At 42.5% G+C, this 72,089-nt stretch overlaps 1 protein-coding gene and 4 non-coding genes across 6 annotated transcripts; all 5 read left to right on the forward strand.

Annotated features, from left to right (window-relative positions):
• Positions 1–2,001: 2,001 nt before the first annotated feature.
• On the forward strand, positions 2,002–37,987 carry WDR43 (WD repeat domain 43). 2 transcript variants are annotated; one of them, XM_075064274.1, is made up of 19 exons: positions 2,002–2,292; positions 9,306–9,440; positions 13,413–13,534; positions 21,717–21,837; positions 22,899–23,038; positions 23,646–23,748; positions 24,896–24,960; positions 25,434–25,605; positions 26,122–26,208; positions 29,302–29,433; positions 29,978–30,115; positions 31,560–31,646; positions 32,595–32,626; positions 34,244–34,307; positions 35,245–35,358; positions 35,885–35,954; positions 36,597–36,649; positions 36,772–36,803; positions 36,853–37,987. In XM_075064274.1, exons 1-19 carry the CDS (start codon positions 2,065–2,067, stop codon positions 36,914–36,916), a joined length of 1,959 nt encoding a protein of 652 aa, XP_074920375.1. In that variant the 5' UTR covers positions 2,002–2,064; the 3' UTR covers positions 36,917–37,987. The 2 variants fall into 2 exon arrangements, with proteins under 2 accessions (XP_074920375.1, XP_032630737.1); XM_032774846.2 differs by having other exon boundaries at positions 36,772–37,987.
• Positions 10,458–10,535, forward strand: LOC116821531 (small nucleolar RNA SNORD53/SNORD92). The gene has a single exon (XR_004372933.1). It is a non-coding gene; the product is annotated as a small nucleolar RNA SNORD53/SNORD92 (small nucleolar RNA).
• Positions 17,642–17,719, forward strand: LOC116821534 (small nucleolar RNA SNORD53/SNORD92). Its single transcript, XR_004372935.1, has one exon. It is a non-coding gene; the product is annotated as a small nucleolar RNA SNORD53/SNORD92 (small nucleolar RNA).
• Positions 23,155–23,234, forward strand: LOC116821535 (small nucleolar RNA SNORD53/SNORD92). Its single transcript, XR_004372936.1, has one exon. It is a non-coding gene; the product is annotated as a small nucleolar RNA SNORD53/SNORD92 (small nucleolar RNA).
• On the forward strand, positions 27,204–27,281 carry LOC116821533 (small nucleolar RNA SNORD53/SNORD92). The gene has a single exon (XR_004372934.1). It is a non-coding gene; the product is annotated as a small nucleolar RNA SNORD53/SNORD92 (small nucleolar RNA).
• Positions 37,988–72,089: the final 34,102 nt, after the last annotated feature.

Below are 72,089 nucleotides of genomic sequence, written 5' to 3' on the forward strand. Positions count from 1 at the left end.
AATTGGCAGAATTGTACTTTTGCAAGCATAGTTTATTCTAGCCCCACCTCTACTCATGCCCCCACTCCCTCCAAAACAACACCAGGTGAAAGAAACTAGATTGCCAAAGTGTAGTTGTACAGTTATAACTGTGTCTACATTAGGGGGCTTCTGCCAGCACAGCTACATTGGTCAGGAATCACACCTTTTCACATCCCTGTTTACATGTATATCTAGCCTGATACAACAATTTGCAAGGCACGGTCCTAATAATCGGGGGAAAATACAGAAATTACAGAAGAAAAATATCTCTTAAATCATCTAGTCTACCTCCTGATAGGTAGAGGATTGATCTCTAGATTACACTTTCTAGTGCTTTTTCCATTCTTGCTTAATTACCGGGGCTACCACCACTATTCATGGAAAACTATGTTGCATTTTAATAGACCCCAATGCTCAACACTTTTTTTCTGATATCCAGGCTATATTTTCTATTTCCTATCATTCCCACAGGATAATGGAGCAGCTAATACACAACTCAATTAATACAGGGGAGTAATATAATTAATGCCAATCTACATTGGCATGGAAATCAGATTCTGTCAAACTAACTTGGTATTATTTTTAATAAGATTGCAAGTTTGATGTTGATGTAATAGACTTCTGTACCTTCCCCAGCCCTGAAGCTCGAAAGCTTGTACCTTCCACCAACAGAAGTTGATCCAAATAAAATATATTGTCTCTCTCAACTTCTGTAAGGCATTTGACTTGGTACTGCCTGACATTTTGATTAAAAAAACTAAAACAATATGAAATTAACGTGGCATATATTAAATGGATTAAAGATTGGCAGATTGGTCTCAAAATGTAATTAAAAACAGGAAACCATCATAGACAGGTGTGTTTCTAGTGGACTCACACAGGGATCAGTTCTTGGCCTTATGCTATTTAACATTTTTACTAATGACCTGGCTGAAAACATAAAATCACCACCAAAAAAGTTTGGTGATGGCACAAAAGTTGGGGGAGTGGTAAATAATGGAGAGAACAGGTCACTGGATTGCTTGGAAAGGTATGTGAAAGAAAACAGTATGTGTTTTGATTTAACTAAATGGGAATGTATATGTCCAAGAACAAATATTTAATACTGGGCTCTTCAATCTATCACAGAAAGGTATAACGCCATCCAATAGCTGGAAGTTGAAAATAGACAAATTCAGACTGCAAATAAAGTGTACATTTTTAACATTGAAAGTAATTAACGATAGGACCAGTCATGGGGAATTCTCCATCACTGACCATTTTTAAATCAAGATTGGATGTTTTTCTAAAAGCTTTGCTCTAGGAACTATTTTGGAGACTTTCTATGGCCTGTAAAAGCAGCAAAGAGTCCTGTGGCACCTTATAGACTAACAGATGTATTGGAGCATGAGCTTTTCTGGGTGATCTAGACTAACATGGCTACCCCTCTGATCTATGGCCTGTCTTACACCATAAGTCACATGGATGCCTTCTGGCCTTGAAATCTATGAATCTGTTGATCAGTTCTAGCAGATGTTTCTGCAGTATTTACTCTTTCCCAGTACCTAACAAGGAGATGAACCTTAATAAAATTAATATGCAACAATTATGTCTCAGGCATCCCTTGGTACAGTCACATTATATCCTACATTTAACTAGCCTGCAAAATGAGAAGCCTTAAAAAAAAGCTTGTCATACACTCACCTCTGGACACCCCCCAATCCCCTCCAGCACACAGAAAGTACCTCCCAAAGCTGTCATACATTCAGCCCCCAGAATCCCATCTTTCACCCTTGACACTCTCATAACCCTCCCCTACCCGCCTAAAATACTATTTGAATACACATCAGACACCCCCGACCTCCTGTGCAGCCACCATCAAGCTCCCCCACAGGACTCCCTCTCCTGCCACACTGACCCCACCGCGCGCCGCCGAGGCCTTGCACGCAGCGGAGGGGAGGAGCGGCGTAGAGGGAGCGCGTCCCAAACCAGTGCGCCTGCGCGGGGCGGAAACACGTGGCCGCTGCGCCGCTGGCCTGGAGCAGAGGCCGGGGCAAGAGCGCCATGGCGGCGGCCGGAGCAGCGTGTGGTGGGGACGCCCCACAGGCCCCCTGCGCCTTCTCCCCAGGCGGCCGCCGTTCTCTGGCGCTGTGCGGCCCCGACGGGCGCCTCCGGGTGTGGGACACGCCGAGCAGCCGCCTGCAGCACGAGTACGTGCCCTCCGCCCACCTCAGCGCCGCCTGCACCTGCCTGGCCTGGGCCCCGCCGGGGGGCCGCCAGCCCCCAAGCAAGGTACTGGGGCGGGAGGGAACGCGGGGCCGGGGGTGCCGCCGCTGCCGCCCTGCACACCGCATGGCCCGCTAGCCCCCTGCGGGGCCGGGCCTGCTCCGCCCCACCCCCCGGCACCATGTGGCTTCCCCGGGGAGAGTAGCCAACAGGCCCCGAGTCGGGGGGAGCCCCCCCCCTGCAGCCGGGAAACAGCTCCCGTGTGACGGGGATACGGTCAGGGGCCCCCAACCCCTTGCAGGCCTCCTGTCCGCAGCACCCTAGCGGGCAGCGCTACTGCAGACGGGCCACCGGCAGTGCACGTGGGGCACCCACCCCCACTCGGGCCGAGACTAGGGGTGGTGGATTCGACAGGGCCCCGTCCCGGGGGAGCCGCTCCAGTGAGGGGGGCTATTGCGCGCAAGTCCTAGGGGAAGGGAAGAATTAGGTGAACGCAGTCCTAGGCTTGCGGGTCGGGAGAGAGGAGAGCATGGGATGGGGTAACCTTACCACCCATCGTGTGTGCGCCTAGTGGTGAGGTAGTCCTTGGGTGGCCCAAGCTGATGTTAAGTGTCTCCTCTGGAACAGTAGGAACACAGAGTTTACAAAAAGAACAGGAGTACTTGTGGCACTTTAGAGACTAACAAATTTATTTGAGCATAAGCTTTTGCCGGCTACAGCCATGTCATAGGTTTCACCCCCACTCTGGACTTTAGAGTATAGATGTGGAGACCTACATGTGACCCTCCTAAGCTTAATTACCAGCTTAGATCAATAGACTGCCACCTCCAAATATTTGTGTCATCTGGAAAACTCTGTCCCCCGTCCCCCCCCCCAAAAAAAACCTTCCCCTCCCTGGGTACCCTTGAGAGATTCCTCCACCAGTTCCCTGGTGAACACTGATCCAAACCCCTTGGATCTTAAAACAAGGAAGAATTACTCACTCCCCCGTCCCCCCACCTCCCAATCCCTGGTGAGTCCAGATCTAATCCCCTTGGATCTAAAAAACAGGGAAAAAATCAATCAGGTTCTTAAAAAGAAGGCTTTTAATTAAAGAAAAGAAAGGGTTTACAAACAAATTTAGTCACTATGTCTATGGGTCCTACATCTGTGTCTGTGTATACTTTATATAGATGCCACAATAACACCTGTGGTGTCTTTCATTAGGGATTTTCTAAGCATTTTAGAGGTGTTATTGAACTAAGACTCCCAGTCTCTTTGTAATGTGGGTAAGTATTTTCCACTTTTACAGGTTGGGGAGTGTGTGTCTTGCCCAAAGTCACCCAGTGTCCAAAACTAGGAAGAGAACTAAGGAACAATGACTTCTTGCAGTTCTGACATACCTAGTACAGCCCCATTTATCCAAAATGCTTGTGTAATCAAAAATATCTGCGGATCCAGGAAATGTTGGGTGGGGAGAAACTCTTGGGTAAGCCTTTCTCACCTGTGGCTGTGACAGAATGATTTGGCTGATAGGTAGTTCTTCTGAAATAGGTTTGTGTTAGCCATATACATTAATTGAACTGTGTGTGTGTATAATAGCTGTAAGTATCCTTTGCTCAAAGAATGAATTATATTTGTAACATGCTGTCCTTCATATCAGCTCTATTGGTGAGACACTGTTAAGGAGGGAGTAATGGTATTAGGAATTCATACACTATTAATTTATGTAAAATTCAGTCTCCCTTTGGGATACCATCTATCTTGCCACTTTTGCTCTTTGCAAGTTATTTATGGAGGGGAATTTTTCCAGGATTCAGGAATGATTTAAATAGGTATGACTAATATTCACTGATTTCATTCAGAGCAAGCATCTGGGAATTTGGAAATTCCAGTGTTGTATTTCAGAGCACTTGTCTTATTTTTTTTACAGTTCATTACCAAACCAAAGGTCTGATCAGAATTAAAACAACAAGGCGCTAGCTCAGTTACATCCTGTCTACACTGAGATTTGAAGCCACCATCTCAACCATTTTTGTAGGATAAAAACAGTATTGAAACCTTGTTCTTGTTCAGAAAGTGCAGTTTCCCGCTGGCTAGTAGTATAGATAGGGTGTAACCATATTATAATATTTTTTATTTATGTAACATCTGTACAAGGATTTCAAAGTGCTTTACATACTGGTTTAATTTATTCTGAGAGTGCTCCTGAGTATTATCCTATATTACTGATTGGGAAATCTGAGAGATTAATTGCCCAAGGACACAGGATTTCTATGGCAGAGAGAGAAGTAGTTTAGATCTCCTAACTTATTGTCCTGTACTTTAATTTGCTCTATTATAACAACACACTTTTGAAAGCCATATTTATCATTTGGTATCTGTGCTGACTGAAGAAACTGTGGGCCTGTCACACTTGATGTATTGCATGTTGGGATACCATTTCATTAGCATGGATTTGGTTTTGCCTGTCTGGATGGAACCAAAGTATGTTATAACCTGTATTATAGCTTTCAAACATCGGGCTTGGCTACACTTGCAAGTTGCAGCGCTGGTGAGGGGGTTACAGCGCTGCAACTTACCAGGTGTCCACACTTACAGACTCAGCCAGTGCTGCAGCTCCCTTCCTGCAGCGCTGTCTGTACACCTGGTCCGCTACAGGTGTAGCGAATCCAGCGCTGCTGATGCAGCGCTGCTCATCAGGTGTGGACACTCACCAGCGCTGTTATTGGCCTCCAGGGTATTAGGAGGTATCCCACAATTCCTGTATACAACAGACCGGAAGGTACTCCCCGGAGCTACTTATCTAAAAAACAAACACAGCTGCTCTTTGCTGCAGCGAGCGAGCGAGCCGAGGCTTTGGAATGTTCACAGCTGTTTGCTTGAGGAGACAAACAGCACGGCGGGGGAGGGGAGGGAGTCCGTCGGAGAAGCTGCTTATCTGGTCTGAAGCCTTCTTACATTTAAGAGTGATTGAGAGAGGGGTGGGGGAAATGGCCAGAATTTGCAAGGCAGGGAGCTGTCACACAGTGTCTGCTCCAAAAATCCACTCTCTCTGTCTCCCGCACGCTCCCTGTCACACTCCACCCCACCCCCGTCTTTTGAACTTGCAAGGCAGGGAGCTGTCACAGTGTCTGCTCCAAAAATCCACTCTCTCTGTCTCCCCCACGCTCCCTGTCACACTCCACCCCACCCCGCTCTTTTGAACTTGCAAGGCAGGGAGCTGTCACAGTGTCTGCTCCAAAAATCCACTCTCTCTGTCTCCCCCACGCTCCCTGTCACACTCCACCCCACCCCCCTCTTTTGAAAAGCATGTTGCAGCCACTTGAACGCTGGGATAGCTGCCCACAATGCACCACTCCCAACAGCGCTGCAAATGCTGCAAATGTGGCCACACTGCAGCGCTGGTCGCTGTCAGTGTGGCCACACTGCAGCGCTGGCCCTACACAGCTGTACGACCACAGCTGTAACTACCAGGGCTGCAAAATAAGTGTAGCCATGCCCATTGTTATAACATGGTGTCCTGACATGATACAATGTATACATGAGCTTCTTAAGCAGCTTTCTAGCAAGAACTGTGTTTGAAAATAGTTCTTCAGAAAAGGGCTAACATGTTTTAAAATGTCTGTGTAGGCAGGGCTCTTTATCTTGTGTAAGGAACTTTGTTGAACACTGGGCCACATCTTAGTGCTAATTATCTGTTAACTTGTTGAACTGTGAGCATTACCTGAATTTCAGTATGTTCTCTTGTGGAACTGGTAACTTTTCGTATCTTGCAGTATGTATTCTCTGTAGCTTTGTAACTTGTTTTGTGCTCAGATTGAATAAGCAGGGAAAAAATAAAGCTCTGGTAGCTGAGCCAACTAAAGGATGCTTGTAACACACATTTTGTTTTCTTTTGCATTGGAAACCTTTCTGTTTTCTGCTAATGTGTCATGCTTTAAGAACAATCCTATGCCAGTAAATGCCTCTAGGTGGTGTTTGGCCAGGTTCCACTTACACAAAGGCAAAGTATGTTCTGGACTCTTGCCACTTTAATGATGACCACACATTTTTTGGCCAGTATGGGGATGAGTTGTAGAAATAGTGAGATCTTGAACTCTAATCCTGGGAATTCCTAGCTCTGTGATAGCTGCTTGGACCACACATCTCCTCAATCTTTGTATATGTGCCTGTAGTGTGGGAGGTATTTTAGCTTTTGTTACAGTGACATTATTTTCTTCAAGTGCTGGTCAGTAGAAAGTCTCCCTGAAACAGTCCCTTATAAAAATCTATTTTTCAAGTGAGGCTATTATGGAAAAGCATGCCCTCTTAAAAAGAAAAAAAAATCAAATTATTTTACCATAACTGCTTTAAATAAAATACTAATATTCCTAAGCCAAAATCGTAAGTGAATTCTAAATATTTCTTCAATCCGTAGCATCTGAAAAAATAGTAAGACACTCATATGTGGCAGGATCTAGTTCTATGTCTTGCACACGAAAGCCTGGATGTTGTCTGGTATCAAAAGCGTCTTGATCCTGCAGTGAGCTCTGTTTTGGGTCACAGTGAAAGTTAACAGGACATATCACCATGTGGCAATCATTGCAGGATCAGGACCTAAGACTGGTTTGTATTTAGTTCTATGGATATTTTTGGAAGGATGTGAGCGAGGCATTTTCTAGATCAATATCTAATCCTCATGTTTATTTAGTAGAGGGGTTCTCAAACTGGAGACCCTGGGGGTTGCAAGGTTATTACATGGGGGGCCACGAGCTGCCAGCCTCCCCCCTAACCCTGCTTCACCTCCAGCATTTATAATGGTGTTAAATATATTTAAAAGTGTTAATTTAGAAGGGGGCTCGCACTCAGAGGCTTGCTATGTGGAAGGGGTCACCAGTGCAAACTTTGAGAGCCACTAGTTTAGCACCTTTTATTCTAAAGACGCCATACCCAAATGTGCTCATTAGCCAAGCTTGTGGGAGCATTTCAGCAAAGACACAGGGTAACTTAAAAACAAGTTTCCTTTAGAAAACCTTTCCTACTACTTGGCTCGCTCATTCTGTGACATCAGAAATGATATGAGTTGGATGGACTTAGGTAAGACTTGTTTGTATTTGTAATGTGTTCTGGAATATCTCCAGTGAGCTAAGAATTTTGGGGAGGGGGGTAGGGTGATGGGAGGATGGAAGAATTTTAGATAAATTAGTAGGTGCTTCTGTGCTTATGGCTGGTTGCTTGCTATTTCAAGGAAAAAGGGTTTTCAGCACCCATCTGTACTTAACTGGTTTCATTTTTTCTTTGCAGTTCATCTTTAGTATGAAAGAGTATTAGTAAATGCAGATAGTGTTTAGGGTCTTCTGGTACTGTGTGGGCATCCAGTGTGAACATAGGCCTCCTCTTCACTGAGCAAAGAACAGTGTTTAATTAAACACAGTTTTAATGTGACTGGCTCCAAACAAGTTCAGTTAGTTGGTTTAGTGTTCAGACCTAGTGTTGATCATGACTTTAAAACCTAAATTAACATGCATTAGACCTGGTTTGAAATGTTTAGTTCCAGGTATGAACATGCTTTGGGATGTGTGTGATAGTTTTTGCTGCACTCATGTTTTTGGTGCATTTTTAAAAACTCTTCCTTTGTCTCTGAAAATGAAGCCTGAAAGTATGTTCGTGACAAGCAGAGACCTCAGCTATCCACTTAGGTTTGGCTTTATGTGAAAACTTTTGGAATGGAGTTAGTTTTTTATTCAAATGTCAGTTCTGATTTTTATTAAACTGGCATAGAGTTAACATCAGCTAAAATTATTCTATTTTTGCTTCCCAAATATCTTACATTTAGCCCTATGTCAAAAGTTTTTAGAGTACTTTAACTTCAGGGATGCAAAGTCTCTCTCTCTCTTTGTTATTGTTGCATTGTTTAAAATTTAAAACTTAAATGTGTAAGCTTCCAGATGGCCTGCAGCTCTCATATCTTTGGGCTTGGGCACAAACTAATTACATATTGCATGTCACCTATTGTAATGTGAGAGAGAGACACCATGTAGGTGGAGCAGCAAGGCTCTTGTTTTAAGCCCACAAGGAGTCCTTTTTGGGTTTCCTGGTAGTGCGGTGCATTAGTGCAGATATCCTGTTCTGTAGAGGAAACATCGTTTTGTGTCTTGTGAGTAGAAAGTTTTTAAAAATGAAATCTGAGGTGAGGTAGTGTCTACATAAGGTACAACAAACTCGGCAGAAAAATATTTTCCTTTTGCCTTGGGGGCTGGGACTGCTTCATTCTTCTGAAGCCCTTAACTCTTTTTAAGTATGAACACATTCTGACATTAAACCCTTGTGAGCAGAAGTGTTGTGGTGGTGGCAGCTTTTCCTCTTCCTTTCTTTATGGTTTGGCATACTGGGGAACTGAGTCTAGTCTCTTTCGCTTACCCACCACACTTCTGGGGAAGGAGGACAGGCTGAAACTCTGTGTAGAGATTGTCAGTGGCCCTCAAACTGTGAGGGCAAGAGATTAAAAAATGGTCTGAGCATGGGAGCCAGGAAGTTGGAGTTATAATGCCTGTTCTAATACTGACTTCCTTTGTGGCCTTGGGCAAATCACTGTGTTGTCCTAATTTTCCTCATCTGTAAAATGGAAATAGCACTTTCCCCTCAGGGGAGTTGAAGATTTATTTAATGTTTGTAAAGTGCTTTGAAAAATAAAAAGTAGTATAGAAATGCTGAATTCTGTTATGGTTTTGACCTTCCCCTTTGGGGATGAAGCATACCCTGGGTATTACCTTTCAGCCTGGCTCTGGGAATAAAGTAGAGACTAGAAAATGACCTTGGGGTTTTCTTCATGGAACAATACACTGCCACTATGCTATCAGGATGATTTCATCTGATCTTTTAAAATTAGATTTTGAGCCGTAGTGGTTGAAATAAGACTCTTTGGGCTTGTCTACACTAAGAGTTGTAATCCTGTTAGTTAACATGTTAAAAACATGATTGTGTCCTGTCTACATTAGAATTTACACACATTTGTTCCCAATTGTGTTTGAACTCTAGGGTTATGGAACCCTTGTTTGTGGAAGCAGACCAGACTAACTTGTTACTTTTTTTTAACCCCGCTCCCAATCTCTTTGCAGGAGGGTCCTCAGAGGAAAAAACGGAAATCTGAAGCCACAGAAGCAGGCGAACAGTTTGATTTGCTGGCTATTGGTACAGCAGTTGGCAGTATTTTATTATACAGCACAGTTAAAGGAGAATTACAGAGCAAACTAGTAAGCACCACATCAATCTTTCTATTTGTAAGGTCATATCTGTTGCTCAGAGGGGTGGGCTAAGCTAATTTAACAAAGTTTTAAATTCTGAATGGTTATGTAGTTACACGCATAACGGGGTATGTGGTATCCACGAGAATGTCAGAATGATTCTACTTCTAGTGTTGCTAATATGTATAGACTGAGGAATTACTTTTTTTAGACTAGCCCAACATCATACGATTACATGTACATTTGTAATTTTTGAGTTCCTTTTAACTCGAAAGAATAGTAAGGATTTAGACACCATGAAATTCATCTTGGGTGTATTGCATCTTCAACAATTAGACAATATTCTGTGTCTGAGAATTAAAAAAAAATTGCATTGGCTAGCATGGAGTTGCTTCTTGCACTGGCATGTTGGCTTTTCCATAAGAATGTGAATCACAGACTTAGCTTTCCATATGACGTCTTGTGTGAGTCCTTATATTCTCAGCATATGGTTTTCCCAAACCCATCGGGTGGTGGGTCCATCCTGCTGTCATTTTTCCTCCTTATTAACATCACCTCTTCTGTGCCTTTTCATTTAGCCTTGAATTGTAACCAAACAAAGAAATATAATGGTTGATATCAATGATAATATTTTGGAATAGACATGAGATTGATTTCCTCCTCCTGGTTCTAAACTACACTGTGCATCAATGCCCATGAGTGTGTGTATTATGTATGGGAAAACATTTGTGTGCCTTGTTAAGTTGGGTAGTGGTTTAGCAACATTGGTTTAAAATTGATAGAGTGAATGCTGATATTTTGCTGGTGACACGTCTTTATTTTGCCCACAAAGTTCATGTTTTTGATGGGTCCACAGAAATGTTGACCATTTTTCTTGTTTAGTAACAGAATAGTGGTTGTCATTTTAAAAAAAAAAAAATTGGAATTGCAAGAACATTTCTCACTCTATCATAACTGAAAAGTCATTTTTGGCTTTGAAATATATCAAATTAATTTTTTTCTCTGCCCGTATTTAAGCATAATGCCTTGCTGTGATGATGCTTACTTGGTTTCGCTCACTGCTGACTTGCAGTGAAGACATTTTCCTCTTGGCTGTCTGAGCAGGCTGGTGCTAAATTAAATAGTAAAATTCAGTAAATTTACAGGAAACTCAAATTATGACTAAAAGCAGGTTAGCAATGCTCTTAGAAAACTGCATTAATCTTTTGCAAGAAGATCCAGTAACTTTTCTAGTCATGTGTTCACCCTCTCATTCTGGTTAGAACAGATTCTCAGTAAAATGCTGTTTCTGCTCCTTTGGTAAGATTTGAGTTCTAATACGAGGTCTCAGATTGTAACCCAGTGCATTTCCCTCCCACACTGATAGACTCCTATGTTTGGGACACATGATGCCGGGATTATTTGATGACTTGACCAGTGAGCCCTGTGAGGGGATCCTTGGGGTGCAGCATGGAACTATGGGACCACTGTGACCCTTGAACTCTTTCCAATCTGGGCTGTCTTTCACAGTGCCTTACTAGTGACCAGCAGCAAACACCTCCAGTTGCTGTTATTGTTCAGCACGACAGCATGTGGAGCACCACACCCAGCTAGATTGCATGAATGCTCCCAGAGTCACTCATGAATCACACAGAGAAAGACACCAGAACCAAATCTGTGCAGCTCCCAGCACGGCACCTCAGGAATACACCATCTTGCAATGCTCAAGATGAGCAGTGCAAATTTATTAATTGGTTCACCATTTCATCAGTGGAAAACGGATATATATTAGCCTTTGCAGAACGTGAGCAGATTTGCCACACACTTCACCAAAACTCATTGGTAAAGATAAACAGTAAAACAGATTTAGTGACTACAAAAGATAGATTTTAAGTGATAAGCAAAAAATTAGTTACCAAAAGAAATAAAATATAAGCGCACAGTCTAAACTCTCAACCCTATTAGACTGGGCAACAACTAGACTAAGCAGTTTTTCCTCACACCACTGGATATTGCAGTTCATAGTATGCAGATTTCACCCTTGAAATCCAGGCCAGTCCCCTCAGTTGGAGTCTTCAGAGTGTTCTTGTTGCTTGCAGCATGGGTGGGTGAAAGAGGAAGGGGCCACATGCTTGGCTTGTGTCTGTTTTATACCCTCAGTTCTGTGTTCTTGGGGAGTACTAGTCCAGACATGTCTGGGTGGGCATTGCTGAGTCTCCAAGCAAGGTTGAACAGTTCCCTTGGTGTGGCCTCATGCAGGTGAGTCATTGTCAGGGTTCCCTCCCTACTCTAAACACTGGTGTACAGATGTGGGGACCTGCATGAAAGACTCCCCTAAGCTGGTAGAAATAAGCTTAGGTTAAAAGATTCCCCAAGGCACACATTCCTTTCCTTGTTCTTGGACGGTATTGCTGCCACCACCAAGTGATTTAGACAGAAATGCTGGAAAGGTCACTTGGAGTCCCTATTCCCCCAAAATATCCCCACAAGCCCCTTCACCTCCCTTCGTGGGGAGGCTTGAGAATAATATACCAACCAATTGCCTTTAATATGAATACAAACCAGACCCTTTATCTTTGAGACACTGAAATCAATCAGGTTCTTAAAAGAACTTTATTATAAAGAAAAAAGTAAAAGAAGCACCTCTGCAAAATCAGGATGGAAGGTAACTTTACAGGGTAATAAGATTTAAAACACAGAGGACTCCCTCTCTGGGCTTAGTTTCACAGTTCTAGAAACCAGGAATAAAACGCCCTCTTAGCATAAGGAAAATTCACAAGCTAAAACAAAAGATAATCTAATTCATTTCCAGTAGCTCCCTTGCTGGACTATGGTTGTTGATAGGTTTATTGACCCCTGCCCGGGTGTTGGTTACTTTCCTTGCTGTTGCCTCTGGGGAGCTAATATCTGGCTGATTTCCCAACTTACATTCTCTTACATATGAAGTTATGAGAATTGTGTTTATAGTTGTTCAGTGACAACCATACAACACAATTCTGATAACTTCATATGCATTAATGATATACAGATATGGATACAGAAATGACTTTAAACTGATCATAACCATTCCCCTGATACCTTCTAAGGCATGCTTTTTATGTAAGATCACGATTATATAAAAATGAGGAATATGGGGGTTACAGGATGCTCTCCCAGGGTATCGAATGTCACAACCCCAACCTTCTCTGAAATCTCAGAGCTGGAAACCCTTCTGCTAGTGTCTCTGGTTTTCCTCCTCCTGCCTTTTCTCTTTCGTTTCTGCCCCTTATCAAAAAACTCCTTGTGTAGAGTATCAGATCTAGCTGCCTTTCAAGATTAGATCGTGACTTCCCCATTTTCTTCCTAGTTTGGTCTATTCTTTATTGAGATATTCAATAGAGTGATTAGCTATGCCCATCCAGTTGTTTTCTAGGCCTGTGAGCTTGCAGCCATTTTGATCACTTGACAGACAGGAGAGGTGGCTGATGTTTCTGGCTAAGTCCTTGGGTCTGATCTGGTGATGGCTCCTTCTGAAGTGCTGAATACATGGAAATGGCACTTATTTAGCAGCTTACTTGGACAGGAAGGCTCTCGAAGTGTCCATCTGGGAGATATCTGTATCATCAGGGAAGAAGGCTAGCAAGATACATAGTTTATTCAGATAGCTCTGTCTGGGCTGTATTTATGTCGCTATAAGGAGGAAGGGGATGGTTTTCTTTATCTGTGACTTTAAATTGCTAGAGCACGCTTGAATTCTCTCACTAAACCTTTCATTACTTAAAGAATTTTAAAGGTGTAACCACTTATTTCTAGCATCTATCTAGATGCATGTGTGTGAGACCAGCTTAAAACTGCAGTAGAGAGCCATCTCTCTCTTTTGAGTGAATAACCCTTTTCATATTTTCCATAACCTGATTTAGCTCCCCAAAAATGGCCTGTTCGGTATGTTGATTGCACAAGAACTCATTAGCCAAGGCCCGTTTCATTTGCCCATTAGCAATTAAACCTTTGTTTCTCTTGTAGGATGGTGGTCATGACAATAGAATAAACTGTATACGGTGGCACCAGGATAATGGTTGTTTATATAGTTGTTCAGAAGACAAACACATTGTGGAATGGAACACACAGACCTGCAAAGTGAAGTGGTGAGTGAGACTGGTGTGCAGTCAATAGTATCAGCATTACTCTTACACACGCCCTTCTTCCCCTCATCAAAGCATTTTGGTCAGGTTTAGTTGGAGGTGCCATATTCTGTTATGCAAGGCATTTGAACGCTGACCTTCATGCCAGCAGGGGCTAGTAGCCAGTCTTGTGTGCTGAAGGGAAAGCTGTCGTTCTGCTGGGCTTCTGAGGAGGACTGTTGTGGCTCTGTTAAGGGCATAGAAGATGCACTGTGTCAAGAAAATAATTGGGTTTGGCATGTCTTCAAAATCAATTCTAAAAAATATCAGACATTCTGGACACAAGTCTCAGCAAAAAAATATAAATTTGAACTCTGAGTGCTTGCTCATGTCCATTCCATATTAGGTGAAGACCGAAGAGCACCAGTTACGGAAAAGGTAACATGTCTTTTATTCAGAACTGTTTTGGGGCTGTCTTCACAAATCAGATTTCACAAGCATTTAATTTAGAACATGCTCTTGTATTGTAAACTATTGAAACTCTAAAATGTGCTGTGCAGTACACTGTCTTCATCTAGTATTTCAGTCACATAGTTATGTAAATCTGTGTCAGCCTATTAAAATGCTGGGTATTCATTTTTGAAAACCTTGGCCTGCATCTTCTGCTGACTTCATTGGGTGTGCGCTCATTGTTTATGAAAGTCAGACCACTTGTTGGAATGTTTAAATACAGATTCAGAGCATAACCTCAGGCACCTTTTTTTTTTTGATATGAACTGAAAATTATTAAAGTGGTAAGACAATTGGAAAAGGCAGAAAATTCATAGATTAAATTGCTAATATGTAGCCACAACAAAACACACATACGTTCTAGTATAAAAGGGTTAAATATTTAAACATCTCTGAAATATGTCCATAACAGCTGTCTTAATTTGCTCTTGTTATATTGTATGCTGTGCAGAAAGCAGCCGGGGCAGCAGTATTGTCACAGATTCATTTCCAGTAAGATACAGTAGCTAGCAGCCTGTCAGGTTGTCTGCATTACACATAACCATATGTTTGTACAGTTGCATGCCACAGTTAAGATTGTCTGTGTTAGGTTATGGATATCACTGACTGTGTCAGGCAACCATGCTAGTGCTTAACCTGTCTGTAGTATACATAAGGTGTTGGTGCTTTTGTTCACGGCAGTGAGGGAAATGATGCTAACATGTCTATTCTAGCTAGTGTAGACTGTATGCAACTGTGATAGTCCATGACAGATTTGTAAAATGGCTTACGCCACAGCTAGTGATCGCCCCAGGTAATCTAGACAGGACTTGTTAAACTCATATCTTGCAAGAACTGAAACCTTTGAAACCGAACCAGCTTTAAAAAGTAGGAAATCTTAAAAGGAGTTTTTTTTCCCCCTCTGGTGCAACAGTAAGTATATTACAGTTTTACAGAACATCATGGGACTTCACTATTAACATTGTGTTCAGTAGTTCATTGGTTGCTCTGACTTTAACAATATGTACGATATGGTTGCCACATTAGTGCGGAATCTGGTTGTGGCAAAGAGACATCACAAAATGTGAAAGGTTGTGTAAGCCTTTCTTTTTAAGTAATGCACCAAAATGCCCTTTTAGCCTGACTACTGAGAATGTTTTCAGCAGAACTAAATTTGATGGAATTCCTCAGTCCACAGGATGACTTTCTATACTCCAGCATCTTCTTGGTTTAATAGCTTCATGTGTGTTAAACTGTGGGAGTGTTTCTGTTTCCTGTTGCACTGTTGTAACTCAGCCACCACCCAGTGTAAGGTTGAGAGGGTGAGTGCAGGTGCATGAGAAGACTTTTTTTTATTTATCTGCTGCTGAAACTTTCTGTATAAAAGCTTGACCACTGTTAAAACTCTGTTGTTTTCATCTGTCTTGTGTTGTCTCTCAGGCCTTAACTTAAATTGATACATCGGTAAGGAATTGACTTATATTAAATCAACATCAGTAACCCTTAAATGGATTAACAAGTGTTGATCAAAGGTGATTTGCACAAATTTGACCAAACATCTCAACTGCATGTAGACAGTGCCTCGGTTTACTGCTGCTACAAAAATGGTGGATTTCACATAATTTTTCTGAGTCTATAGAAATATCTGTTAGTTTTCAGCAGCAGAATAGTGGACTCTTGTGAGATGTCTCTACAATAGATACTTAGGGTAAAACTTTTAAGTGCCCTAAATGATTTAGGAGCTCAAATACTGTTTTCAAAAGTAACTTGGGTACTTAAGCTAACTCTTTTTTGAAAATAGGTCTTGAACTGCTAAATCAAGAAGGCGTCTTACCCTTAACCCCAAACACAGCCAATATTCTTTGAAACACACAATAGCCCTGTTTACAATAAATTATTTGCAGTAAAATATAATATGCAAAACTCATTGGGTTTTAGGTTCACAAAAGAATTGGTAAGGTTTCATTCAGACTGTCTTTGAGCCTCAAACTTTCTTCAGCATTGAAAATGACTACCCCCATCTGTAAAAGTGAGTAGTTTTTAGGCAGAAGTTTGTTCCTTCCATTCAGATTGAAACAACAGAACCAATGTCATACTTCTCTGTCCTGAAACTGCTGTGTCTTACTCATGTAATCCATGAGACAGTCAAGATGATACACTTGTGCTACGGTTGGAGGTTGATGCCCATCCCACTGAAGTGAATGGAAAGAATTCTGTTCACTTCAGTGGGCATTGGCTAAAACTCATACATCGGGCCACATTTTCTTTTGTGGTGAAGCAGCTTTGCACATCAGCACCAAAACAAAGCAGACTGAAAATGACTGAAAATGAGCCATGGGAGGGTCACATTAGTTTATGGGGATCCTCTAGAGCCAGCATAATAGGATATGGGTTTGGTTAAGGTAGAATAGTTGCATGAACCCAAGCAGTTTCATGAACCTCTTAGGGATGTTAGCATTCATTAAAGATTAGAGAAGCCTTCAGGCAGTTCTAAAGTACACCAAGGGAATTGACCAGCCAGCCTTTTGCACAGCCAGAGCAGAACAGGGAATGCAAAGGTGGTTTAAATCCACATTTGCAATTCCTTCCTGAGCTGTATTGTGCACTCCTCTGCTGCAGGTGATATTACTTGGAGGGCACTGTGTTCTTGAATGCTGAGCCATCCACAAACACACTGCCATTGCAGACCCCTGAAAGGAATGAATGGCTGCAGGGCTGGGGAAAAATGACCTATTTAATATGACATGGTATCCAGTCACCGACATGCTTAAGACACCCTCATTGGCGCTCCTTTAGTTTCTCAGGCGCTACTTCTTTCCCCCTCATTCTACTATTGCTGCTGCAATTTAGTACAGAGCAGGGAGGGAGTAGTGAGCTGGCCATCTCATGAATTCTCTCCAAGCGAAGTTCTTTTCAGAATGACTCGTTCTGCAGATGGCATTTTCTGATTGAAGTGGTAGTTCACGTTGACCAAAAGTAGCACAGTAAGATGTCATATGAATCAGACCATCGTCATCATCACGCGTACCCCAACACGTATCAGATACTTATCTATTGGCTTAACCCCACCTGTTGTTGTGTTTGTATTTCATTTTGTTCAACATCAGTATCAATCTTCTAGGGACCACATCTATCCTCCTGTTACAGCACAGGCGGTATGTGACCATTGGAACCACGCTCAGCTACAGATGAGTGGGCTCCTGCCCTGTGACCTGCCATTATTGTGCTGGGTTCATCATTGTCCATGGCTTTCCTACCGCTGCTGTTTCTGGCTGATTGATTTGAAAATCTTTTCAGGCACAAGAATGTGCAAATGATACCAACAGCTATGTGGTCCTCACAGCAGTCGGGTTGTTGTGTTTCATGGGCATGACCTGTGATTTTTTTCAAGCACTCTTTAACTATTTGCTTTTTTGATATACTAAGTCTGGAATCTTTGGAAAATTTAGTACTACGGACAACATTTTCAGAAGCGAGTATGGCGTTTAAACTCCTGTGTCACGTACGCACTTTTGAAAATTTTACCGTAGGAATCCAGAGGATGTTCTCGTATGATTGTGTAAAGTCAGGTACTAATACTTATCCTGTCACTGTCGTGAATGTTAAATCAGTTTTCTCTGCCCATTCATTAAGCAGAATGCCTTGCTGTGATGATACCCACTTGGTTTCGCTCACTACTGATGTGCAGTGGGGACAACTTCCGCTTGGCTGTCTGAGCAGGCTGGTGCTGACTGTAATACTGTGAAACAAAAAAGCTGAAGGCAGCAATTGCTAGAGGGTCAGAGTAGCTGTTTATTATTTTTTTTAATTTTGCAAAATCTTCTTCGAAAATTAAAGTACAAACCATATCCTCTTGACTTGTAAGTGCTGTCTTTGATAAAGCTAGAACTCAGGCTACATCTACACTACCCGCCGTATCAGTGGGTTACAATCGATTACTCAGGGATCGATATCGCGTCTCATCTAGACTCGATATATCGATCCCCGAGCGCGCTTATATCGATTCTGGAACTCCACCAACCCCAACAGAGTTGCGGAATCGACAGGGGGAGCCGCGGACATTGATCCCGCGTGGTGAGGACGGGTGAGTAATCTGATCTTAGATATTCGACTTCAGCTACGTTATTCACGTAGCTGAAGTTGCGTATCTAAGATCGATTTTCCCCCATAGTCTAGACCAGCCCTCAGTAGGACACTTAACGCTTGTAACATTGCATTATCATTGGTGTAGCTCCTCTGGTGGTGGTAAGGGTGGCAGTGCTTGTGCAGACTTGCCAGCAGCTGGCTACTCCTAGCACTACCACTAGTGGGAATTGGAAGAAAAATGCTAGTGTGGACACAACCTTAGGTTGTCACAGGGTGTCTCAGATTCTGTATCTCAATCTATATAGTACTGTATTGTCTTTAAAATTGCTTTAATGCCTTTGACCACTGCTGTCGTCTTGTCAGCTGGTACAGTCATTCTTTCAATATCTAGCTCACAGTGTGTTTTGGAATACAGAATATTGATACAAAGGCTTTGCCAGTGTGCTGGTGTGTGTTGGAAATTATGAATTGTATCTGAAATGTGGGGTGAGTCTCTGAAGTGATCTTAGTAAGAGAGAGTGGGACTGACTTGGCCTCTCCTTTTGCTGCTATAAGTTGCTCTAACAACATGGCATCAGTGCAGGTAGCTCTGTACTACATATGCCAGTGCATAGAGGTGGGAGGAGGTGTTCCCATAGTGCTAGGTGCTGCACAGGTTCTAAGCTGCTGCACGGCCCTTATTTAGCCACTGGGTAGGCTGCCATAAGTTACAGAAGCACATAGGGTTGCTCGAGCCATTTCAGTCCTGCGGCAGCCCAGAATCTGAAAGAGACAAAGGTAGCATAAAGCAACCTTTGCCCCCCTCTTGCCCTGGGTGGTACTGCACAGAATTTAGCCAGATGTGTTTTTGAAAGGACGTTGTCAGGGTATTGTCTGCATTGCAGTCAGGGCAGTGAGTGCTAGCTTCTGTAGACCTACTGGTGCTAGCTGTATTCTAGCTAGCTCACTAAAACTAGAAGGGAGGATGCCGTGGTGTGGGCTTCACAAGCCTGCCTGACTCCCCTGAGTACATATTTGTTTCTGCAGCTTGCACTGAAGCTTTCACCAGCGCGTCCTCACTTCTATTTTTAGTGAGCTAGCTAGAGTACAGCTAGTGTGGGTTTGTCTACAGAAGCTACCATTCACACCCCTTACTGCAGTGTAGATGTACACTCAAATATGGGTACCTGTAAATTTTATTCTTCTGTGCCATTTCCCTGAAATAATTCTTTAATAATTTAAACAGAATAGTTGACTTCTTACAAAAGCATTAAGAGAGAGTTCCAAGTAGATGTTGTTAAAAACCATCAGTGTTGTGGTGATGGAAGTTAACAGTTAGTAAGTAAAATTAGGTGGTTATAGAAGATTTCTTTGTTCTCGGTAAGTGCCTCAGCCCATCTTGGCTACACTCACACTTTACAGCACTGCAACTTTCGCGCTCAGGGGTGTGAAAAAACACCCCCCTGAGTGCTGCAAGATGCAGCGCTGTAAAGCGTCAGTGTAATCAGGGCGGCAGCGCTGGGAGCGCGGCTCCCAGCGCTGCACACTACACCCGTAAAGGATGTGGCTTACGTGCAGCACTGGGAGAGCTCTCTCCCAGCGCTGCTGCTCTGACCACACTCACACTTCAAAGCGCTGCCGCGACGGCACTTTGAAATTCCAAGTGTAGCCATACCCTCAGATAGTTCAGTTGTCAATGCAGCAGTAAGTTTATATGTTTCTCTTAATTCTTTCACTGGAAGCCACATTTGTTGTTTTTAGGAATCTGCAAAAGCAACACCATCTAATGATTAATTAGTACTGTGCAGATATGTCTCTGCTTGGCCTAACAATAAATTTAAAAAATTGTCAGAAGAGGAAGTGATCTCTTCCCTGGACTTTTTTTGGCTCCCCCAGAAGGGGTGGATCTTCCTGGAGAAGCTAATCCTCATGCTCAGTGGGAACTGATCTGTATTTGTATATTTATTCCTTAAAGAATTTCCTTATGGCAGCATTGATCTTAGTGGATTAGCTTGAGTCTGTTTGTTACTGAGTTCTTAGTAGCTTACCAAGCCAAAAGTACCACAGGATGTTTGTTTAGCTAATATTGCCTCCATGCAAGTCACCTAATGTCTTGTTTTTGTAGCTCCATCACTGGAACCAAGACAGTCCTTTGATCAATTCAGCTTGTGGATTTGCAAATGCCTGAAAAATCACAGCTAGGGGCCGGATTGTTCAGAAGTGTGAGTTTATCATGTGACCTGTATTCAGTGTCTCTCAGTAGCTGCTCAAAGCATTTAACAATGGTTGCTTTCCTATCCTACATTGTGGGAATGAACGTTTGAAAGAAACCATATTTACTGCAGTTACCTGCTGCTGTAGATAACTACGAAGACATTTATTTAATTAGAATATATAAACTGAAGGCACACCAACAACATAAAAATCACGCTTCTGTCTGAAAATCCCTTACCTGCAGTTGTGACAAGTCACACACATTGTTAGTGTGATTGAACAACTGAAGGGTTTAAATACAAAACCTACCCAAAAGAGCAGTGGCAAGCTTCTGCTGTACTCTCGCCTGCTGTAGCTGCTTATTGTCTGACTACATCCTTGCTATCTGTCATCAGTATCACAATATAGCTCTTCCTTGCTGTATAGTTTCATATCTAAATATTTGATATGGAAGGAATTTTTAAATAGTAATGTATGATTTTTAGTCTTATTTTATATTGATTGGTTTAAAATATTTTTAAATGTGCCCAGAGCAGAATATTTAAATAGGAAGGAGTCAATTTGGATGCTGTTTGCTTAGTCTTTTCCTTTTCCTCGTCCTCTTTGGAAGAGCATATGAAACCAAAGAACTCTGTTGAACTGAACATAGTATTGCCCGTGAAATGTAAACCTTCCATTTAGACTTTTCTGTTGGATTGTCAAGGATGGTGTGGAATAAATTAGCTTGGTTTTGAAGATATTCAACCTTGTGAATATTGCATTGAAGCATTTCAGAAAAAACTGTCTTAAACTTGTAACAATGAACCAAATGTTTATGATGGGGTTGCGTGGGTCACTCCTTACACTGAATGAACACTGATCGTCCTGTTGCAGTTTAGTGGCTTGTGTGATGTGTGTTGGTCACTGACTAGTTCCTAGTAGAGACAAGTGTACATGGCAGTGTTTGACACTTTTATAACACCTTTATTCAAGGACCTCAAAAGTCCCTTAATGAACTAAGCCTCAACATTGGCACACAGGAGAATTACCCTACTGGGAGAGTCTGTCCAGAAAAAGTTGAGCACACTTTCTGGGGTCTGGTGCAGTAGGAATCATGTACCACTGTGGCCCGTGCTACACCTGTTTTGGGTGTACAGGACTTTGGGGCAGTCAGTCCAGAACCTTTCACCAGCATTACATACACTGAAATGGTAAAGTATGGGCAGCAAAGGACCAAGACAATGTGGGCTTTTCATTTAATGCACATTAATATTCTTGTGTGTAAACGGCTTTGGTTGTGGGGGGACAAAAAACTAATTGCTGTGACACAACTTGTAGCTTCTTAAATCTATTGCATTTTTCTTAGCCTCTTCAACATTGCTGTTCTGAGTTTGAGGTATATTAACTGGTGCCCCTTTCCTTTCTCCCTTCCTCTGTTCCCTTGCAAACAAAAATCTAGCAAATGGAAAGGTGACAATAGCAGCGTTAGCTGTCTGTGCATCAGCCCAGATGGAAAGATGTTACTTTCCGCTGGTCGAACTATCAAATTGTGGGACCTGGAGACCAAAGAAGTCTACAGAGTAAGTGAATTTTTTTTATATACTGGATCTAAAAAAATCCTTCCCTGATTAAACTGACCTAGTGTGGCTAGTATTTCCTGGTGCAGCATGTCCAAGTTGTGTTGAGTGTAAAGAAATAATTGTCAGTCCAGGGGCTACTGGAAGTTGGTGCTATTGATGATCCTTCAACTGTGGTTTTGACTTGCTGACAGTTGAATGAGAACACTAAATTCCTTGGCTGTGTCTGAGTGTGCTGTCAGCAAACCAACTATTAACATAAGCTTCGTATGGCTCATTTTCACTGGATGTCTTTTTTTTTTTTGTGTGTGTGTTTTCCTAATTCTGTCTCTAGAGACATAAAAATAGACCAAACCAGCTCCTTTCAGATATGACAATGGACTCTGCCAGTGGCATTCAGCAGAGACCCAGTGCTATTAGATTTCAGACAGCATCTTTCCAATCTTAATGTAACCAGCTATATTATTTATCTGTTACCTAGCAGGTTGAGAGTCATAGCAGCAAACATCCTGTTAGGTACACAGACAAACCTGGTCTAAACACATGGAACTTAATTACTTGCTGGTCATCTCCAATTAAAAATAGTAGGTGCATTGACCAATCAGTATGCTCAGCTGTAGGCTGAAAACAAAAACAGGTCTTCATTTTCTTGTAAGCCTCATGAGAAGATGAATAGATGGGGAAGTAACTTTGGGCAGTAACAGAGGTACCTGTGTAACACCACCTCCTGGGGTAGTCCCACAGGGGACTGTGTAAAATACAGAAGCTTATTGGGGAGGATGATGTTTTCTCTGTTTTTCCCAATCTGAAATTCCACCTACCAGTCTGTGTCTCTTCCTCGTGTAACCTCTTTCATTTCTCTCTTGATGAATATCATGAGATTCAAGGCAGCTGGATTCTAGTTCTAGCTGAAAACACTGTAGAAACGTCTTGACATATTCTGTAATACTTGGCTATGACCTGTGCAGCTTGCATAATGTTCTTCATCACAGCTTGAACATCAAAATTTTACTATATGACTACTCTTCACCATCTCATCACAAATAAAATTTCATTTCCTCTAGAATTTCACAGGCCATGCAACAGCAGTTTCAGCGCTACTGTTCACCACGGTACGACCTCTAAATGAAAGTCAGCCCTTTGATGGAGTTACAGGGCTCTATTTCCTGTCTGGAGCAGCACATGACCGGTTACTCAGTGTATGGTATGTAGGCTTTTCTTGTGAAAATCTGTTGACACTCAGTTTGAGCATAGACTTTTCACAAAAGTGTGAATTGAATTCTTTTGCTCATAGATAAACAGAAGAGTTATTCTGGTTTGATGCGATGATGATTCAACTGTGGTTTCAATTCACTGACAATAAAATGAGGATGTGAATTTCCTTGGCTGTGTCTGAGCATGCTACCTGTAGACTCTACTCTGGACTGTAATACAGGCTAAGAACATTGTTACATGACTGACTTCTTTGCTCTTAAATGTCTTTTTAAAAAAGTGTGTGTTAAACATTCTCATTTTCTTTGCACTTGGGGATTGTTTTGTACAAGAATCTTGACTAATATTTTTAGTAATTTACAGTTTGGGGCTAGAACACTCTTAGGATTTTAAGAAAACATATGATTGGCATGGTGAGCTTTGAATAGTTAAAACACTTTTTAGCTGATAAATCTTTAATCCACATAGAGCTGGGTTGTAGATGGTCACTGTTCAGGGGATTTATAATATTGTGCTCTTCTTCAGTGATGATGCAGAGGGTAGCAGAGTAATGAACGTTTTTTCTTACTATGCTAAATATGTGCTGTTTGTGTCTCCAGGCAGATCAGACCAGATAGAAAAGACAGGAATGCTGTGATGTCTTTTACTGTTACAGATGAGCCAATCTGTGTTGACCTAACAATGTCAGAAAGCAAAGAGGAGGTAAGAAGTAGTTTGAACTTGTACATTTTTGGTTTCAAGTTTTCAGTGCTGATTTCTTCTTAATGGGTGGAGTGACATCTCAGTGATTTGAGCATTGGCCTGCTGAACCCAGGGTTTTGAGTTCAATCCTAGAGGGGGCCATTTGGGGAACTGGGGTAAAAATCTGGGGATTGGTCCTGCTTTGAGCAGGGGGTTGGACTAGATGACCTCCTGAGGTCCCTTCCAACCCTAATATTCTGTGACTCTAAAACACTCTGGTGTGTGGTAAGCAAGGATGAGTGTTGAATGCGAATTAATGGGTTTGTTTGAGTACTGGCATTAGACTGGGGAGCTTCAAAGTAACAGCATTCAGACTTCTGTCCCTTAAATGTTTTTCAGCATTCTTGTTAATAATGTGAAAATATTAACTGACTCTAAAATTGAAACAGTTTATTAGCAGTCAGTTATTTGCCTCATTGTAGCACAAAATAAGCATGTTTCTTTCCAAAATATGGTTCAAGTATTGCCATAGTTTTCCTGAAATGAAGAGGCAAGAACAATCCCACTGAATTTTGAATGAACTGCAATTTAATATATTGTATCAGATATGCGTTCCATAAGTCAGATTTTTAGCACGTTAGAATGTTCTGCAGGAAACTTCTACATAAAAGAATCAGGGAGTTGAAACACATCTTATTCACAGATGACACAGCTGAAGCATGTTCCGTAACACATTTCAGTCTCTATTTAAGCCTCTTCCCTACGTCCTTCACCTTCCTTCTTAAAATGCACTACGTCAAGCCAGGCTTTCTACTTTTTCATCCATTACTGTGGAGATCTCATATGGAATATACTATATTATATGTATATCAGTAATTGGCCAAAGAGGCATGTTATGGCTGACTTGCTGTCTCGCATACATGTTCTTCTATAGAAACAGCCTCCATGTAGATATGCTGAAAATCCTGCTTTATTAAACAGTTACCAAACCTATGCCTCTCCACTTGAGTCCAAGCCATTTTAGTGGGACTGCCTATATCAGTGGTACTTCGGTAGATTTAATTTAAGTTCCTATCATAGTAGCATGTGTTAATTTCTCATGATGTATCAATAACTGGAAGTTTGTTCTCTGATCTAATAAAGACCCTATATTGTGACTTTCTTTCAGCCAGTGAAGTTAGCAGTTGTATGCAGAGATGGACAGTTGCATTTATTTGAACACATCTTAAATGGGTAAGTTGGTATTTTAAAAATTCAAAGTTCTTTATCTTAACCTTGTATTTTAGAAGAACCTGGGGATACCGCAAGGCAGTTTGTAGTCATTTCCGAGTATGGTCCTGTTCAGGTCTTAAACTGTTACATCCTGGTCGTAAGATAGGACCCAGTTGCCTCTCAGACATGATGTTTATTTCTCAGAACTTGTGTTCTGTGAAGTTGGTACCTTGGATATGTAACTGTTGGAGACCATTATCTAGTGGCTAGAGCAGAGGACTGTGAAAATTAGTTTCTTGCATTCTACACTCAGCTCTGCTATTGACTGTTGCATTAGACAACTTGCTTAACCTCCTTGTGCCTCACTTAACCCACCTTTAAAATTATAAACTGTTGAGATTGAGTTCATTGGAGAGCTAATAGAAGGTGCTGTAGAAAGGGAAAGTATTCTTGTTTTTAACTAAATCTATTTTGATGAAATAATTTCTTTTCAGATACTGCAAAAAGCCCTTAACATCAAATTGTACTATCCAGATAGCAACATCTGGAAAGGACAGTGACGCCACGCCAAAACCAGTCCCTATTCTAGCAGCTGCATTTTGCTCCGACAAGCAGTCATTACTGCTTGTGTATGGAAACACCTTACAACCCATCATTGAGAGAGTGGTATGTAAAGCCTACTCAATTTGCAACCTAATGTTTTGTAAGCATGTAACACAAACTCCCAACTACTCTCTAAATGGAGGAATTTTTAACGTGGACTTGCATAGTGAGGTAAAGCCACTCTTTCTTGTGGTGTGTCCAGTGCCCTCAGTACAGCTGTCTGAAAGGGAATTTTGATTCTGCTTTCTTTTATTAAACACAATATAGCTAATGTTGGGGGTATTTCCAGTTGTTGTTCCAACAGGCATTGTTGACCACTCCACTGCAGCAACTTTAAAACTGGTGTTAATAAATTTATGCTTCAGTTGAAGGTCCTCCATTACCTGAACAAGTTCCCTTGAAAGACATAGGAATTTGATGACTTGGGGAAAAGCACAGCAACTGTTTTCCTGAAGTAACTGAAATTTCACTTCACTGATAATGCCTGCTAAGTTATTTCTAACCTGTTGAAGTAGCTTCATGAGTCACAATGGTGTGTTTAAATTATGTGGACTGTTCCTTTTTTTTCCCCTGTGTTAGTCCTTGAACACCACCGAATCTCACATATGCTTGATAAGGGATGTTCAAAAGACCATGGCGCTTCAAACAGAAATGTCTGTATCAAAGGTGAGTGTTTGAAACATCCTAGTCCCTGTTCCAGTTTTATATTTATCAATACTAAACCTTGCATTTTAGCAGAGAAGATAGGGTTCTACTTCGGTTACTTCTGAGAAGTTCAATAATGAATAGCATTCCTTGAACAAAATGCATCTCATTGGCTTTTACTGGTCCTAGCACATATTGCTTAGATAGAGATAGGGTATTGCGGACTAGAACTACTACTGCCTTCATCTCTGTACTCAAGATTAGGCATCTCTGATTTTTGCCAGTTAGGGGCAGATCCTTGCATCATGAAAACGTGCCCTTGCAACCCTCAGTTGGTCAATGCTTGGGTGTTCTTGTTTTAGTACTTCTGTAAAATTAATCCTGCCTTCTTTGTAGATTCTTAAATCGGGTGTCCTGTCTTTTCTGTGAGGTGGCCTTCATATGTTCTAAATCCTACACAGCAATGTGTGTTGAGACCATTTTTCAACTCTGGCTCATGTGCAGGGTTCACAGAGTATTAGAAGGAAAGGGTACCTTGAAGACACTTATCAGTAAGTGGGTTTTGGTGAAGGATGTTGTTGCTGTATAATCCTTGCCCCCGCCTTTGTAATTTGGAGTCTCAGCTTTCTTCAGGTTAAGAATTTTTGAGTTAGTAGAAAGAACAAAAAGGTAGAGGCTGCTCCCCCTTTTTTACCCTGGGAACCCTGTATTATGATATGAATTGGCTCAATGGACACTCTGCTCAGAAGATTCCTGGCTTGTAGACTCAGTGCATTTAGCCCACAAGTGTAAACGTATAGAGGCAGCATTTCTTAAACTACACTTACTGATAACTCTGAGTTGAAACACCAAGAATCTGTGGCACACTTAATTTTGCTGTATGAGTTGGCTTATTAGGTTTCTGACTACTGTTACATCTCCGGGTTTCTGTGAGCCAGATGTGGGCTTGTGTTCTTTTGTATTCATGAAGCCAATGATAAGATGCACCAAAGTGAAAGCTATAGGGAATCTTGGGCTTGCTGTGATGACTTTCGTCTTGGTTTCGCTTATTGCTGAATTCCATGAAGACACATTTCTCTTGGCTGTCTGAGCATGCCTTTTGGAGAAGAGTTCCATGTGTCATGCACTTGGCATTTCCCTACGAATATCTGTAGCTAGAGTAGGTTTCAAAACCTGGTATACTGTAACAACCTGAAACTTCAGTATCTTTTTGCCTACTACACCTAAATCTTTATGGAAGTGAGGTGATAGAAGGAGTTTGCTACAGTCATTATAGTAGTCTGTATTGGTGCACTGAAATCCAGTGCTACTGCTCACTGGGAACCTATCATATCTCAAAGCAAGAAGGATTAAGTCGGGTCAGTGTTTGAATGGATGACCCCTAAACAGGTTTCTGCAGTAAGTGATTATTGGAATTCTATGTGTGTCATGCTTCCATGCATTCGCATTGATCCAGCATGATCACTATGCTGCTGGATGTGCTGACTTTCAGTTGAGACTCACAACTCAACTTCCTTGTATTCATTAAAGATCTCATGGCGTTTCTTTCTGTCATAAAGGGTTGCTTATTCAAGCATCCTGGCCTGATTTAATTCAGATACTTGTATTCTACCTCCCTAAATGAGAACCACTGCTCTAGTGTGCAAACTTGATTTCATCCCCCTTCTTTTTGTCTGTTGTAGTTTATGCCCTCGTTCCTGCCGCACAAGTACATATACAATAACTCCTCGTTTAATGTTGTAGTTATGTTCCTATAAAATGCTACTTTAAGCAAAACGATGTTAAGCGAGTCCAATTTCCCCATAATTCATGTAAATGGCAGTGGGGGGCGGTTAGGTTCCAGGGAATTTTTTTTTGCCAGACAAAGGACAGACACAGTATACGTTTTAAACAATTCAATACTGTACACAGCAATGATGATTGTGGAGCTTGGTTGAGGTGATGAAGTCAGAGGGTGGGATATTTCCCAGGGAATGCCTTACTGCTAAATGATGAACTAGCACTTGGCTGAGCCCTCAAGGGTTAACATGTTAATGTAGCCTCACATTCTACAAGGCACTGCTAATGAAGGGATGCAGACATTCCCTGTGGAGACTGAGTGTAATAATGAATCCACACTATCCCACTGGAGTGCACCACCCCCTCCACTTTCCAAAGTGCTGGGGGGTGCATATGTGTGAGAGATCAGAGACACATCGTGTGTGAGAGAGAGCATTGCCCATTTAAGTACTCTGACTCCACTGTAAGTACACTCCCTTTTTAAGTAGATCAGCAAGTTGAGACAGCAGCTGCTGCCAGCAAGCTCCCTTCGTCCTGGTCCTGAGCTCTGTCATGTCCCCACCCTGCTCTGTGGAGATGGGGTACAGGAGCTGGGAGGGGCACCCTGATATCAGCACCCTTCTTCCTCCCAACCTTCTGCACAGCATTCAGGAGGCTTCTGGGAGCAGCTCCAAGGCAGAGGGCAGGAACAGCACAGGGCATTGTGGGGAGGGACATCTGAACTTTCTGACAATTGATAGCCTGCTGGGCGGCTGCCACACAAGGAACTTAAGGGAGCTGATGGGGGCGCTTCCGACCTACCCTGGTTCCAAGCCCCCACCAGCTAGCTCCAACGGGCTGCTCTTCCTGCAAGCAGTGGACAAAGCAGGCAACTGCCAAAGAATGTTAATAAGGGAGCATTGCACAACCTTAAATGAGAATGTCTTTCAGCGGTAGATAGGGCGATCCCTGTTTGAAGATGTTAAATTTTCTACACTTACTATATACGTTTCCAGCAAAGATACAGGTGTTTCTGTTAAGTGTAATCAGGAAACACTTCCTCTAGTTGAACACCCTGGAATATAAATAAATGATTCTCACTTGGTGCATAATTAGCCCAGTTACAAATATTAATTGAGTTAGTTCAGCAAATGGTCCACTTGGATCAACCTTAAACTTCCTTATAGGACTTTCTTGTCTTACTACAAGACATGGATTCTGAGAGGAGATATTAATATGTGGCAGGGAATGGTTTGCCATGTGTCTGGGTATGAAACAATAAACCAGTGTTTTGGACTATAGAGAACACACCTGAACATGTTTCCTATTTGTGTGTGGATGACTCTTTATCACTAGGTAAAAACGCCTGTTGTGAACAAAGAAGCCAAAGTTTTAGTGCCTGGAATTCCTGGACATAGTGCAACCATCAAATCTCAGACCTCTGGAATGCAGAAAATGGAAAGCAAAAGAAAACCTGGCGACAAAGAGGTAATCAGAGTGCTCTTACTAAGCAGTAATAAGCATGCAAGATTGGACTGTTTCCCCTTCTGGCCAAAATAACGACCGAGAGCTAACTGTTATACTATCAGTTGATGTGAATGAGCTTCGTCTGGGATGAGCTCCCCTACAGCTGTGAATGATGGCAGTCTTGCATCCAAGTCCTACACATTGCCCACAGATCTACCATGTTGTTGAAGAACTTTATTGTATTCTTGCCTTCTCTCTGCTGGAGTATGTTGCTGGGCTTTGCACCCCCACTTCTCAACACAGATGCCATATTCCCTTTCTCCAGCTCTTCTTGCTCCTTCTTTCCTGAATGTCTCTGCTATGTCATGAGAGATGAGAACTTGTCCTGCCTAAAAAATGCAGAAAGATAGGATTGACCTTGAGAACTGTTGCAGAGGGTTCAGTGCTCTGCTTCAGCTGGTGGCTCAGAAAACACCTCTGAAAAAACATAATTGATAGAGTCCGAGCCTTATGTATTTGGCTGCAAGTTGGTTTGTGACACTGTCCATATTTATTTCTTCTGCAGGATAGCATTGAAAACCGTCTTGGTGCAATGGATATTGATACTGTGAAAATAAAAACAAAAGGTGGCCTTCCACAAACTGACAGCTTTGCGGTGCTTTTGGTTCAGGGCTTGGAAAGCAATGATCCTAATATCTTAAATGTAAGTGTTATAAGAGCACCATGTGATGCTCAAGTTATTCTGCTTAGACTTGTCAAGTGGCTTCTTGTGCATACTAAGATGTATGACTAGTGTTAAATTTTCCACTTGCACTCCGCTGCTTTTTGCATTATCCCACTGCCTTGCAGCATAGAAACAGAAGTGCCTTTATGTCTACCTGTCATACATGTTGTTTTAACTGATGACATTTGCTAATTTTTTTCTATTTGATCTGCTTTGCAAGATGTCTTCTGGATTTCCCCCCAGCCATCCCCCAACCCCTGGATTTCAAAGCTAGTCGATTTGTGTTGTGCAACATAGAAATGTAGGGCTGGAAGGGACTTTTGAAAGATTTTCATCTCACACTGAGGCAGGACCACATACAGTATATCTAGACCATCCCCGGCAGTTGTTTGTCTAAATTATACTTAAAGACCTTCAGTGATGAGTAGTCCACGGCCTCTCTAGGTAACATGTTTCAATACTTAACTATCCTTATAGTTAGAAAGTTTTTCCTAATATGTAATTTAAATTTCCCTTGCTGCAGATTAAGCTGACTGAGTGTTTCTTGTTCTACCTTCAGTGAATTTGGAGAACAATTGATCAACATTCTCCTTGTAACATATTTGAAGACTGTCAGGTCCCCATTAGTCTTCTTTTCTCAAAACTAAGCATAACATTTCCTCTCAGGTCAGGTTAAAATAGTTATCTAACCATATAAATTCTGTAGTGTCACAATTCACTTGTTCTTCCATTAATGTTAATAATGTGTCACTTTTTCCTTTGGGGTTTGATTAGAGCATGGTTTCTACTTAGACCTGACTTGAGATCTTCTGAGTGGATATGCTTTGGATAAATAAGTATTGGAGGGCCCACAAGTCAGTTGATTGATAAACCTGCTGTTGGGGGTGTGTGTAGGAATGGGAGGGTTAAATTTAAGAGAAATTTGGTGCTGCATTGGGAGTCCTGAATCTGAAGTCCTTTATCTACAGTACAGGTGGAACACTGACAGTAGCTAGGAAAACTTCCTTGCCTCCTCCAGCGTCCCTCAGTCTTTACATGGAGTGGCTACATGATGGATAAAATGAAGTTGTGTCCATGACCTAATCATTCCAGCTTTTTTTTCATGAGCACTATATTTACTGAAAAAACACCTCTTCTGTAATTTGCAAACATGCTAGCAGCTTTTTTGCATATCACTCAAAGGACTTGCTTGTCTCTTTAGAAAGTGCCCCATTAATGATGACTCCATGCTCATCTTGTCTCTGGCACACTTACTCAGACTTTACGTACAAGGTTGAGACGTGAGCATCAGAGATTCAAACCTCATCTTTTTCTGTCTCCTGTTCTGTGCCCTGTAGATATGTCCTTGTTGTCCTTGATTGTGTACATATGTATTTATTGACTGATGTTTCTCTGATCTCGTATTTCCCCCCTCTTTTCACAGAAAGTGCTTCAAACAAGGAAGGACGCTTTAATAAAGAACACAATAGCTAAGATACCTGTACATGCGGTCATTCCATTGCTGCATGAGGTAGGAGAATTACTGCTGTAGAACTTCCGCTGTTGTAGAACAAGTTAACACTGGGGTTTTCTTCTTACTTGGGAAGTCCAAATATACACCTGTTTTACTCCATAGAATTGGTGCGGAGGTTATCCAGTATTGAAGCAGATAAAAACTATTCCACAATAAAAACTAGGAAGATGGTTTTGTGAAGACACAGGCCTAGGACTCAGGAGATCAGAGTTCAGTTCCTGGTTTTGCTATTTCCTCCTTCTGTGACTTTCTTTGAGACTATGGGTGACGTAATATCTGCGCCTCAGATCCTCATGTATAAAATAGGGATAATTATCCTACCTGAGAGGGTAGTGTGAGAATAACTCCATTTGTACTTAGAGGCACTCAGCGATACTACAGTGATGGGGACCTTATACATACTTAGCTGGCGTGGTAGCAACAGTGTTGCATTGAACTTGTACTTCCAGTTGAGGGTGAACATTTTGTTTACAGTGCTTAAAAGTCCCATTGTCAAAGTGATTTAGGAGCCCAAGTCCCCTTGGGTTCCTTAGTACCTTGAGTCACTTTTGAAAATTGGTTTTAGAGCCTAAGTTACTTAACCATTGTTACCTTTTTTAATCTTAATTCTCTACATGTATTCAACTAAATTTGAAAAAAACCCACCAGTTGTATTTGAACTGAAATGTTTCAAGTGTAGCTTTACCCAGAAGTGGATTTCTCTTTTGAACTGATAACCCATTCAGACACTTCCCCAAAAGCAGTCAGTGCACTGAACAAGGACACAGTGCAACCAACATGAGCTTCACAGTGTACGTCTCATTTAGCGCTGGTGATTTCTACTAGACTTTAAATACCTGAGGATTTTTGTGCCCTGATTTCTGTGTTGATATACAGATGTAATGTTAAGATGAGAACTGTCATGTATACCAGACTTCTAAGTGACTTCTTTCTTTCTTTCTTCAGATTACAAGGAGGTTGCAAGGCCACCCATACAGGTAAGAGAAATGATTCACAAGGAAGCTTAGCTGACTTTTAAAGGAATGGTGCTTTTTCATTTGTTTGGAGGAGGCCCACGGTAGTGATTATAAAACTATGGCCTCATGAAAGGAAATATCTGACTTGACTGATGGAGGTTCCAGCTATCTGGGGGCGTTTCTCCCTGAACTCAGTCTGTTTGAGAAATCATTGCATACATCAAAATGTAAGAGAAATGGAAAAGGGCATCTGAGTATGGAAACAATATTCCCTTAACTCATTATCCACTGGACTTCTGGCCACCTGTATCAGCAGTTTATAATTAAAACAAAACAGTTAAACTCACAGCCAGCAACTAAAACCTACAAGTATCTGTATACAAATAAAGTAGTTGAGTTGACCTGTTAACTCCAGCAAGAGGACAGGGAAATGAAGAAACTGCATATGTCCATTTTGTGATATTGCATATAAATCGTAATTCTGTTATCTCACACAAACAGATAACTTCAATAGGTGCCTTAATTGCCCTAGAGCGAAATGGCTAAAACATAGACATTCTTATATTTTTGTTAAAGAAACAAAATATGCGGTAAATGGAGTGTTTTTTGAATGAATATAATACACAGTAGTACATCTGAATAAACTTTATACTGAAATGTTTTTGAATGTGCACTTTTATTGTGTTAATAGAAGAGACATTTTGCTCAATGGAGGGCTTCTAAAATCTGTTACATTGACCAAAAATCTTTGTTAACCCAATGGCCTTTTGATGTGTCAGAAACTCAGTTAAAATCCTTAAATGAATAGATCAGCCATTAAGAAATAAGTGTGTGTGTGTGTATATAAATACATCTGTGAATTATGAAACCACTCTTAATAGTTGGGTTAAACAAGTTGCAGTTAGAATATACTTATTCACTGCCTTTTCCCAAATCAGAACGTCACTTATAACCTGGAGTGGGGGCTGGAAGAGTGGCAGAAGTGTGTGTGTGGAGGGGTGGGGTCAAGTAATTTCAGATTTAGTTTCTGATTTCAGAATTAAGACAGTGCATACACTGTGAATATTTGTATAGCTGTCAATATTGGGAATTAATCTGTGGTTTGCAAAGATCAATACCACAAAGGATAATCTAAATTGTATATTAAGCCGTAAACCACAAAATAGTAAAACTTGTTTATATTGAGAAAATAATTGTTAAATAGCTACTGAATTAGTCATCTCAGCACTGTGTAGAACCTATTCTATCAGTGCTGGGACCATTTCAGGACTCCCAGAGCTATCTACCCTGTTATGTTGGGAGGCAAAGTTTACTCCACAATTTGAAGAAAGAAAGGGGGGAAAAAAAAAAAGAATGCTTTAGATCTTTGATCAATCTAAACTTGTCAGGGAAGATATTGGAAGCAACAATGAAGAGCAAATTTAGTACAACTCGAACACTTAAATGACTATTCCAGTTCAAGTGGAACTGTTTACTTCTCCTATCTGTGTAGATGAATTGTTCTTATTTCTAGCTTGGCTTTTCTTTTCTAAAACAAAACACTGAGGCATTTTGATTTAAACCATTTTAGTGATCAAAACATAAGGGGTTCTCTTGGCTACACTCATCTTTGATTTATTGTGCTCTTCTCTTCTCCAGTGCCTCACACATGGTCCGGTGGCTAAAGTCTGTTTTCACTATACATGCATCCTACCTTTCCACAGTAAGTATCTTGCTCTATGGTCGATGCTTGCAGCTAACTAAAATGTACCTCTGCTCTTTCATTAAAAGTCAACTCTCCTAACATCCTAATCTGGTGCTACCACTGTCTAAATGAACCTCCCCAAAAAAGATATTTCATGTCATGGGCAACACTTCTTTTCCACAACATGCTATAAATTACCTGGTAGCTGGCATTATCCAGTACAACCACTAGCACTGAATCAAACTGCTTAGCCATGCCTCTGTTAGTTATTGAGTTATACACAGAGCTGGCTTAATATATGATGATCTAGCCTTTTGGGTGAACTTCTTAACAGAAATTGCCCAAGTACTTTCCTACTGCATGCAGACTGACCGGAGACTATCTCGAGTGCAGCTAGCTTTACTGCATAAAAGTATGCTGGAAGTGGAGTATTAGTTGGGTGTCCTGGATAAGCTAATGCAGGAGCATTTAGCCTCTTGGCTTCTGGCTTCAAAGCCTACCACAAGTGAAGGATGCATTTAGTCTTGACCTAGTGATAGAAACCACTAGTTTGGTGCAATGGGTCTTCTGTTCCAGAAAGGTCCAGCTCTACAATGTGGGAGTTTGTAGGTTAGCATTGATTTGCATTGACATTCCCAGACTCTCAGCTGATACTTGTGCAGTTCCCATTCATACTAGCCCTTCCCATCAGTTCTCTTAATGCTGTAAACCACAGTCAAGTGAAGAAGGAAAATTAGATCTGCATGAGCTGAAAGTGGATAGAGCCAAGCATTGGTTTAGCAGACTGCTTGAAGTAGTAATCGTTCATATGTAGTGAAATCTCAGTTCTCATTTTGTCTGAGACACGATGTGAGCAAGGACTCCATTTTAGGTGCTGCCTATGCAGTTTAGAATCTTCTTATGAAGTGGAAGAGGACAACAAAACAGCCTCATTCTTGTGCTTTTTTCTCTAAAGTTGCCAGACCTGGTTCCTCAGCTGGGTATGCTATATCAGTTAATGGAGAGCAGAGTAAAAACATTGCAGAAGCTCTCTCGCCTCCATGGAAAACTCTATCTTATCATCACCCAGGTGAGTTCAAGCTATAAACATTGGGGTATAAGATGGAAATGATGTCGGAAATAGTGGTTGTCTTCCAATTTGATGCAACCAAACCTGCCATCCACAGCTCAGTACAGTTGCTGAATAGTCACACTGATAATGCTGAAGGCAGCACAGTTGATTAAGGAGCATCTTGCTACTGACCATATTTTTCTAAACTGACTTAATATTACTTAATTGGGGATGTGTTTTCATTGAAGATTCAGTCACATTTTTCCTTCTGATTTATATGCTGACCCTCAAGATTTTTAGACTGGAAATAAGCAGGAGAATTTTAAACCACTTAAGATGCGTGTCTCTTTTCTTTAGTATTATAACTTTTCTGCCCATCCTAAATAATCAGCTGTTTTAAAACTACAGATATGCGTGGGAGAAAAAAATCCAGGCTTGATGGAGATTTCACTTAAATTGTGATGAGTTTTGTAAACTCTTGGTAGGTTTTAAGGTTGGATTACATGACTGCAATTTATTGTGATATTTGCAAATCTCTTTTTAGGTTGCAGCACTGGAAAAAATACAGGATGCAACTGATATTAATCAGACTGCAAAACTAGTGTATGAGGAAGGTGAGCAGAAGACTTCATGTGGGGTTACCTTGAGAACAGATCGAACCATTGTACACTTAGTGTAGCTCAGCTGCTTTACTAAGGTTACAGCTAACGTTTGCCAGCCATCCACATTCCAATTCTGTGCCTCTCGCTGTGTGATCTACCATGGATTTGTTTGAAGACTGGAGGGGAAAAGGTGGTATGGAGTTGTCAAGTAGCTTTTTGGTTGGTTGGATTTTTTCCTCTCGCAATTACCACCAGGGTTTTCATAACTGAAGTCCAACATACTGCTTAACTCTAGTGCCAGGAATCCAGATTTACTGGCCCAGGTCTGTAGTGCAGAATGCATCTTTCCTGAAGATAAATCACTAGAAGACGCTTCCAAATCTGTCCAGAATCCAGAAGGTTTAAAATATCTGTAGACCTGAGGTTTGGGTCTTATGTCAACTCTGATATGTCAAATTGTGCATAGGATGATGGTTGAGCAACAGTGCTTGATTTATACTGATCAAAATAACCTAATGTTCAGTTTTGGTAGATGTCTTAAATGGCACAGCCAGTTAATACATATAGTGGCACGTGATCTTGGATTTCATTTGAGTAAAGACTACATCAAACCTGTTGTGTACTCCTGACTTATGTAACATTTTCCATTTACAGAATCCTCTGAGGATGGTTCTGAAGATGAGATGATCGCAGATAAAGATTCGGATGTAAGTAAAATTCTTTGTCCAGGACTTCAGTCTTTCACTTGACCACAGGAATATAGGATTGCAGAAATGCTTGTACCAAATATTAAGCTGTTCCTGGTTTTGTTTTTTTTTTGTTGTTCCAGGAGAACTGGGATGAAGATGAAGAGAAAGGGGAGCAATCCGATGAAGAGAAAGGGGAGCAATCCGATGAAGAGAAAGGGGAGCAATCCGATGAAGAGAAAGGGGAGCAATCCGATGAACAAGAAATGGCTGTTGAAAAAGAAATGAATGGGGAATCTGATTTGGACCCAGAAAATGAAAGTGAAGAAGAATAACAGATGGTTTTTAAACAAAAACGAAACACCTATTAAAAGAAGTGGGCTGCCAGAACTCTAAAATTCTGGATCACCTTGCTGAAAGTAGCTGTAGTCACATAGCCAGGCATGAGTCTGCACTCCCCATGTGCAGAGGTACTTCTAGGCACTGTGCATTCCTGAATCCAGAATGTTTAACCATGCCGGCCTCCTCTCGTCCCATATCCCTGAGCTTATATATAAAATTTCTGCAATCTCATGGGCAGATTACGCCCGTTTCATGGACAAGCATATTTGTATTCAAGTGAAATAAACCTGCCACCGCCATTTGTGTGGTAAACTTGTTGCAGCTTTACATTGAATTTGTTTAAAATATAACAGATCAAAGATCAGACTATACCTTCTCTTGTCGCTTCAGTTAGCGATAGCAAGTGGGCATCCTGCTGCATTTTTCAAAATAAAATAAAATAAAAATAAATATTTTTGTAATATTTAAAATCACCATCGAATTTCTTCATTTTCTCCTCATAGGTTCACCCATGCCTTGGCAATGTCTGAATGCCAACCTGGTTTCAAACAGCTTTTTTCTTTTTTAAACAAAATTGGACTTGACTTTTATATGTATGTAATAAATCTATAGCTTTTTTTGTGCTTCAGAAGGACATTAGAACTATCAGTGGTTTCTAATTTGTTTTAATTGATCCTGTATATAAGTTTAATGCTGACCCGGGAAGAGACTTCATCTTGAGGGGGAGGGGGAATGGAAAAAAATTAGGGGAGAGGGAGGGTGATTGCTTGTGAATATGTAACGCAAAGTGTATACGTTTATTACTGATTTTTAATCTCTCAGTGGCAGAACAAGGATTGCTATTTGCTAAGGTAATGGAAGCTGACGTGGCATAAACACATTTTTAAGAGCAAGATACGGTAAAGGTTTGAGCCATTCACCAGTATAATGTACAGTATATTTGTCTATAAATGGAGCTGTTGCAACTAAATACTGCCCTCTTTGTAAAGTGAATAAATATACATCTCCTTTACCAAATACTTGTTCTGTAATATATGTGGGGATAGAAGAGGTGGTGTGCTTGAGGGAGTTGTCTCATAAGCAGGTATCTCAGGGAAAATGCTGACCATGTTCTGGGCTTCAAGCACATCCAGTGGCAACTCAGATTCTCAGCTCCCGATGTCTTTAGCTGTATCTGCCAGCTTCACTGACACAAACAAGCATTCACTACGTTTGGCTTCCAGGTGCTCTGAGGGAGAGCAAGTTGGATTGTCTCATGTTCTGCATGACGTCGTCTGCCAAGTTCACTTCAAAATCTTATAGGTGAAGTTGGAAGGCAGGAGAAGCATGGCTTGGTTTTTCCCAATCCTAGATGAGGTTTCAAAGTGTTGTCAATTGGAAAAAAATCTCCCTGGTAGCATAAACTGGGTGCACATTATACCTGTGCCATGGAAAGAAGGTAAATACAGAAGCCCCGAGGCCTTGCCTGCACACACTTACCAAACTAAGCTAAATTGATATGACCATTGTTAACCAATGTGTGTTCCCATGGAGAGGTCTGTACCAGTTTAAATTAATTTAAAACAGATTTTAGTGAAACCATTGCAACTTTTGAGTGTTAGCAAATCCAAAGTCAGAAAATCTAGTCCCTTTTCAGAGCACAATGGCACTTTTACTGTTAGCTTTTCTTCATATCTGTTACATTGAATGAGCAGTTCGTATTTAAAGCAAAAAAGGTACCGGAATGCTTATGGGGAGACATTTCCAAGAGTGGTGCACGCTTAATACATGAAAACTGCCTACAGGTGGCTTTTAAAATGAAATGTGAAGTTTCTCCCTTCCTGCCTTTCCTACCTGCAATAGTGGGACCATTTCATTATGGCTGCTGTTTGTGGTGCTGGCAGTAACTCAGGTGATGTTCTGCCAACTGAGAAACTTGACTGGCTCGGTGATCGTATCTGATTTATGCCCTTTGTGTAATATGAGATTCTGAATGCATGAACCCCATCCAGGCTCTTAGGAACTGAATGTGCTCCCATAACTTACAGGAAAGGTAATTTTCCTGAGATGTACTGTTATGTCCCAGATTGGACCTATGACATAGGAATTCACTCTTGAGTTCACTGGCTGGGTGCCTTCACTAGCACCTCATATTTAAACTTTGCAAAGTTGGATTGCATGTAATTGGTTTCCCTGCATTGTGATACATCTGTCGCTGGTTTTGCTCTTGCTTGTGTAGCTTTAGGGACTCCCTGTGAGAGTCCTGAGTTTGATACAGGGATAAGAAAATCCTTGTCTGCTGCTATAATTTTTGGATGAGTGCCAAAAAAATTTGCTTGTCCAAATAGTTCAAGGGCTAATACCTTGTGATCTGCCACAGCTAGACACAAAGGCTGTAAATCGTAGATTCTCAACCTGTGGGTGAGGGACAGATCCAGAGGGATGACCATCCGTTTCTAGATAGGAAGGTCCTGAACAGAAAAACGGTTTCTGGTATGGAAAAGGGTTGAGAACCACTGCTGTAAACAACTGTAAAACTAAGGTCTGGTGTACACTAGAAAAGATTAACTGCTATACCTATGCCGGCAAACCCTCTAGTGTAGAGACAGTTATAAAAACACAAGTGTGTGTTTGTTTTTGGCAGTGTAGATTATACTGGTTCAGGGAACAAAATAAGCTATATTGCCAAAACACTTTTATGCCAGTACAACCATCTACACTAGAGAGCTTTACTGCTATAGGTTTTTACTTAGATATAAAAATAAACACCTTACATAATTAATCATACAATAAATAAATTAAACCTCAACAGCATTTAAATCAGTTGTGCAGGGATTCCACCACCCATCCATCTACCCACTTCAGCCTCTAGGAAGTGCACCCTGAGTATTCTTCAGAGACCCAGTTAAAGATGTCTTTGGCAGCCTTCCCAGAAAATCTCCAGATTTGGCTATTATGGACCAACCTGTGTCCTAAAAAAATCACATCCTTAACTGACATATCTATGCTGGCAAAAAAACAAACCAAATCAAAACAAAATACTTTCTAGTGTAGACCTGGCCTATGGTTCCAAGCTTTCCTGAAACACACAGAACTAATACTTTGCATTTCTCGAACACCCACCATTTGAGGATCTGAGGTGCACAAAGTGGTTTTAAGTGACTGCCCCAGAATAGCTTGACTTTCAGAATGCAAGGGTCACCTAACTTGTATTTGGGATTACTGACTTCAGCAGCAAAAATCAGCCTGCATCTGGTTTTGATTTCAAATGTGAAAAGGTACTCTTTCAGCATGACCCAGCTGGCATCCAGAACAAAGAGCAGCTAGTTTTACAAAAGTCACTATTTGTATCTGCCTCAAAAGCCTAAGACTACTGTTTTTCTGGTGAACTTGTAAACTGTTCCTGGAGGAGGAGCTATGACATTCCGGTGAAGGGGTGGGGGAAATATCAGACTGAATATATCCACCTGACTTGGATCTCTCCACTTGCTGTTGCTGTGGTGTCTGGAGTCCTATTCCCTCCCGAGTGCTGATATTGTTTTGGTGTGATCAAATGCTGATATTGTTTTGGTCAGATCAAATGCTAATTCTAAAATAGGTCTTATCTGAATGGGGGATTTGGCTGACAGTTTGTGCAGGTATCTGATAGAAGTGCCAAGATGAGAGCTTGCTAGAGGGTTGGACACTTCATACCTTGTGTAAGTTGTCTACTGCACACACCAGGGGTTCCTTGCATCCCTCCACTTTTGCTCACCTATTCCACAAGCTCCTTGTGTGCCACCTTCCCATCACCTCTTTCAGGGACTCCCTTCAATTCTCCCCCAATCTCTTCCCTACCAGGGTCTCCTAGTGCTCATTCTCCCATTAATGCAGCTTTGCGTGCACCCCATCCTCTGCATGATCTTTGAATGCTGTAACAGTCAGTACCAAAGGTGGCCACTAGGTGTCAAAATTGCTCTATGAAAACATCCTGGGCTAGGAGAGCACAAAGATAGGAAGAGAGTTAATGAATTTAAGGCTGGCTTAACCCCGTTGCTGCTGACGCGTGCTGTTGGGCAGTGTGGCTCTGCAATTAATGTCGGCTGTCAAGGCTGTGCTTACGCTTAGTTTTGCCAGGTACGCAAATCTCTGTGTGTGTCATTTCTTCTGCTGTGTGCTGCCAGCCCTTTCAAATGCCTTCTGACCTTGTAAAGCTCTGCTGGGGAAATACTTCTTAAGCAGGCCTCTCTCTGATTACAGTCTGCCGTTGCTGTCCTGCCACGCTCTAAGGACATAGCATAACTGGGAGTATTGAAGTTTCATTCTCAGACACCCCTGCACTCTGTGATGTGACAGAGCTGAGATTTTTTCTATAAGGCTTTTCAGTTTACCTTTAAATTTCCCTGTTCAGGGCTTATTCATCCAACATTAAACACAAAAACCTGAAATTGTTAGGAGCGTGTGCAGATAAGAGATGGAGAAAAAAATGCCTGATGGGCATGTCGGGGAAGGGGAGAGCAGAAGTGGAGTGGGAAAGATTTGGGAGAAATGTCTGTACACGTTAGCTCTGAAAAAAAAATAATGTAGCAAACCTGTTATTGCTGCTGTTTCCAGTAAAATGTTTGAAAACTGAATATGAAAAATAGAGGTTTGGCGTGTGCACCAGGACCCGAGCTCTAGGCTGGGGTGGGGGGATGCTGGTGTGCAATCTCAATTTTTTTGCCTTCACAAAACTGTACTATCTCAGGGGAAATGTAATTAAAGAAATGAAGTCAGAGAAAACCTCTCTCCTCATCTCTGCACAGTTCTATGTTGGTGTTGGGTTATGCATACAGACTAATCTATAGCCGATGTGGTGTTGGTTTCCCTATTCTCTAATAGCAATGGGAAGGAAGGGGGCAGAGAGAAAGGCTTTCATAATAAATGTTCTAGCTTGCCCATGTGAGCTTGGAGAAACTATGCAGAAGACCTAGATCAGTGGCTCGAAAGCTGCCTAGAAGCTGGTTGACTTGGAGATTTTTTTCATTGTTGTATGTAACAGTTGTTAAGCATTTTTTGAATGAACATGCAGTGGGTGTGTTGTGAATCTTCAGTTCTCCAGTATGAACCAGATTGAATAGTGTTGGCAGGGACATTTCTTCCTACCACCCCAATCAGCCAAATAGGGCAATAACTGCCTTGTTGGCAGCGTGCAGGTTAATGTAGCTGTTCAAAGCATGTTACAAATATTCAGTACTATAAAAAAGGTGGTAATGTGCTGTAGAATCAGTTGAAAATTAGTTCCTCTTGCCAGGTCCTGAGTTCAGGGGTCTGTGCATCCCCTGCAACACTTGATAACCCCAGAACAGTGTGAAGAAGGGAGCCTCCTGTTCTGTTAATGAGGTAGTCGACCATTCAGAGGTGGTGCTAGCCCATTTTGGGGGGCACAACACAATAAAAAGCAAATAGGGGGCCCCTTTGAGCTGCTTAGGGCCTTAAGCAATTGCTTAGCCTGCTCATGCCTAGTGCCGGCTCACCGACCATTATATAGATCGCAAGGTCCTGTATAGACCTTAAGCGTTCCAGGACAGGAACTGTCTGCGTACATACAGCATGTAGTACGATTCTGATTCTCAAAGCCTGGGCCTCTGGGCACTACCAGAATACAAATAATAGTAATGGCAGCAGAGATACCAGACCCCTGTGCTCAGGTTTTGGCAGCTTACTTTAAAGATCAAGAGTTTTTAACCCAGAGAAAGTGGCTTCCAATTTAGGGTGGGTTAGTTCCAGAAATAATGGAAAATATGAAAAACAGCCCCTCTCTGAAACACAGCATATAGCCACCAGAGTTTGTCCTTGTCATCATGCTGATGGGTTTTAATGGCTCAACTGCTGTCCAAAGTGTAATCCTTTGGTCCACCTTTCGAGCAACTTGTCTGGTTGCACCCACTTTTGGGTCCGTTTTCTAAAACGTGCCACAAAACCTAGAATTCCCAAAGCCAGAAAAATCCCTCTATTTAGTACAGAGCCTGACGCTCTGTGCAATAAGAGGTCCATGTGCCCCCATTGCTGCATCTGCATTGACAGTGATTTAGTGCTATTCACTACAGTGCTAAGATTTGCACGTGTGCATGACTCTCATGGAAGCTGGGAGTGGAAAGGAAGTTATGATCGGACTCAGACTTTCCATGGTGCTCATAATCGTGGAGATGGAATTAACTAGCTCACCTTAAATGCCTTGGCTAAGCAGCAAGCAGCCTTAGTGATGTCTTCTAAAGTTCTTAGGAACTGGAGATAGATCAAGCCTATAGGACCAATGTATTTTCATGTGTCTGTACACGTAGTCCTTCTTTTCTCTACACTTCCAGTGTGCGTGCATGTTTACACACTGGCTCCTGTGTGAATATGCACACTCAGTCTTTCCCTAATACATGCGCTCATGAAAGCGGGAATTGTTTACTGCCATCAACAGTAGAGAGCACTTGTCCCTTTGTTATTTTACTGACTTCCCAAAGTCTTGGCAATAAAGTTGTCTATAGTACCTCAGCACCCAATGGCATCTTTCTGGAGGAGTGTGTGTGTGTGTGTGTCTCGCTCACTCTCACATAATAAACTCACCCGTTATATTCAGCTGCTGACCCGTGGGGGGCAATAAGAAATGATTTATAACCATGGCAACAGTTGCTGTAGGAAACTGGGATCAACAAGAATCTTTCATGTTCACATCAATGAGTGTATTAAAAATCCTCCCACTCTGAGTCGAACAAGACCATTTGAGACACTTTTCAAAAAATGTTATAGAGGTAAGTGAAATCATATCAAGCAAAATGTCTAGTGCTGGGACTGATGACACCCTAAGTTTTCTTGAAGTGGAGCTACTTGTTATCAGAACCTAAAAAAACCCCCAAAACCTTCCTACCCCAAAGTGAATATGTCTGATGGATGATGTCAACTGGAACTGGTAGGATTCTGCTGTTCCTTGTTTTACTCAATTTATGTGTTGGTTCAGTGATTTCTGTAAGGTAAAATGCTTTTGATTGAATTCTTGAATACAAGCTGTATGAACTTCGGTTGGTATGTGTAGTAGCTGTTTCAGTTGATGGGTTTCCAGCGTTTTGGGGGTTAAAAAAAAAAGTTTGGTGATCATCCAAACTCGTGCATATGTGAAGTTTTACAATTGTCTGACACCCAAGTTTCTCAGAGCAATGTATGGTTAATGATATAGTTAGAGAACCAGTTGAGGAATTTTATACATTGGCTGAACGGCATCGGAAAGAGACGGATCAAAACTTTGGAAAAGAGAACTGCAAGGAGAGAGGGGAGGCCGGTTTGGAAAGAATTAATGAAACCAAATTCCTGAGGAGGCCCTAAAACAGATTTTTATCCCTATGGAGAAAGACCTTTTAAGTCAGCTTGTGACTCTTCGGCAGAATTCTCAATTTCAATTAAATTCTGTTTTAGGTGGTGGACAATTTTCTCTCTTTAGTTATCAATATTATTAACCATTTAAAGGAGGTCATTACACTGTGGTTTCTCTGTGTAAGGAGCTGAAAGCCAGAGGTGCTGCAATTTGTGGAAAGAGTTTTCTGCTGAGATGGGAGTTCTGTGGCACAGCTGATGCTTACCCTGAGCGCTGGAGTGATGATTTTGCTCACACAGATCTGTTCATTCTGACCTGGTTGTGTTCACCTCTTGTCTTCTTGGGCAAACTGTCCTTATTATGGTTTTGAACATAAATTCTGCATCCTGATACTTCATTCTGCAGAAGTGGTTCTCAACCATGGGTCTGGGGTGCCCTAAGGGGCTGTAAGCAGGTTTCAGGGGGGCTGCCAAGCAGGGTCGGTGTTAGACTCGCTGGGGTCCGGGGCAGAAAGCCAAAGCCCCACCGCATGGGGCTGAAGCCTGGGGCCCTGAGCCCCACCACCCAGGGGTGAAGCTGAAGCTTGAGCAATGTAGCTTCACAGGGGCTCCTACGGCATGAGGGCCCAGGCACTTGCCCTGCTTGCTACCCCCAATGCCTGTTCCAGCTTTTATATGCAGAAAACCAGTTATTGTGACACAGGTGGGCTGTGGAGTTTTTATAGCATGTTGGGGGAAGCCTCAGAAAGAAAAAGGTTGAGAACCTCTGTTCTAGAGAACATGAAGGAAAAAGACAGGAACAGCTGTTCCAGTCCATCAGCTGGCTTTTCCTCCAGGTGCTATGTGCTCATGAGCAAACACTCTCAGGAGGAGGAACAGGTTTTTGTGCCAAATTCTTGTGGCTTTTCTAGTGGGATTTTGTTACAGCTTCAATATGTGATTCATTGAAACAATAAAAGATCAGGAAAACTGCACTGCTTGCACTTGTATGCAATTAAGAGCCTTGATGTTTATGGAGAGGACTAGGTGGCTCCCAAGCCTTTCTTAATGCTAGGAGATTGCCCTGCTAACAAAAGGGACTGATTTATAACATTCTCCTGTGTAATGGCAGGACTGATCTCATTATGTCTAACCCATTCTTCATAGATGGATCTCTGGCAGAACTGTGACTACCTCCAGTGGTGACTCCTCAATCTCCCTTGCCAGCTTATTCTTAGTTTTTATCAGAATGTGTTAGTGGGCTAATAAATTGCCATGGGCATGGATGGGATTAATCTCTGCTCACTGGCTCTGGCTTGAAAATTCCTCCTCCTCTTCAGAACCCAGCTCTGCCACTGGACTGCTGGTTGGCTTTGGGCAAGTCACCTCATGTTTCTGTGCCTCAGTTTCCCCATCTGTATCATGGGGATAACAATACTGATCTCTAAGAGCTTTGAGATCTACTGCTGAAAAGTGCTACACAAGAGCTGGGTGTTGTTTGAACTGACTCCTGAGGAGGGAGCTGGTGTTCAGAGGGAAGGAGCCAGCTAGAAGTCATTATTAAGGTGGATAATCCTGCCCCAGGACTCCTCTTCTCTTCTGTCACTTGAGTCACCCTTTGACTCTTTCTCACTGTGCAGAACTGGTGCTGGGATATCATGGTATCACCATTTCAAAATGGGAGGTAATAATTGCACTTCCTCTGCCTGCTTTACTAAGATGCACAAGCCCTGTTGTTTCTATCTTATAACTGGAGAAACTGAGGCACAGAGAGGTTGTGCTTTGTCCTGGGATGAATGGTGAGGTAGTGCCAGAGCTAGGACTGGAACCCAGGCCTGCAGACTTCCAGTCCAGACGCCCTATTCACTGGACCACAACTAGGGGGCTGGCTGTTGCTAGTACAGCAGCAGTTCTCAGCTTGCGGGCTGCATGCTTAAAAAACAAACAAACAAAAAAACATTCAAAATCTGCCCCTCTGGTCTGGCAGGGGGTGGGGCTGGCTGAGGCAGAGACAGAATCTTGCTCCCTGCCCCAGTGCTCCTTCCAGCAGGGGGCTGGAGAGTGCTACGGAAAAACGGGGGAGGAGAGTGGGTCTGTGGGTAGGTTTTTTGGGGGGGGCACGTGGAACTAGGGGTTTGCCGGAGTGCTGCAGCACCCCCAGGATTTAGGTGGGGCTCTGCTCCTGGCCCCTCTTCTCAGATCCTGGCTGCCAGCCCAGGCCAGGCACTCTGCTTCTGGCCTGGTGCTGGGGATCCCAGCTGCCCATCCCTGCACTGAAGCACTCAGGGTCCAGATCTGGCTGCCGGCTGCTGCCCAGCCCCTTGTGATGGGGTTCCGCTGCCAGCTGCTGCCCGGCCCTGTGTAGCGGGGTCCTGCGGTCCGGCCCCATGCAGTGGGTCTGGGTCCCGGATGCGCAGCCTGTGCCCAGGGCTCTGCTCCTGGCCCTGCTCTGGTGGGGGTGTTGGGCATAGGGAGCTGTGGGCAGTTTTTTTGCGGAGGGGTGCTGTTCTCAACCTGCAGCCCCCATAACACATGGTGGGCCGCATATGCAGGCTCCAAAGATAAACAGGGTGAGAACCACTCCAATACAGAATGTGTGGTCTTTGCAGCAAGGCTTGAATATACCATCAGCACTAGTTGCAGTGGCCCAGCAGCCCACTCCCATAGGGAACAGAGGGTTTCTGGTGCTGCTGCCTCACCTGTAGGGAGCAGGAAATGAAGATCCTGGCATGTCTTAGTGGACAGTGTCCATCTGCCTTTTCCCCATTTTGCTTCAGAGTGGAAGAGACCCCTGAAGTGGGGTGACACAGTGAGAGCAGTGGTAAAGTGACTAGATAATCTATCTTGGGACAGAGCAGGGTTAAACATGTTTGGGGTGGGCCCTGGGACTCCTATGTAATTCTTGCACAGCAAAAAAAAAAAAAAAAAAAAAGTCTGGCAGTGAAATCTGAACAAAGCCTAGCAGAGCCAAAAGGTAAGTAATATAAAATCCAAATGGTGATGACTGATGACTTCTTCCAACCCTACAGCTAAAGGAGAAGGGACTGACATTCAGAAACTGATTTTCAGCAGCAGGAATTGGCATCCAGTTTCCCTCTGCCACCCAAAACTGGAATTGAACCAACTTTTAAGTTGGAAGTTCAGTTGATGTTTTCAGCTATCCTCACAGAGGTCTTTGTTCCCTGATTCCACCAGGGGCTGGATGGAAAAGTGCCAAAATAACCATCAAAGTCTATTCTGTAGATTTTGAACCTAGCTCTGCAGTCCCCAGAGTGAGAAGTCTTTTAAAGATCCTTAGCTGCTATAAATTGCCATACCTCCATGTCAGTTACACCAGCTGAGGATCTGCTCCCAGAACTTAGAATATCAGGATTTGGAAGGGACCTCTGGAGGTCAGCTTGTCCAACCGCTGCTCAAAGCAGGACCAATTCCCAGATAGACTTTTGCCTCAAATCCCTATATGGCCCCCTCAAGGATTGAACTCACAACTCTGAGTTTACCAGGCCAATGCTCAAACCACTGAGTTGTCCCTCCTGCTCAGGGTGCTTTGAACAGTTAAACCTCCCACTGTGGCTTTGGCTCCCACATAAATCTTTCTTCTCTAGAGAGGAGGATATTGCTATGTCCTCAGAAGCCTAGAATGTTTAAAAAACAATAAAAGGAACATAACAGGATGTCTGAAGCAAAAAATGAAAGCAGCTTTGTGGCTATTTACATGCACTTTGGGGCCCTAGAGGAAGCTAATCAACTTCCCACAAGAATAGGTGGGGCAGGGCAGGGGTGACAAATGTATGGACTGGTAGCTGGATCCAGACCATAAGTCATATTTATGTGGTCCACAGGGCATATCCAGATTGGGCAGAATTCTCATTTAAGAAACAAACAAAAAAACAACCCCCAAACCCCCTTTTCCTGGCTGCAGAGAGCATTTTCCACACATGAACCAAGTTTTGCCTGAGTCTGCAGGCAGCCTGAAACAGTGACTCAGGGAGTGGACTTCAATCTGCCTTGGAGGATATTGGGAGTGTCACAAACAGCAATGAAATAGGTAAGCGTGTTTTAGCACGGGGGGTGAAGCTCTTGGGAAGTGGGAGTTGCTGCAGTGAAGACAATGCAGAGGAAAGAACAGACATGACTGTTAAATAGGGCTGAGGGAGCCAAACAGTGACAGGAGGATGAGAAAGAAACAGAAACAAGGGGAGGAACAGCAGTGGACCTAAAAAGGACATTTTCTCAATGAGTGAATGCATCAGTAAACCATGGGACAAATAACTACATCTAGTTATTACATAAAGGCAATATTTCCACCCCAGCCCCCAATCTCTGCATAAGTCTACCAATACCATCAGTGAGCATTTTGCTGTGCACTGGGAGGAATGTGTATCACAGAGCTACCCTGGCCTACTAATTAAACATGGCATTCAAATGAGTTTGACACTCCTGCTGTAGGGTGCTCCTGAGACTTGCACAGCTGATCTTAATTCTGCTGCAAGTAGTAGAGAGGGGAAACAGAGGCAGCCAAAGGAATGAAATCCATCTGATCTGCATGATCAATGGCTGGCAGAAATTGGCCATACTCCATTGAAGGCATGAAGTCACTGGAGGGCTACTGATTTACAAAAGCTGAGGATCTGCCCAGAGACAGAAACAATCACAAATGAGTGGCACAGTAAAGAGGAGAAATGGCTGATTAGGCAGTGAGCTCATTTAACTTTGAAGCTAAGATTTTTTTTCTCTCAAGGATTTAAGATTAGAGCCCTAATTACAGCTTATGAGAGATGCCCTGATCATCAGAAATAGGGCTTATTGACTTGGGTTCCAAGCGTTGTCACATTATACCAGTTGAAGGATTAGATTAGAGTAGAGCCTCCTGTACAAATCTTCCTTCCATTAACTTCCCCACTCTGCCTGACTCTCTGTTACCAGATTAGTTTCTCTTAAGGATGCTCTCATTTCTCTTAGCATCACTTCCTTTGTCAGTTCTGGCTTTGTTTATGGCTTCAGTGCCAGGAGCCAAGCTGCTGGCTTGGGGAGGCAGATAAATGGCACAGGCTAGAAGCTAGCTTTTAGCAGCACTTTTTACTCTAAAGTGTTTTACAAAATAATAATTTAAGAGCTCATATATTGGGAAGGGGGCAGAGATTTGGCTTCTGCTCAGTTCCAAGTGTCAGAATCACGAAATTCAGATCTAAATCCAGATTTCCAGAGTTTGTGGGGGATTAGCTCTGTGGTTTTGTTGGGAACCATTTCAGCTCAATGCCTGAGAGCACAGCTGGCTGGCAGGGTGAAGGAGAGATGTAAGCTGTATATGAGATGCTCCCATAGATGAAGGATGGTGAGGAAAGCAGAGATGAAATAGCTTAGCTCCAGCTCCCCTGAATGCCTCAGAGGACATGCTCCCCGCACGTAGCCCTGTTCTTCCTTTCCTTTCAGCAGGAGTGTAAATATTGCTGGAGCTGGTAAGAAGTCTTAAACAGCTGGAGCTGGCAGCTTTCAATTTGGTGCAGGGACACTTGCCTGTGAGTGTGATTATTTATTTGCTACGACTTCCTCATGCACCCAGCTCATCTACACCAATCCTAGCAGGAGCTTAGTGACATGCTCTGTGCAGGGCAGGTTGGTTCCCCTTGGCAGAGATTAAAGTTCTGACTCTGGACCTCCCACACTCTTTCTTACTTTTTTTTCCCTACCAAGTGCATAGAGTATGGGCCATATTCTGCTCTAGTTACCCTGTGACTTCCTCTCGCCCCCATTAGAGACTACAGAGTGAAGCTAACAATTGGCTCAGTGGCACTTTGAATGCAGCAGCCCCCTGAAGCCTGGAGAAATATCCTGCCCCTCCCACTTCTTTCTTGAGAGTGTGATGGTAGGACCTTTCTCTTCTTTTCTGCCCTGCCCCCTTTCTATTGTTTTGGTTGCTCCTTCATTTATCACAGGTATGAAATGTTGATTGTAAATTCTTAGGTCAGCGACCTTGGGATCCATACTCAGTCACCTGGCCCACTTCTGGGCCAGTCTAAGGAATTTATAACTGTCTGCTAAGCGTCTTGTGCTACCGTCCATCATCCTAGATGAGCATATCTCATGGCAATTAGTTTGGCAATAACAGAAGTTCCTAGCAGACTTCCTGAAGTCTGGTTCTTCTCCCTTTGTAGGTTACAGATAGCTTCCAGCAAGTTCATCCATGCTGGGATTTCCCTGTTACTGTCTCAGGTGCGGTGCCTGCTAGTAACATTTTCTTTACCTGTCCGGCCTTTGGGGGACTCCATGCCCTTGGGATAATTCATTAGTCGTTTCCAGCCAGTGCTTAATCCTGACTTCTAGAGGTTTATTTAACAACAACATCACTCCAAATCTATGCCACATGACAAGGAGCTCAAACAGTTGGACTATCTTGGTCACAAAAGTTAGTCTTCAGTTTAGGGTAGCTGGGGCTTCCCTGGCATAGACCTTTTCACAACCCCATCTAATATGAAATGCTACAAATTTTGCTTGAGGGTATTTGATGGCTGTGATTCACTGGGAGATGCTCTGACCACCTCTCAACCATGAACGCTGCTGTACTCTGACACTGTTATTTCTCAAACTCCCAAATAGAGTAAAATGAGAGAGCCAAAATAATCCTCATAGCACCAGCTTGGCTGAGGAAGATATGGGTCTCAGACCCAATTTGCCTGTCCCTGAAGCCTGCTCTTCACCTGCCTCTAGCTCTGGGTCTTCTGACACGGGAGCTGGGGAAACTACAGCATCCCAACCTTTCCCAGCTGCACCTCAAGGTCTGGCTCCTGGATGGCTTTCAAGCTTAGTAATGGACTGCTTATCCAAGGTAATGAACATACTGCTGAATAGTACAAAACAGTCCACAAGAAAGACTTCCTTGCAAAAATGGAAGAAATTCCACTCCTGGCTGAATTTCCCAGTGGGTCCACACTTCTTTGTCTGCTCTAGTATTGAAGCACGACAATGTACAAAGTGCCAGCATGGACTGGAGACACTGCTATCAAAAATCTCTAATGAAGGCACAGCAGTGTGTGTGCATACCTAGAGTAGAGCACCCATAGGAATAAAACATCTCAAAGAACTCCAATTATTGTACAAGTAAGTAACCTCTCCTTTCCAGATCTGAACTTGGCAGCTCAGCCTGATCTCTAAATGTCAAAGCAGTATACAGGCTAAATTTACTTCAGACTAGTTTCCTGCTTCCTATGGTGTAATGCTTCCATTGTGCCCCTATTACCAGGAATAAAAGGAACACTTGGGAGATCTTACTCCCAGCAGCAAATGAATCCATGCTACAGTGCCAAGAGATATGCCATTAAGCTGGTTACCAGATCCAAAGCGACAGGGATAGATCTAGAACAGAAGATGTCTCCTTCTTTGACTTTTGTAAGTGACCATTAACACTGGTGAAAGGTGCCAGATTTGACAGTTTTGGAGTCTGAGGTCCTCTGTCCACAGAGGAGCTTCAGCACAGGAAAGGCAGTGGAAGATTCATCCACATGTCCCTGCTCATATGCATGATCTGTGACTGGGAGGAACAACTGCTAGGAGCAAGAGGAGAATTCAGATTCCATGGCCTATCTGAGCTTAACCTGTCTGACAACAAGAGACCCAATGGTGCTGCTGATTGTGTGATAGGGATACTGGTTCACTAGCAACTTGACTGAGGATAAAAACTCTTTTCATGCAGGCCATTGAATTGCCATCAGATGATAATGACTTTTCTTCACTACTGTTCTGGGATTTAGCAATCTGGAGAAGGAAGGTTCTGCACCCTACGATCAACCCCCTGAGTCTTCCAATCCTTTGGACAAACAATATTCAATTGCAAGTCCATAGTACATGTCCTTGTCATTTATAATTCTCCAATATTTGTAGTTCCCCTCTCACTCCTCCTCTTCCAATTAGTCCTTGAATAGTCTCTGTCTGACACCTGGTGTTTTACACTGTGGGCCCATAGTGATTTGTTGACCACACAGAAACACCCTGTCTAATTCCTGATAATATACTGTTGAGCTTGTTGTAACATGCTGTGTATTACTGATTGTAGCACAGGCCAGAATGTATATCTATCCATCTCTGTATTTGGGGTGTTTATCTGATCTTGCAGTCACTGCTATTACATGTCAGTATTGTTTATGAAGCCTGAAGGAATTAAACACCTTATTGTTTACAAGGCCATGAGTGAATGTGAATCAGCAAGTTGACATTTAGATAAAAATTCATCAAAGGAATGAAGCTGCTGCTAAAGTTGCACTTAATTGGGTTGGTGATGGATCTGTCCCACAAAGACCAGACATTAGGTGTGCTGAATTAGGAACATAGGAATTGCCAATCTGGATCAGATTTGAGATCCATTTAGTCCAGTATCTCATCTCTGACAGTGGCCAGCACCAGATACTTCAGAGGAAAGCGCAAGAACCCTGCAGTAGGCAGATATGGGATAATCTGCTCCCATATTACATCTCATCCTGACCTCTGAGACTGTCGTAAGCCCTGAAGTATGAAGTTTAAAATCTCTTCCAAGAGCTGTTAGTATTAACTATTGTATGCAGTGTTACTGTAGCCATGTTGGTCCCAGGATATTAGGGAAACAAAGGTGGGTGAAGTATTATCTTTTATTGGACCAACTTCTGTTGGTGAGAGAGACAAGCTTTTGACCTACACAGAGCTGCTCTTTAGGTCTGGGAAAGGTACTCAGGGTGTCACAAGATCAAATAGATAGTTTAGTAGAAGTATTGGTTTCAGAGTAGCAGCCGTGTTAGTCTGTGTCCGCAAAAAGAACAGAAGTACTTGTGGCACCTTGAGACTAACAAATTTATTTGAGCATAAGCTTTTGTGGGCTAAAACCCACTTCACTGGATGCATAGAATGGAACACACAGAAGATATTTGTACATACAGAGAACATGAAAAAGTGGGAGTAGCCATACCAACTGTAAGAGGCCAAACCGTTGAGATGAGCTATCATCACTTCAGTTTTTTTTTCTCTTCTGCTGATGATAGCTCATCTCAATTGATTGGCCTCTGAACAGTTGGTATGGCTACTCCCACCTTTTCATGTTCTCTGTATGTACAAATATCTTCTTTCTGTGTGTTCCATTCTATGCATCTAATGAAGTGGGTTTTAGGCCACAAAAGCTTATGCTCAAATAAATTTGTTAGTCTCTAAGGTACCACAAATACTTATGTTCTTTTAGTAGAAGTAGTTAGCACATATTCTAAGGGACCATTCAAGGTGAAGTGGCCTGTTAACACCCCTGTAGTATAGGACAAAAAGAGGGGGTTAGCGGGGTTCAGATTGTTGTAATAAACCATAAACCCAGTGTCTTTCTGAAGACACTGATTTTTAGTGTCTAGCAGAATAATGAATTTAAGCTCCCAGCTAGTCTTTTGAAAGTATCAAGCAGGTTTCCTTTGAGGATGAGGTCAGATATAGAGTGATTGCTCTGGCTGCACACCCCTAGTTGTCACTGACCACCCCACTCTGATACCTCTGCAGGAGATCAAACTAGAACCAATACTTTATGGGAACCCCAATCCTGAAAGAAGTCTTTCCTGAACCCTGTCTCTGGCCTTCAAACAACCCCCCAACCTCTTCAAGCTCATCACCAGAAGCAAGCTCCCCACAGACCAGAACCCACCAACTCAAAGCAGCACCAGACCCTGTCAGAACAATAGATGCAAAAACTGTAGACATATCTCCACTGCTACAATGATCAACTCCACCCCCAACACACCTTTCAAGATCTATGGGTCCTACACATGCCTATCACAGCATGTGGTGTATCTCATCCCTTGCATCAGATACCTTAACAACAACTGTGAATGAAACCAGACAATCACTATGCTCTGGAATGAACTCACACAGGAAAATGAAAAAGACAAAACACTCTATAACTGGAGGGTAAACACTCTACACAAAATGATCACTATATCTGACCTATCAGCTGTCATGCTCAAAGGAATAATTATTAAAGGAGTATTAACTATTATCATTTTTGTGAGTCAAACAAGGGCTTGTTTTCACTATAGAAACTGGCTGGAGGAAAATTAGTCATGTGATTAAGGCACCCCACTAGGAGTGGGTCTAGTTTTGTTGTATAGTAGCTTGAATCTCTGATGCCTTTGTTCTCAGAGTACTGTATCTCTATTTGAAGAACTCCCTGTCTGCACAGACAGTGGCTCTTTTGTTCTCGGCTCTTTACAAGGAGCCCATCACACGGTGCTATCTCTCCTGAATATGACAGGAGTTTTGCTTATTCTTGGCTTTCTAAAATAATGATTTTAGATAAGAGAGTATATGTTTCACCCTTTGTACGTGAAACACAAACAGGTTGTATCTCCCAATTATGATTGTTCTGAATGCTGAATTTGACGGTGGTCAGTAAGAAGCTTGAAACTAGATTTTTCATTTATGCTCGTTCACATTTTAACAGCTTTCACCATCATCCTTTGCTTCCTTTCCTTGTGGAAGGTCCCTCTACTATTCCGAAGCACATGCTGCACCTTCTCCCTCCAGTTCTGTTCCATCTGCCTCAGGTACAACACTCAAAATAGCAGGTATTGGCCTTTCTCGTGGTATTTCTCATGGAAATCAAGAAGGGCAGAGGTGTAACTTTTTTTCTAGTTAACCAAGGTATTTTCCAAACCTCTAAAATTTGAGGTTTGAGACTTTTTTGGTGGGGGGGGGGGGTTGGTGATGGGCATGAGAGGAGAAGATTCTGTTCTTTTCAGCCAAACCCATTTGCCCAGTCCTAGGAAAATCATGCACTTATTTACATAGGGGAAAAAAAGCCCCAAGAAATTTGATGTCTGGTTGATGCCTTGGTTCAAGTCTTTTTATGCCTTTTAGAACTCCTGCTTGGAGTGTCAGATGCTTAAAGCAAACAAACAAACAAAAATCATGACCAGCCACAGCCTCTTTACCATATTCTTGGTTGGGTCATCCAAAGGGCAGGCTTTTAAAAAAATCAACTATATTTATATAAGCTTTTAATTACAAAGCTTATACAAATGAACAAATGGCCAGGTGTGAGAACAAGGCTCACTGCTGGGACCAGCTCAAGGAGAGGTAGAAGGAGATTGTATATTAAAATGTAAACACATGTATTGAATGACTGGGTTCCAGGCAAAAATCTGGAAGTTTCATGAACATCCGAGAGAAGGACTTAAGTGTGGGTTAGGCTTCTCCAAGAGTTGTGTACAGGTCAAACTTCCTTTGAAGCCAAATCCAAAAGAAGGAAAAATACAAGTGATCTGATGGTGTCACCACATTCAGAATCCATCTAATCTCTATGCAACTCTCATATTGTACTAAAGCCCAAACCAAAATGAGAGCCAACCGAAGCAACAATGAATGATGATTCAGTTTAATTATACCCTTTTGAATGAACTGACTAGCATGTGCGCATTTCACTGCCCTTTAGCGGCTCCTCTTGGGTGCTGTGGAGTACCTGCTGGTTTGGAGAGTTGGTTGGCTTATTTATGAATAAGTTATCTGAAAACGTAGCTCATTTTGCTGTCTGCAAACCAATTCCAACTTTATTGAATGGATTGATTATTCACAAATAGGCACCTCATATTTTAGATAAATGATTTTCAGCCTGTGGATTATTCTCAGAACGGTTCACTAAAACTGCCTGCTGTTTGTTATTCAGGGTATATGATTGGTCTCATGAGTGATATTTCTGCTTCCTAACCAACTGACTGAAACTTCTTCAACGGAAGAATAACAAACAAATAAATAGCACACTTGTTGGTAGACATTTTTGAACAAGTAATTATCTGCAGAATAAGATTTCAGTATTGTCACTCTGTATAACCCTGAAGCCTAGACTGTCTGTATAGTCAGTGTGAAGTGACAGAAACTGCTATGAGCATGCTTAAGAGTTCTTTTCGTAAAGAATATCACCAGGTTGAATTATCACTGAGATTCACAGTCTGTTACTCTCCAGTTTATAAGTTCCCAGCTATTTTGACTATATGAATTATACCCATCTGGTATATAATTACAGTAAGGGATATTTCTGTGCCATGACAAGGGTCCTAGGTCATAGTGACATCAAAGGTAACTCAACCAATTGCCACCCTTACTCTACAGCTAAGTTGTGTGCAACGATTACATTGGTTAAATGAGGGAGAGTAGTGGATTACTTGGCCCATTTGCCACAGTTCTTCAAAAGCACCCACACAACACAGTCAGCACAAACAAACAACGTCAAAACACACAGAGCCATTCACCGTAGCATATGCCCTTCATTCACCACCTGCACAAACCAACACAACTCTTCCAGTATGTTGCAACAGAAACAGCTGGGAGCATGACTGAGACACTCTCTGTTCAGAACATCACCAGCTGAGCCTTGTGGAACCAGATGGAATGTTGGCACACACAGGTTCTGGGGCAGTTGGAATGTGACAGTTGATTAGAGGAGGTGGGAGTAACAGCTATGCGGGGGACGCAAAGGTGGTGGTGCCTGCAGCCAGGGGTCAGCTCTGTCACAAACAATGGGGAACATGTTAACACAGCAATGTTGGTCAATGCAATGCAACACATGGAAATGAGCCCCAATGCACTACCTACCTATGTGGCTGTACTGCTTCTCTGGATGATTTCCTGGTCACTAGCACACACTGCTTTGTGTTGTTTTAGTGTGGCTACTGCTGCGGTGCTTTGTGACAGCATTTGATGAAACAGTACACAGGCATACTGGAGTGAATGCCTGCCACAAGTACTTAAATAATCTGACTCCATGCCATACTGAAATGGGCACAAGTGAAAGCCTTTCCCATAACTACTGGTATATGGTGGCACCGTTACCAGCACCACTCTAAGCGTTGGCCACCCACCATGTCAAGAAAGCAAGCTCCCCACACTGGCCAGAGAGAGGCTACAAGAAGAAAAACATTAAGGAAAAATGAATCGGATACAGCGCATGGATGATGGGTTACTTGGCCAAACTACCACACCTGTGTAACAGCATCGGCTCTCATCCACTATTTTGTGCTAAACGTCTTGAAACTTTAGGCTTTGCCAACATTTTCATGAACAAACCAATGGTTATCCAAATCCTTGCAAACAAGGAATGACAGAACACAGCCCTTCTCCAGCAATGACATCAAAGTGAGCTCACTCTGTTGATTCACAAAATATAAACTGACCTCTCTTGGTACTATTCAGCCAGCTCTGTTGGGTTGTTAGTAAGTGTAAGGCCTTGTCTACTGGTTTATTGTTGTAGAGTTGCTTGTGAGAGATGGGCAGTGCCAACTAGGTTTAATTAAGGTTGTTTGTGAGGCAGTGTGGGCTAGTTGCTAGAGCACTGGATTAGCATGCAGAAGGACCTGGGTTTTATTCCTGGGTCTGCTACTGCTTTGCTGGGTGATCTTGGAGAAATCACTCTCTTCCCTCTGCCTCAGTTTCCCCATTGTAGAATAAGGATGTGATATTGACCTCACATTGTGTGAGAAGTAGGCACATTTATTTGTGGTGAGATTGCACATGTATTAAGCTGTGCACACTTATTTTGTATTGGAGAGTTAAATGTCAGCTAAGGGGTGTGCACACTGGTTTGTTGTTGGGTTTCCTGAAACTGTGTGATTGGCTTTGATGGGGGGTTATTTTGAGCAGTTAAACAAAACCAAAGCCCTAACATAAAGAAATGAATTTTGTACAAAATATAAATGAAAAAATACAAAATAGCTATGATTTATATATAAAAGCTTGTCATTTTGAAGAATCCCAAAGAGCTTCACAAATGATCTGTGCTATATGGAAATTTGCTGCACATTCCACATAAATGTGGCCACTTTTTAGGTGGAACATGGCAATTGTTTATCATTATCCAGCAACATATCACAACTGTTTAGCACAAAAACAGAAACTAAGGCTAATACAATAGTGCGTCCAGTGGAAACTGTTGGGGGTATGTAGGCCAGCAGAATGTAAATAAATACATCTCTGCTTGACCAGATTCTGGAGCTAAGGGGAAAGGCCATGGGCTCTTTAATAGTCACTGCAAGTTAGTATCTTAGTCCTACTTTCTCACCTAAAAGGGGGCACTTTCAGCACCACAGGCCCCTCAACATTCTGCTGGGCTTTTGATTTGATTAAGTGATGACTCCCAGAAAAGTGCTGCCTACTGACTCACCAGCACTGCTTTCTGCAGTACTCCAGTTTTAACTTGGAGGATTCCCAGCCAAGTATTGACCCAGCTTGACCTTGCTTAGTTTGTGAAGTCACAGCCCAAAGCAGAAGTGCTAGAAGCAAATTACCTGAAGGAGGTCAAATGTTGGGCCTGCTAATCCTGACACTTTCCCTTTGTAGTATAAACCTTCTACACCTTGTGAAAGATAATGTGGAAAAAAATATAATTTTTCCAGATGGCAAAGGCAGCTTCTGGCTTTACTGTATTGAAACAATTGGTGGGTTGTAAATTGTTTTGGCTCAGCCTTAGGGAGCTGGTACTTTCTCTCCCCGCTGCCCTTCCCCGCCCCCCGCCCTTTAAGCAAATACATTGTCAGGTCGCCCGGTCTCCCCTGGTCCCACAGATCTATTTCCTTCCTGTTTGCCAAATGCCTAAAAAAAGGAATCAATCAGATCACATTCACCTAATGGATTTATGAATCTCCTTAGGTGCCATCAGGTCTAATTTCTTAGCAAGCTGTGACAGTTTAATACCTGGGCAATAACTGCAGTGGGGTGATGGATGGCTAGGGGACCACAGAAACCTGGGATCATTACTAAGCTACAGTAAAAGCCATAGCCAAGCCCTGTACAAATCTTCCCCAGTGTTAATGGACCCATCTAAATAAGGATGAAGGTAGGTTTCCCTTGTTTACATCGTTGCAGCAAAGTTATTTCGTTTATAGTTCATGTCTTTTGCCAGGTGACCTGGAACTGTTTGTCAAGCTGAACTTGAATAGGTTTTATTTACTACTGGGCTTTATTGAACTGTGGTTTCACCCATTTTTAAAGAGATCCTTTAAGGAGGAAGGAGCTGTATTAACCTGTTACTTCACGCAGAATGCACTTGAATCGCAGCAATTCACTATGTGATATTCTGGTGCCTAGATACTGGGGGATGGTGCATTAGAAATGCCTTAATTAGAGTACTTATTTCCATGCTGACTTTGTAGCAGATTAGGTTTTGTGTGTTCAGAGACTGGAAGGTGCAATTGCATCCTGAACAAAGCTAGCACTAAGCGATAGAACTGATCCTGTGTGAACTGATTTGCTATGGCTCTCTGTCACTAGGAGAGGACCAAGTTGTTGGAATCTGGAACAGAAGTAGTTGCCATATGGCCTGGTTTTGGCATATCAATGGATCCTTTTGCGGTTCTGCTGGCAGTGGTAAGGGTAGACTGGTTCAGAAAGTAATATTGATTTCATTTTTGCTGGCTTGACTGAACCTAGCATGGATTGAAATGTACTGTAAGTGGGGCTTACCTGTTGGATGTTGTGCAAACATGGATTGGAGACACTTATGTAAGACTCGTAGGCTAAAACCTGCTAAGAGTGCTAGGGGTTTCTTTTTAGAGCTTGTTTATGTTCCAATAGGAGAAAAGGGCTTTATTAAAAAAAGAAATTTGCCATGCCCTTCATCTCTACTGTACAGTCAAGGGTCTCAGGGTATATTTTAAAACTATAAGTAAGGCTAAGATTTTGTCATGGTTATTTGTAGTAAAAGTCACCGACAGGTCATGTGCAATAACCAAAAATTCACGGAAGCCCCTGACCTGTGTCTGACTTTTATTAAAAATAACTATCCAAGATGGGGAAGGAGGAGGGTCCAGCACCCCCTGCTGCTGGGGCTCCAGGGCTCCCCCCATCCTTGGTGACTGAAAGCACAGGGTCACCACTGCCCACTGGCAGCAGTTTGGAGCTATGAGGTCTGCCTTGGCAGTTGGGAGCTGTGGGGTCCCCCCCATCCGCCACTGGGAGTGGCTCGAAGTTGTAGAGATCCCACTGCTACCCACTCTGTCAGCTGAGGACTACGGAGGGGCTCCCGCCTCCAGTAGCGGCTAGGAGTTGCAGGGGTGGGGGGGCCCTGCTGACTGACAGCTCCAGCCCCACTGTCCTGGGGTTGAAGCAGATTCAGTGACTTCTATGACCTTTGTGACAAAATCTTAGCCTTACATGCAGGCACTTATCACTGCAGTGTTAGAGACACTGGTGGAAAATGGCAATTATTTTTAGTGGGGAGTTTTTTCTATATTTCTTGCAAATATTTTTATTTTCTAATCTGAAACTGAAAAATGTTTGATTTTCAAAAAGCTTTTCTTTAAAAAAATTAATTGTTCAATACAACTTTTGGACAATACAAATATTTGTTCAATACAAATCTTGGATTTTTTTTACCAAATATTGTTTGGTTTTCAATTTATGTTTTTATAGAAAAAATGTAAAACTTACTCCTCCAAAATGAAAATGTTGATTAGAAAATGTTTTCATTTTGATTGAAAGGCTCTTTGTCATAAAAAAAAAGTTTCGACAATACGTTTTCTAAAACCTCTAAGGCTAAATTCCTCCCAGATGTCACTTCACTGTCAATGGAACTGCACCAGGGATTAATGTTGTTCACTTTCAGACAAAATGGTCAAGGCCACCATCATCCACCACTGATGCTAGTGGGAGCTTTGCCATTGATTTCAGTGCCCATGGAGAGCACTGGGTCCGATCATGATGTCTTGGCCAGTGTTTCCTCCTCTGGCTCTAATATCTGAGGCTGTGCATGAACTGTTGTGAGAGCCTGTGCTGCCATAGTTGTGATACTCGTTGGGATTCCCGGATATGAATTCTATTCTTTGTTTGGATGAACTAGCTACTGCTCCTAGACATAACACTAAGGACCTACGCTAACCTCAGCCATGTCTCACTGACTTGCCTGGATATACTTGATTTGACGGCTGATGGAGGAAGTCAGGGATGTGCTGAAAAATGCTTTCAGTGTTACAGAACAACAGCTGCCCCATTACGATCCTGGACTTGACTCAGACAAAACTGATTTTCCTGAAATTTTGCTAGATCTTGTTAGGGAAGTTTGGGAACTACTAGACAAAGCTTTTAAAGTTATGTGGTTAAATCTTGGCTCTGGTGAAGTCAATGGCAAAACTCCTATTGACTTCAATGAGACTGGGATTTCATCCATAAAGTGTTGAAAATTCACTTCTAGTTGAATATTTTTCTGATTCTTCTTAGCTCATCATAGCTCCCAAATAATTTGATCTGCAAACTCCAAAGTTTTTGTTTTGCTGGTTTTGCTGGCAGGAGGTACCTCTTAGTATTTGTGGGAGATAAGAACAATGTTAAGAGTTATAAAGAGGAAAGCTTATAGAACAATCATTTACAAATATAAACTGAACTTCTGACTCCAGCTTCTGGCTGAGCCAGAGATTTATTGGGGATAGATGGGTGCAGGGGCAGCAGGGTGGAGAGAAAGAAAGGATATATTATTATCCCATTTTACAGATGGGGCATTGAGACACAGAGAGCCCAAGTGATGTGCCCAAGGTTACACAGAAAGTCATTGGAAGAGCTGGAAACAGAGCCCAGCTCTCTTGCATCTCAGTTTAGTCTTATCATTATAAGATCATTTGTCCTCTTGTATGTGGGTGTTTTTCTTTGCCTTTTAACATTTAAGTTTTAACATGAACTTTACAACGCATTTCTACTTGATTAAATGGACTTGTTCTTTAAAGGGGGCAGATTTCAAGAATGATAATGTTGATTCATCCCAGAATAGGTGAAGTTAAAATTAATTAGATAAATTATCTAGGGTAGCCAGCAGTCCCCTACCTGTTTATCCTTTTCCTTTTTTCTGGAGCAAACCTAATCTGCTATTTAAGGCACGCTAGACAGCTAGTTTAATAAAACAGCACACTGTTGAATGAACCTTTCCCATTGTATACTGCCTTTTCCTTGCCAGTATGTTAGATGCCTTCCCTCCCAGCTATTCCTCTGATACACCCCCTGTAAACTTTCTACATGTTTCATTTTCAATGTCTGCCACAAACTATAGGTTGGCGCTATACAAATGAAGATTTTTCTGCCTCCTTGGGCTGATGATTATGGAGCACCATCTACATGGAACAGTGAGGGGTAGCACAGCTCACCAAAAAAGCAGTTTGTGAAATGATGTGAAACAACAAGATTGGGGCTGGGTCCTGCTGCCATTTGACTTCAGCTGGAGCAGGATCAGGCCCTTGGCTTGTAATTCTCATACATTTTTCAGGTGTTTCAAGGAGGAAAAAAGAGCCAGAAATACAGAATGGATTAATTCACTTTAAGACCTGGTTTCTACAAGACAAATCCTGGAAGCAAACCTAATGCAACCAGGCACATTCTTGTAGAAATAGTGCTTTTCCCCATCTCTCACACAGAGCATTGGTCAAAAGAAAATTGTGGGGGTAAAAATGTAATAATATCCCTTTCCCTGCACTCACAAAGAAAGAACTTTTCCATGACTCCACTAAGGACTGTAACATCATGCAGCAGCCTAATGCCTGTAGCTTTTTTAGCAAAACAAGATGTCTTTTCCCCCCCCTTGGGCATCAGACTCACGTCCCAGACTGTTGGAGAATTTGAATAGTGAGTAGTTAATGAGGGAATGAGGTTTTCTCTCTTCATATCCTGTCTTCTTATTTATTTAATCATGGAATCCCCAGTGGCTGGAGAATAAGAATGCATCATAAGTCCCAGTCTCCCAGGGGCTGGTGCAGGGTTGTACCCTAGAGCCTGTGTTGTCCAGCCCACAACACACACTCTTTGTCCCGTTTTCAACAGAGATGGGCCTAGGCCAGAAGTGTTTATCAGGACCCTTAAATGTTGGTGGCTCAGATAAAATGGGTCTCAGATCGAGATCCTCTGTATCATGCCTGTCTCTGCTTTTAAATGTCCAATATGTTCCACCACCTTCACTGGGAGACTGTTCACCTCCCTGCTAGGACATTTTCCTTGCCAATACTTCACTTTCCCCCATTTCATCCCTGTACTCCTATTTATACCCTCTGAGTCCACCTAAAACAATTTCCCCTCCCTCCTTGGTATTTACTGGTAGAATGAAACATAGTTCTCTATTTAACTAATGTAAAGACTTTATTTACATGAAGAAACAGGTCCACTTTTCCCATCCAACATCACTCTTTGTTGACTGCCTGAATGTACTGATGACCTCCTGTGACATGAGCTGTGCTATCTTAGTGCATGTCACAGAGGATTCAGGATTGTCGAAAATTCTAGGCCAATCCAGTTTGCTGCATGTGACCTGATGAAATCTACGCAAGGTAAACTTCTGCTGCTGAATATATCTCCTTGGCATCCTTCATCTCCAAGAAAAGGTATTTCCACCACCGTGACCCTCACTGTAATTCAACTGAAGAACATGGGCTCTTGTAAAACAACAAAACCTCCCTTCCTGCAGGAGAGGTGAGATTTTAAAGCCCCAGGACTGTAATTCATGTTGTTAGTGCTTATCAGTGACTCTCACCTGGGCTTCAGTGCAGTTCTATAGAAGAATAACTGACTTCACTCTTAGCAAGTTCCTCTGCATTCAGCATTTGTACTGCTGGACAGTAGCTTGCCCTGCCACCTCAAAGGAAAGTCTCCAAGGGCCCATCTACACTATGGAGTTACCTAGGCAGGGGAGCTGGGTACAAGACAGTTCCAATTTGTAGGGTACATTGCACTATAATAGTGTTCCATAACCAGGCTAAATAGGCCCATGCACATAGGCAGTGCCTTAGCTAGTACCGTGCTTGTAGCTATGGCACCAGCCCTGAATCTGCCTGTCAGAGGAGTATGCAATCAACCTAAGCTTGGCCTACTGGATTTGTGCTGTGTATACGTGCACTGGCTATGCTCTTGACATGCCCATGTTCCCCCACCTATGAAAGTCTCCTCTGCTTTTGCTCCTAGACAGCCACATGTTTCAGTTGTGATCAGATCTCAGACCCTTGTGTAAGATGCCCTGGAATTTGTTCTATACTTCCATTAAAATCACCCCTGCTATGGTGGTTTTCAAGTGAAAACCAGGTTCTTTGAGACCCCTGATATTTCCCACTTATGCTAACTAGCATTCATGTGTTCCCCAAACCAGATGAACAGGCAAAATCTCATGGGGAATATAACTATTCTGTTATCCAGAGTGAATAAAGTGTGAGTAGCAGCATTTGGATTTCAGTGCAGTTGGCAGAGAGCTGAAGTATGCAGTTAGCTAATATGCAATTAACTGGATTAGCAGCCCAGGCAACCAAATGGGGTTTGCTCAAGACTATGTGATTTTCGTGCATGTAAGTGGATTAGGTAGCAAAGCACTGAGCAGGTAGAGTACATTGTACCACTATGTCTGTGATGGATGGCCATGTTCAGCTGGGCTCACATCTATCCTGGAATTCACTCTCATCTCGCTGCCTCACTATTGCATCTGGTCTGTTTAGTGGTGAGTGACCACTCCCTGGGTGTGAGGCTGTGACATGATGGAAGATCATGTGGTTGCCATCTGAAACACATATACAGCTCAAAGCTGTATTACTACTTAACTTCCCTTCTCCTTTACATCATGGTGTCCAAAGTATGGCCTGCAGGCCTATTACAGCCCAAAGGAGCATTTTAAAATGTTTCCCATGGCTGCCGTTTAAGATCAGGCAAAACTCATTAACTTCAGGAACTCAAACAAGCACCATTTTCGATGACGAGAAGCACAAGGAAATAGGCTTATGTGCCTTCAGGGCCTGATCTTGCAGAGTGCCTAGGGCCTGCAGCTCCCATTGGCTTCAGAGGGCATTAGAGACCCTCAGCCTTTCTCAGGATCAGACCTCTTTTTTGGCAGAGAGAAAAATGGTGGAGCCTTATGAGACAAATTAGGTGCAGGCCTCCATGTTCTTTGCAAGTTGCTAAACCAGTCCTCAGTGTCACAGGTGCCAGGCACTCTTGCTTTCTGTGGCCAAATCTGTCTTTTACATTGTTCACCATTCAGGATTAGAGCTAGTCAGAACCCAGAATTCCCATTCTACAGGAAATTACACAATTTTGGATTTTTTTTCATTCTAAATCAGAATGAAAAATTGAAACTTCCTGCAGAATGAATTCTGAGATTTTGTTTAGGAAAAAAAAATCAAAAATGACATTTCATTTCAACCTTATTGAAACATTTAAACTATAATATATAATATAATTATAGTAAATATTATTTTTATTAAACATAAAAATCCAAACTGAATATTTTGACCTTATCACAATGAATCATTTCAATAATTTTTTTCATCAAAAAATTCAAATAAGCCAACACTGTCTGCAGAAGATGACAATTTCATCAGGAAAATTTCGATCAGCTCCACTGAGCATACTGAGTGGGATGCTCCAACAATTGTCCCAATCTTTGTAGTATAGACTAGTGATAGTGCAGGCTCTGGGGCTTTTATCCCAGTACTCCTTTAAATAGGAGCAGTATCTATAAAATCTGTTTTACCTTAATTCTCAGCATATTAGCATCTCTGTAGTTTCTTACCCTCTCAGTCTGAGAGTTTGTGGACATTCCACAGAGAAAGAGTGTTGTCTAGTGGTTGGACCAAGAGGAATTGGGAGCAGGATGCCTAGTCTCTGTTAAAACTAACTTGCTTTGTGACCTTAGGGAGGTCACTTAACTGCTCCATGCCTCAGTTTCCCCATCTGTAAAAGGCATACCATGCTTGTTATCTCATGCAGGTATGGTGAGTGCTAATTACAATAATGTTTGTAAAGCTTGTCAGAAGCAAATTGCTGTATGCTGGAGGTGCAAAGTATTATACTAGTATTATAATATTCTCCCTCCCCTTCTTTGCCTTATTGTGGGAAAATGCATACTGGGAGAAGGGAGCAGGCACATGTTTACACGCAAAGGGGTGAAGACATTGCCATTTCCTTTCCCACAGACTCCCATGAGCTTTACTCACAAAGCAGATTTACCTGGCATCAGACTGCAGAAGGGTCAGAAAAATTGGCTGTGGGGAGTGTCTTAAGCACTGACCTCATTGTACTGCAGTTGAGAAACCATTCGCCCCAAGAGACATTTATGAAAACAAAGACCTCAGCTCCTCATGTCTTTTCTACTTTCATTCATTTTGAAGATGGTCTTATCACAACTTGACATGTGTCTCATTGTGTTGATGTTCCAAACTCTAGTGACTAGGGCACTGCACTAGGAATCAGGAATCCTGTTCCTGGCTCTGCTGTGTGACCCTGTGCAAATCACTTTTTCTTCTCTGTGCCTTTTGCCATCGATAACATGGGGCTAAAGCTACTGATCTTCCCTGGCTTTGAGATCTACAGATGAATGCTAAGCAGCATTGTTTTGGTGCTGGTTTATGGTGTGTTGATGTAGGAGTCAGAATGTTCATAGGGGCCAGAAGGGACCACTGTGATGGTTGAGTGTTCACCCTTGACAGTGGTGGGTTCTTATGTGCCTCAGGTTCTATTGTTGCCCTATGCCCAGCGTCACCAGGGCTTATCCTGGCTAGCAGTACTAGTAACTGGCACTCTTCTCCTCCTTGAATCATTCCCATCCAATGGCCCTGTGTGAAATATGCTGGTGGTTCAATCCATTTCCTTGTGGGCAGGTATTCACTCCACAAAACTATAAACTAGTCTTTCCTTTGCAATGCAGCTTCCTCCATTCATAGATTATAAAACCAAAAGGGATCATTGTGATCATAGTCTAATCTCCTGCGTAGCACTGGCCACAGAACCTCACCTAGGAATCTATGCCTCAGGTGCATCACTTCTGTTTGAACTACAGCATGTCTGTTAGAAAGACCTGGCACCTATCAGACATGACATCAGTGCCATTCCTCACTGTAGTCTCTGAGTATCATCACAGTTGGCACTAACCAGCACCCTTGTTTTGCAGTCTTGGCAGGAATGCCAAGGATTACACAAACTATGGGGACTGAGCCACCCTCTCTCCTCCCAATAGGGTGATCTCTGCATCTCAGGGATGAGGCACCTTAATGGACAACTTGCTTGCATTGCCACTGCCTATATTCTACCTGTTCTTTGTACAGTCAGCCTCCACTGCTGGTAGCCACCTCAGCACTTAGCCTTTGCCTCCTGTCTCATGGTGTAGCTGAAGCAGGTTGTTGTCTGGTACAATCTCATGCTTTTCAGAATACAGTGTAGCTGGGTGTAGTCTCTGTGTCAGTTTTATCATGTGGTTTCATTTTACATCTAGATTTCCTGTATTTGAACCCCCAAAAGGCACCATGACTTATCCCTCAGGTCAGGGCTTAAATGCTCATAGAGTATTTGCCGGAGTCATGGGACTCAGGGCTTCAGCACCGCATGGGGCACTGGTGCTTGAGCCTTCAGCGCCATGGGAGGTGCTGGGATTTGGGGCTTCTGCCCCATAGGTTTGAAAATATTTACCATAGCACCACTCTGGACAGTTCCAGCTGAATTTAAGCCCTGTCTCAGGATTACTGAAAGCCACTCTTATAGATTGTTGGATTATTTGGTTTGTTTTTGAGGGCAGTGTTCAGAGAGGGAATAAATAAATGGTGGAATTCAGCTGTAAATCTTCAGAGCTGGGTTGAGCTGGGGAGCAAAGCACAGGGGTGATGGGAAAGCAGGGGAACTCCTGCAGTGCTGCAGGGCTAGGCTGAGCTAGGGAGTAGAGCACAGGGGAGACACGGACAGGGTCGTGACTCAGCAGCCTTTTGCTTACTCTCTCCAATCACTGTCAAATTCCCTCTCACTGCACAGAAATGATCGCTAGGATGATAATAGTGGAAATATTTTTTAAAATAATATAAGGTCTCTCTAATCAATTTCCTTCTATTATTATTTCCATCAATATTTTTTCTTTTACTCATTATATTTTTTAGCACTAAAGGCTGCTTTGGACCTCAGCTTGTACTTATTACAGAAATTGTGAGCTCTTTCCTATATGTCTGCAAAGTCCATTCACACCTATGGTCCTAAATTAATAATATCAGTCTGTTATTCTTGGTTATATAACCGAGGGGCGGGGGTGGGGTGAGCAAGTCTGTATAAGCTAACCTGCTCTGGATGTGTCCACTGGGCTCTAATTAATGTGGATGTTATGCATGCTCTCGTTCCTCATGGACTCAGTTGCAGTGGCATGTTGATCACCCAGGTGCCTGTCCAATGCCTTGCAGAAGTTGCTATGGGGAAAGCCCAAGGGTTCCCAATTCAGCAGAGGTTCTTGTGAGCAAAAGGTGCCTGTCACAGTGCCAGGAGGTTGCTGCTGCAGCAGCGAATAGGCCTGCTGCCGAACATGCCTTTTGTGTATCTGTGTAGGATGCAAACAATACATGAGTACAGCAATAGTTGAGCAGGTGTCAGGTTACAGCCATGGAAGGACCTGTGGAGAAGGTGGCCTGCCTCCTTCACAACTGGAAAAGACTCCTCACACAGTGCCTCTTACCCAGACCTGGCCTGTTTCCTAACAGCTCCCCCTTCTGCCTGTGAAAATGCAGCTCAGGGACTACCTGATGAGTGTTCAAAAGTTCAGTGGAACTTGTCCACATTGCCCACCATGAGGGGGAAGCAGTGTTCATCCATCACTGGAATCTGGATCAGGGAACGTAAACATAGCTGATCTCCTTAGACAGCCGAGGGATGTTCAGTTTGGTTTTTCTGTTGGGTTGGCCTGAGGTCGATGGAGGCTGTACCAGTGGTAGAGCTAGATGGACAGATTAGAGATTACTTTTGATCTCCTAAAAAGGAACAAAGAGTCCTGCGGCACATGATAGACTAACAGATGTGTTTTGGTCTCCTAACACTGTTTATTCATATTATTATGAACCCTTTCTGTGGCTGCAGATATCACGGTACAGACTTGTGAGTAGCTCTCATCCATTTTCCTTCCCTTGATGCTCCAAAGTGCTGTGGACACAGCACCTTCCATGTGGAACTTAAATTCAGCATCTATGGAATGCTGAAGTTACAGTAAGGCTAAGATCACAGAGAGGTGGCCTAGTGGATAGACCAGTAGACTGGGATTCAGGAGATTTGGGTACTATTCCTGATTCTGCTGGATGATGATGGACAAATCACGTTACCTCTCTGTGTCTCAGTTTTCTCATCTGTAAAATTGAAAAAAATGATTCTGACCTCCTTTTTTTAGGGTGAATCTACCTGGGGGATTTAATCCAAATCTTTCTGATGCAGATCAAGTCACACCAACAGTGTACAAACACAGCACCTTTTCCATTTTCAATTCGCCTTGCGTGGACATAAAGTAGCAATTTCCTGCAAACTCAGAGCATAACATTCTCCCGGGGTATCCAATGGTCCTTTGCTTTGCTGTTGAGCAGTGTCCTTGGGACTGTTTTTGCTATGAATTGTGGGAAGCCAGCTGGGGTCAAATATTTTTTTTTAAAAATCCCATGATTCTGCTGTCTCTGCCCCATTCTTTCTTTCTGGGCTGGGCCACACCATTTTCAAGTTGCTGTTGGCCAGTATGGACCCAGCAATGCTCCACAATGCTATGGTGACAAGCATGAATACTCACAGGCATCTTGGGCTGTATTACTGCACTTGGAACCGATGACTTCTGCACTGGCATTTGATTGTTGCATCAACAAACAGATGATGCAGCAGCAGGAGAATATTCTACAGCAGTACTCCTCCGGCGGTATCATATTGCCTCTAAATAAATCCATGGTATGCCCACATCTTGAATACTGCGTGCATATGTGGTCGCCCCATCTCAAAATAATATATTGGAATTGGAAAAGGTTCAGAAAAGGGCAACAAAAATGATTAGGGGTATGGAACAGCTTCCGTATTTGGAGAGATTAATAAAACTGGGACTTTTCAGCTTGGAAAAGAGACGACTAAGGAGGGATATGATAAAATCATAACTGGTGTGAAGAAAATAAATAAGGAGTGTTATTTACTCCTTCTCATAATACAAGAACTAGGGGTCACCAAATGCAAGTAATAGGCAGCAGGTTTAAAACAAACAAAAGGAAGTATTTCTTCACACAGCACGCAGTCTGTCCGTGGGACTCTTTCCCAGAGGATGTTGTGAAGGCCAAAACTATAACAGGATTCAGAAAAGAACTCAATAAGTTCATCATGGAGGATAGATCCATCAATGGCTATTAGCCAGGATGGGCAGGGATGGTGTGCCTAGCCTCTGTTTGCCAGAAGCTGGGAATGGGCAACAGGGGATGGATCACTTGATGATTACTTGTTCTGTTCGTTCCCTTTGGGGCACCTGGCGTTGGCCACTGTCAGAAGGCAGGATACTGGGCTAGATGGTGTGACGTTATTGATATAAACTGGGACCATATAGAACATGGGTTGCAACCAAGGTTCTGTAGTGCCACCAAATTCTATGTAAAGGGGGTCATATAAGGTGTCTAAGACCAGGTTACAGGTTATCAGTGAGATTATACATTGACTGTCATGCTGGTGGCTGTCTATGTCTGTATCATTTCATTGTAGTGACATGAGATGCTGAATACTAGTGGCCATAAGTGCCATGTATTGCATGAACAGTGTCATTTCGAACTATCTTGTCTCTGTGTTACTGTGCAAAAGATACCCGACAATGGACTGGCTGTCAACATACAGTAGTCTTAGCCCTTATAACGTTGCTTGATGGATCGGCCTAGTTAATGACCAATCCACACATTAACACAAAGTTGAAGGCGCCATACTTGAGCTGAGAAGCGTCTACGCGCATCACTCGTGTGACCTCACACTGGCAGCAACTTGAAGTAGTAGTCTCAGAAGACTGTGGCCCAGTGTCCGCAAGCCTCGCAAAATCTCGCAATTTATAGACGTGACAAGAAGCTTGTACACGCACAGTAGGACCGAGAAATTTCTTTATAACAAAAACTGGAAAAAGTGCTATATAAGGCTCGCGCGAAGGCTCTCTGATCTCATTTTGTCACCAATCCAATTCTATACTCACACCACTCGGAGACACGGAGCTTCGCCTAACAAAACTGACCCAGCTCTGCCATCGAAAGGAACCTGCAATCCCACGACATACCAAGAGCGAAGGGATGCTAACATCCAGAGGAGACTGGACCTGATAAACATGCAGTGTTACTGTCAAGTCACTGTGCTACTAATGGCCCTCTGAAGTCCTAAGACCTTGCACGATCACTGTATGGTCACTTGATTCAGTTGCCCAATTCTTATCCCTACGCTACACCTCTACATCAGTCACATGGTGATAATCATGAAAATGACCTTCTAGATTTTTAGATTCAAAGGATGGCACAGCGTGATTTGTGGGTAAAATCTGCAGGTGTATGACCACTATCAGGTGGTCCAGCGGACATCTACACTGACACATTCACGGCCACACGCCAGTACTAGGAGTGAGCCGAGTTGTGGGCTCCACGCATCCCTAGTGTGAGAGCGCCCAGTAGGTGACACGCCTTACAACCCCACTTACCTGAGAAACTATCATCCTCCCTGAATGCAGAAAGAGTTTCTTGGAATACACCAACGAATCTGGCTTCCACTCCGCTCGAGGAAGAGGATACATCCCCATGCTCCCCATTACCCTAGGAGAAAAAAGCCTGCTGTCGCGATCTAATCATCAGTATGACTATTGTAGATGAATGCCCAATATAGGAACATGAGCACACACATGGATGAACCCTCACTGGCTCCCTACTATACCTTTGACCCCACCCACCGTACACCCCGCATGGCGACATTACAGACTATGCTATGTACTATATGCTAACCCATAACAAATACCAGCGTCCCCCTGCTCTGTATGTGTTGCCCCGTGACTAATTGACTGACATGCCAAGCTTGTTGTATCATCCTATTTAAATATTTCTCTAATAAAACTAATTGACCTGGGTCTGGGACTTTA

This window comes from Chelonoidis abingdonii, chromosome 3, assembly GCF_003597395.2.
Source record: "Chelonoidis abingdonii isolate Lonesome George chromosome 3, CheloAbing_2.0, whole genome shotgun sequence".
Classification (NCBI taxonomy): Eukaryota; Metazoa; Chordata; order Testudines; family Testudinidae; genus Chelonoidis; species Chelonoidis abingdonii.

Coding starts and splice junctions, on each gene's coding strand:
- WDR43 (XM_032774846.2), top strand. CDS start 2,065: ATGGCGGCGGCCGGAGCAGCGTGTGGTGGGGACGCCCCACAGGCCCCC. Junction 2,293..9,305: donor GCCGCCAGCCCCCAAGCAAG/GTACTGGGGCGG, acceptor ATCTCTTTGCAG/GAGGGTCCTCAGAGGAAAAA. Junction 35,955..36,596: donor AAAACTAGTGTATGAGGAAG/GTGAGCAGAAGA, acceptor TTCCATTTACAG/AATCCTCTGAGGATGGTTCT.